This window comes from Mustela putorius, unplaced genomic scaffold (assembly GCF_011764305.1).
Source record: "Mustela putorius furo isolate JIRA1106 unplaced genomic scaffold, ASM1176430v1.1 tig00003909_pilon_pilon_pilon, whole genome shotgun sequence".
In the NCBI taxonomy this organism is placed as follows: domain Eukaryota; kingdom Metazoa; phylum Chordata; class Mammalia; order Carnivora; family Mustelidae; genus Mustela; species Mustela putorius.
Genome location: NW_025422057.1, coordinates 8,992,747 through 9,062,883, shown reverse-complemented (window position 1 = coordinate 9,062,883; position 70,137 = coordinate 8,992,747). Strand labels below are relative to the sequence as shown.

At 51.6% G+C, this 70,137-nt stretch overlaps 1 protein-coding gene across 2 annotated transcripts; it reads left to right on the top strand.

Annotated features, from left to right (window-relative positions):
• The first annotated feature begins 15,189 nt into the window (after positions 1-15,189).
• Positions 15,190-69,817, top strand: HTRA1 (HtrA serine peptidase 1). 2 transcript variants are annotated; one of them, XM_045068501.1, is made up of 9 exons: positions 15,190-15,759; positions 46,718-46,817; positions 47,234-47,438; positions 62,450-62,644; positions 63,635-63,667; positions 65,052-65,166; positions 66,265-66,322; positions 67,667-67,765; positions 69,107-69,817. In XM_045068501.1, exons 1-9 carry the CDS (start codon positions 15,282-15,284, stop codon positions 69,273-69,275), a joined length of 1,452 nt encoding a protein of 483 aa, XP_044924436.1. In that variant the 5' UTR covers positions 15,190-15,281; the 3' UTR covers positions 69,276-69,817. The 2 variants fall into 2 exon arrangements, with proteins under 2 accessions (XP_044924436.1, XP_012911119.2); XM_013055665.2 differs by having other exon boundaries at positions 15,192-15,759; positions 67,670-67,765.
• Positions 69,818-70,137: the final 320 nt, after the last annotated feature.

Sequence of the window (70,137 nt, the reverse complement as noted above, 5' to 3'; positions counted from 1 at the left end):
TTAGCATGCAGGCCATCATGGTGTACACTGGAGTCCGTTTCTGAGCTTTCTAGACTCTGAATAATTCTCTGCCAGTATCATACCATATTAGTAATTGTTTGTAATACATTTTAATATCAAAAGCATGTTTTTCCATGGTATTTTTGAATCTTCAAATCCTTATTTTTGAGTTCCAAAAAAAATCCTACTTTTTAAAAACAGTAATTACACCACATTTATAATGTTGTCAGTGTGCTTGTTCCTGTGAAACTGGTGATGAGGCTCCCTGAGTCTGGCGGCATTTGGTGGCTCTGTGGACAGGTGATTGTCCCAACTAGGGATCCTCCTGGTAGGGTTTGCCTTTGGGGGAGTAAGATTTGCAGAGCGGAGGCTATGTGCATGAAGGCAAGGGACACGTGGGTCCCTGAATACGCCAAAGGCTGTGAACAAAACCTGCACTTTGGAGCTAGGAGGGGCACGAAGGCCCAGGAGGAAGGGTGGGCACAGACAAGGGCATCCTTCCCATTCCTGTGCCGTGGGCCCAGGCCAGAGGGCTGACATCTCTGTCATACCATTGGTCACTCCATATAGGTGGTGGTGCTGGGACTGGCTGGTAAGACAATGGCTGAATTTGGGGGAATTTTGCAAGCTTGCACAGCCATTTTTTATTTTTACTTACAGAGGTAGAATTCAGTGACTCATCAGTTGCATACAATGCCCAGCGCTCATTCCATCACGTGCCTCCTTCATGCCCCTCCCCCAATCACTCCATCTCCCCTCCAGCCACCCTCCGTTGGTTGCCTACAGTTCGGGGTCTCTCACGGTTTGCCTCCCTCTCTGTTTTTTATCTTATTTTTCCTTCCCTTCCCCTAGAATCCTCTCTTTTGCTTCTTAAATTCCACATATGAGTGAGATCATATGATAACTGTCTTTCTCTGACTTATTTCACTGAGCGAAATACCCTCTAGTTCCATCCACGTCATTGCAAATGGCAAGAGTTCATTCTCTTGATGTCCGAGTGTTAGTCTGTTGTATATGGACCTCATCTTCTTTATCCGTGCATCTGTCAGGGGACATCTTGGGCTCTTTCCATAGTTTGGCTCTTGTGGACTTTGTTGCTATAAACTTTGGGGTGCAGGTGCCCCTTCGGGTCACTTCGTTTATACCCTTCGGATAAAGGCTAGTAGTGCCATTCTTGGGTCGTAGGGTAGCTCTACTTTCAACTTTTTGAGGAACTCGCATGCTGTTTTCCAGAGTGGCTGCACCAGCTTGTGTTCCCACCAACAGTGTAGGAGGTTCCCCTTTCCCCGCATCCTCGCCAACACCAGTCGCTTGCACACGCAGCCATTAGTAAGATTAGACTGTAAATTTACAGTGAAGTAAGCTACATTAGGAAGAAAGTTATAAATACAAGTCATCACGTCCTGGTTATTCTACGGCCCCTGCTCTTTATCTATGGTCTTGGGTTTATTTCTAGGTGCTGTACCTGGAAGGCCGAAGCACGACCCAATGCTGTGTTCTGGAGCTTTCCACCCAGCTCTGCCAATTCAGCGATGCCACAGTGGTAGCTGGCCACAGTCAGAGCACTTACCCTGGAAATTGGCAAATGCTACAAATTCGGGCTTGATTTATTCTTCTGTTGATCGTCTAGACGAGGGGTTGGCACCTCTTCCCGTAAAGGGCAAGATGGTAGATGTTTTCGGCCTTGCAGGCAATATGCCCCTGTCGCAACTACTAACTCTGCTGTTGCAGGGGGAAAGCAGCTGTGGACAGCACACAGAGGAGAAGGGCTGATTCCGGTATAACTTTGTTTGTGGAAACTGCAAGTTGAATTTCATATAATTTTCTTGTGCCACGAAATAGAATTCTTTTGATTTTTTTTTCAGCCACTCAAAAATGTAAAAAACATGCTTAGTTTGCAGGATGTACAAAAACAGGACATGGACAGATTTGGCCTGCAAGGTAAGTTTGCTAACCTCTGGTCCATGATTAAGAAAATGTTCTATGAAAGTCAGTTTTCTATAAGGAATTCACAATAAAGAGTATTGTATATTTTATTAGGATTGGTAAATCATATGCTACATATCTCTCATATCAACAAAATTTATAATAAACTGTCCCCCCCACCCTCTCCAAGAAACTGGTTGTTAATATTGAATCGGCCTGAGGGCTCCTGGGTTAAGTGGGAAGGCAGTGGGTTAAGCCTCTGCCTTCAGCTCAGGTCATGATCTCAGGGTCCTGGGGTTGAGCCCCGCATTGGGCTCTCTGCTTAGCGGGGAGCCTGCTTCCTCCTCTCTCTGTCTGCCCCTCTGCCTAGTCGTGATCTCTGTCTGTCAAATAAATAAATATATATATTGAATTGTCCTGAACTTCTAGTGCTTGGCGCACTTACTTTAGTCTAGATAGTAATAGGATTGTTTCTGGTGTTTTATTTTTATATATGATGCTGACTGTTGACTTCAGATATTCTATTCTATTTTGTTTTACTCTATTCTTTTTTTTTTTAGAGAGAGGCAGAGAGAGAGTAGGGAGGGGTGGAGGGTGAAGGAGAGAGAATTGCAAGCAGGCTCCCTGATGCTCCTATGATCCTGAGATGGTGACCGGAGCTGAAATCCAGAGTTGGATGCTTAATGACTGAGCCACCCAGGCGCCCCAAGATATTCTTTATCATGTGACAGAAGTTCCTTATTTTTTTAGTTCACCAAAAAAAAAAAAAAACCACCAAACCAAACCAAACCAAACAAACAAAAAACCCCAAAACAACAAAAAACCAAAACCCCAAAAAACAAAAACAAAAACAAAAACCCACAGTCAGGAATGGATATGGAATTTCACTGGATACTTTTTGACATTTGGAATGATAAAATTACATTAATACCTTCGGAATGACAACAGTCTTTCATTCTTATTCCATTCTTTCATACAGTGCAGATCGATTGGCTTATGTTGTGGCTTCATACCTCTGCCCATATATAATATTGACTTTTATATTTTTTGGCAGTGGCAGAGAGAAGGAATGTTCTCTGTTATGCTTAATACTGGCATGTGCCTGCTTTATAAAGTGAATTGGGAAGTTTTTCATCTTTTTTCTCATGTTCTCTCTCAGTTCAAAGAACATAAAACTGTTCACTTAAAGTTTCAAGGAATTCAACCATGAAAACTGTTCGCCTCAAGAATTTTTTCAGAGGTAGTTTTTATATGTTTGTTTTGACACATATTTCTTTTTCTCCATAGATACTGGTTTAGGTATTTAAAATTTTGTTATTATTAATTTATAACATTATTTTTCTTTTGTTAGGGTTTATTGCATTTTTTAAAAAGATTTTATTTATTTATTTGACAGAGAAAGAGAGAGACAGCGAGAGAGGGAAAACAAGCAGGGGGAGTGGGAGAGGGAGAAGCAGGCTTCCTACGGAGCAGGGAGCCAGATGTGGGGCTCAATCCCAGGACCCTGGGATCATGACCTGAGCCGAAGGCAGATGCTTCATGACTGAGCCACCCCGGGGCCCCTGTTGATTGCATTTTAAAGAAAGATTTTAAGTAATCTCTACACCCAGTGTGGGGGCTTGAGCTCACCACCCAGAGATCAAGAGTCACATGCTCCTGGGACTGAGCCAGCCAGGTGCCCCTAATTTATGATTTCTGAGAAAATTTCTATTCCATCCCTGTTTCCACTGTTTCTCTACAGTCTAGTGTCACAACGTGTCAGACATCAGATTGTTTACTCATCAGGTCAAAACCTTTGATACTCTTCCGTTGTTCGTAAAACAACAGCTATGTCCCGGGGTCCAGTCCTGGCTCCCGCCTTCCCGCTGCCGTGGGTTCGGTGTCAGCGTCGTAGGAGGCTTCCCAGCCTCCTGCCTAGAGTCACGGGGTGGCGGGGGCGGGGGTGTCCCCAGGAAGAAGAGCTAGCAGAGGCATGCCAACAACTGGATCTCGTTCCGATTCTGGAAACAGTTTCATTTTAGCCTTAAAGGAGCCTTAATTGTCCTGGGATTTTTGCTGACATCATAGAGCTGGGCTCATGACTGATTCTTGTCCTTAGGCTTCAAGGTAGAACAGGCATTAGTAAGTGTTACAAAACGTCTCTGGTTGCGCTCAGCCAGCTTTTTTTCCCAGCAGAAGAAATGCTGTGCTTGATTAAATTCAGTCATTTTCCAAGGGCTTCCTAGGGACAAGAAATTTTGCTGAACTCTGGAGGGGAAGACATAGGTGAGGGGGACACACAGAAGTTGTCTCTATCAAACGGCAGACTCTGGACTGTCGAACAGAATACACCGGGTTTTGCGGCAGTCACGAAAACCTCAGAGGTTTATAACCATCCGGGCTGACGGGTCAGTTATGCTGTCTGTCCGCCTATAGCTCCCCTCTTCAGCGAAGTGCGAGTGAATCGAGCAACCTCAATGTGGAAAGTGGTGGTCTCCGGAGAGGGAAAGGCTCTGCTTGCCGGTCATGTAACCTCCCCTAAAACTGAAGTTGACACATGCCTTTAGAGCTCATGTTTCACTGGCCAGAAAAAATGACATGGTCAAGCCTGACATCAAAAGGGCAGGGGAGTATGAGGTGGAACCATATACGATCGCCATTTTATTAGGTCAAAAATGAGGAAACGATAGCAATTTTATATGGTTCAACCTCCTGTAATTCTCCTATGGGGGGGCAATGAATATCTGAATCTGCCCCATAGAGGTACCAGCAAAATTGCAAAATACCTATAGAAGAAAGAATTGTCTTTTAAATTCAGAGGAGGATATACAAAAAATTAAAAACAAAAAATCCCGTATTTCACTTGAGTTTGACACATTCAACCCATCCTTCCATGTCTCAATGAATTAATTTAAAATATGCTGAGCTCTTGCAATGTGCCAGACTGTGCAAGAGAGGCTGGGGTAGAGCCGTGAGAGAGGCACCTGTCCCCAGGGAGCTGACATTCTAGTTCCTGCCCCACTGTCTGGCGCCTGGTGCAGACCATTTGTAGGTAGGAGGTGGGGGCGGGGAAGGGGAGGTGGCAGCTTGCGGTCCTCCCCTAAATGCAGGTGTTGACCAAATTCATTTCCATGCAGCTGTAGAACTCACGGTTGCTTAAATTACTGATTAGAGACCTTATTTACAACAGTCCTCTGTCTTCGGCATTTAATACAACCTAATCACAGCATCCCACCCACGGTCCTACCCACATTCAAGGCGAGGGGATTTTATAGGGCATATATATCAGGCAGGGGAAAGCTTGGAGGTGGTCCTAAAATTCCACTTGCCTGGGGTTGTTAGACTTTCATTTTAGCCATCTTTGTGGGCATGTGTTGTTGTTTTAATCAGTGTTTTCCTGACATCGTTGGCTGTTTGGAGATCTTCTTTTGTGAATTCTTTGGCTCAGATTTTTTTTTTCCTATTTGTCTTTCTGTTGTTGAGTTGTATACTCTGAATATGAGTCCTTGTTTAGAAACAGGTGTTGTAAGTATCTTCTCCCAGTGGATGATTTTCCAGTTTGATAGGCAGAAGTTCTTTATTTTAATTAACTCATAGTTATCAATTTTTTAAATAGTGATTTATGTGTCCTGTTTGTGAAATCTCCCTGCCTACCCCTTTCGCTGAACTCTGCATTGTTTTTACTTTCAAAGTTAGGTCTATGATCCACTTTGAATTAATTTTTATGTTTGATATGGGACCTATGTTTGTTTTCACCCCATCTGAATAGCTAATTGATTTAATGCCTTTGATTGAAAAGACCCTACTTAATTGCAATCATGTGTTTGTGAAATCAGGTTACTGCGTCGATGTCTAAGTCCGACACAGGCTCCCAACAATGGCAGGGGCCCATATGTTTATCTTCATGCCAGTACCCAACAGTCCTGATTAAAAATTATGTTGTGACATCTGAACACCACCTTTAAAGGTATCCAGGGAGTCCTCACCTCCATGGCGCTCATACAGCTATTTCCTTGTGCTGGGGAGCAGGGCGCAGGCCACTAAGGTTGGAGACACAGAAGCTGGGAAATAGGAAGGGAATGAATAAGCCATGTCCAGAGACAGACAGAGCTTTGTGGAAGACGTCAAAAAGGCGTATGACTGTCTTGGTGGATTAAAAAGCATGGAAAATGTCAGAAGATACAGATTTGGAACAATCTCTAAATTCTTCGAATTTGTTCAGTGCTAAGCACTTGGTGCACGTTCAGTTGTGCCCCGGGTTTGTGGGAGGCGGTAACGAGTAGAGTCTAGAGAAGATCAGAGCAAATGCTGAGCTCAGCAGTGGGACAGGGGCGCCTGAGGGACAAGGTGTGACCACAAGGTGTGTCCAGTGTTGGTGGGGGGGGGTCTGCAGACGGGAGCCCCTGCTGCAGGGAGAGCCTGCCCTGGAGCTTGGCTCCCACTGATGGAAAAGGCTTTGGCTTTCTCTTCCTTCTTTTAATTGTCTGCCTCTCCCAGGCTTACTGGTTAGTACAGAAAATACCATCCATCACCCTTCACCCCTCCACCCTGAATCAACCTCAGGCTTTGTTCTGCCCATGTTTGAGTGTGGCCATCATTTTCTGGACAATCAGGAGCAAACAGCAGGCACAGTTTTATATCCTGCATTTCTTGCTTAGTGTATCGGCATCCCCCTGGGTCGTCACTGGGCTTCCTCTGGAATCTCAGACTAGGAAAGTGGAGCCTTAATGAGGATTTCCTGATTCCCCTTTGACTGATCCCAGTGGCTGGGCTTGGTCTTCCTGCCACTGGGGCTGGGTTATTTCTCCCTCCCTTCTCTCAAACGGCATGTCTTTGTGACGGGACGGCCGGTGTGATTTTCAGGCCCTATTTCTAAAGTGGGGATGCTTCTTTTTTAAGGAGTCACCTTAAGGCGTAGTGAAGTCATTGAATGACTGGGTGCCAGGCACTGGGAACTGCCTACAAGAAGCGGAGTCCATCGGGAAAGAGGAACGCAAGTCTCCACCACGCGAAGTGACACAGCTTTAAGAAAGGATGGAGAGGGGCCAGTGGAAAAGTACCTTGGCCGTGAATCATCAGGGATAATGCTCTGCGGGTGCCACGCCGTCCAGGAGGGCCGACAGCTGACGGCTGGAGGACGCATCAAAAATAGAACCAAGTTTGGGCGAGATGGGTAAAGGGAATTCAGAGGTACCAACGGGGCGGGAGGAACGGAATCAATTTCAGGGAAGAAAGTACATGAACATCAAGATAAAGTGTCTGCCTTCAGTGCTGTACAGGCGTCTGCTGTCCGTACAACAGCCTGAGCCCCACAGGGCTGGTACCGGCGGGTAGCATGGGCAGGTCAGACGCCCCGTTCCAGACGGCTCCCAGCCGGCTCCCAGCCCTCGGGGGGAGGGCAATGGTGTCCCATCTGAAGACATCCTGGCTGATTCCAATACAGGCTGTGGAGTTAGACAAATAGAATTCCCAGAGCCATGGAATTTTGGATGCACCCTGGCTGTGGAAGAACGGGAGGGGTTAAACGGGCGTTCCCATGGTGTCAACACAGAGAAATGGCTGGTCTGTGGTTCTCAGCCTGACTGCTCACTAGCGTCCCTGGGGGGAGGGGGGCTCAGAAGAGTCGTCATCAGGGACGTTCCATCACACCGCATAGAGCATTTTTTTTTTTAAAGATTTATTTATTTATTTGACAGAGATCACAAGTAGGCAGAGAGGCAGGCAGAGAGAGAGAGGAGGAAGCAGGCTCCCTGCTAAGCAGAGAGGCCCGATGCGGGGCTCCATCCCAGGACCCTGGGGTCATGACCTGAGCCAAAGACAGAGGCTTCAACCCACTGAGCCACCCAGGGCGCCCCTGACTTTTAAATTTTTTAATTTGATTTAAAATCAATGAATTAACATACAGGGTATTAGCGGTAGAGTTTAGCGACTCATCAGTTACATAAAACACTCAGTGATCAGTCCCTCACATGCCTCCTTCATGCCCATCCCCCAGTCACCCCAACCCCCGCCAGACTCTTTATACAAGTGACCTAGGGGGTGTGAATCAAAAGCTCACTGTGGTCTTGATTTGATGGTGACCGATGATGTTAAGCATCTTTTCATAGGCTTACTGGTGCCTCTAGAGTTTTTTACTCAACTGATCAGGGGTATTTAGTTTTAAAAAAGTTTTTTTTTTTTTTTTAAATTTTGAAATAATTTTAAGTTTAGACCAAAGTCATAAAAATAGTATAAATCTCTCACTTACCCTGACCCCAGCTTCCCCACAGGTCAACCACACTTGCTGTTTCTCCACCTCTGAACCATCTAAAAGTGAAGGCCCTTGACCTCTAAATGCTTTCATGTATATTTTCTTTTAAAAGACAAAAATAAAAACCAACTCTCTCTTATGTAACTACAGTAAAGTCATCAAAATCAGAAAGTCAACATTGACCCACTACTATTATTTACTGAATTTAATCAAAGTTGGCCAAATTCCAGGATGTCATCATTTGGGAAGAGCTGCATGAGGGATTCTAATGGACACCAGGGGTCTCCATCACCCCTCCTAAAGAGAAGGACAGTAGAAAGGAGAATGCCCTCCCTGAGGTCACCAGCCCTTTAGGGCAGAGTTTTCAGGGTACCGAACCCTTGAGGTATCTTTATATGCTTAGGAAAAGATGCATCTCCGGAGCTGAACCAGATAGGCAGTTGGCTTGGCCAGGGGACAATACCTTTGTCATTGTATCATGCCCCTGCACCCAAGAGAGGACACATTCTCTATCCAGGACTGACTACAGCTGAGGAGGGTGGGGGTGGGGGGGCATGGCTCCTGAGGGCCTGGGGCCATCAGTCCGTTCTGCTCAGTGCGACATGCGCCCTTCATGTCTGACCTTGGAGAGTCTCTGCTGCGTGCTGGGTGGGAAGGAGAGTAGCTGGTCCTATGCAAAGCGCCGAACTGTTCCTGTGTGCTCCTCCATGATGCCAGCTGCAAACTTTCGGACCCTTCTCTCCCGCTAGAACCTGCCTCCAGACTCCCTCTCCTTCCACACCCTCATCCCTCAGAGTCGTTTTTGCCCTGGTCCCCGTGGTCTTCCCAACCCACAAATCTGACCACATCCCTTTCCTGATTAAAACCGCTAGATGAAGCCAGAGCTCCTCCATATTCAATAACTGGAAACAGAGGCTGTCTCTGTTCTGCCCTTCGCGCTCACTGGCCTCTAACTCCCGCTCACTCCTAAGGCTTGCTCGGAGGTCTCTAGGCAGAAGCCCCTCTGAGGCTGGTTATCTGTTCCCCTAAATGAAGCCATGCTTCTCCCCTGGTGATAGCACCCGGCATGTACGTGGAGACGGGCCAGCAGAGCAGGAATGGGAGGTAGACAAGGGACAGGAGGCAGACACAGATTATTTGTTACTTAATGTGGTGTCTCCAGGCCAACAACAACATCACCTCAAAGTTACTAGAAATGCAAATCCTCAGGCCACCCCACCCCCGACCTAATGACTCAGAAACTCAAGGTGCCTCCAGCCCTCTAGGTGCTTCTGAAGCACGCTCAGGTTTGAGAACCCCTGGCCTCACAGCTAGAACCAGGGTTGATTCAGCCCTTCTCTGGGTCAAGCAATTCAAGGTTATATATTCCCTATAGCTGGTAAGTCAAGAATATCTACAAATATTTCCAGAGCAGCAGACAGAGGAGACAGGAAAAGGTACTGAGTGGGAGAATGTGATTGGGTAGAGGAAACCCACAGCCCGTAGAAGGCCACCTGGGCGGCCCCCTCCAGCTGCTGGGTTGGGTTTATGGAAGCAGAGACCTCCAACCTCAATGACTTGGGGCCAAGGCTTTTAGAACACCCACTAGGAAAGGGGCACTGTTTTTATATTCTCACAGTTTCACATTTCTCCCAGTCCCATTAGTTTAGGGAATAAACAAAAAGAAACATTTGCCCGTATAGGTAACAATGTATATGTAAAATAACAATGAAAGTTTGTGGAGAAAGAATCTGGGCCTTATCTAGGTCAAGTTGGTTTAAAATGTTGGCATCCAAGCATCTCCCAGATCCTCCTGATAAACTCAGTAAACGCTTTCTCATACTTACAGAACTTTGGATGCTTGTGTGTATTTTAGTGCCTATGTAACTAGATGATGAAATAACTCAAAGCTTGAACACCCTTCCCCATTTTTAAAAATTTCTTTTTACAAGCACTTTTAAAATTCTGGCTCATAATTTCTTTGATTTGACCTCACATGTTCCCGCCCAAAGGCAGCACATTCTATACGTGACCTTGGCCAGCTTTTTACGCTGCCCCCGAGTCACAGAAAATTGACAAGCTGTCATTTGTTACACTTTGCTTGCTGCCTGTGGTTCTATTTGAACTTGGGTCTGTCTGATCCAGTTGGTCAAGGAGACTGGAAACATTTGGTCATATGGCATGCACTTTTAGTTTTCTAGAGCAAATATGTTGGAAAGAGCCGATTAATGCAAACACAGACGGCAGGTCTTCTGCAATTGATTTAGGGGACAGGTTAGTCTAAATTAATGAAAGATCTGAATTATAGATCTTAGAGGCTTGTCAGGAAGCATGAAACAGCAGCCAGGCCAGGATTTGTTCCCACGGGCCCTCCTTTAATTACAGGACAGGAACGTTTTGTGATTTGATATTAGAAATGCTAATATTCCCAAAGTGCCTCTAAAGTTCCCCCCAAATATTTTAAGCATCCTCACCATTTGCAATATTTTTGGAGGAGGGGATTACATCGAAGAGGTCACGCCGAAATGAGTTACTAACATGTTACCAAGCTATTGGAATCTCTTCACTTCTTGTCTGATTAAGTTACATTAGCTGCATCTTCAGCTTAACTCAAAGTGCTTCTTAACCTAAACTCTAATAATGTAGCTCCGTTTAAAAATGTCTGTTGCTGAATCCACACTGCAAGGTGATTTGCCCAAAATGCAGCTCCTTCCAAGCCCTGGGGAGCTCTGCATCAGCACCAGGATAAAGCCCAAATTCCTCAGGAGGGCAACGGGAGCCCTTCACAACCTGGTGTTCCCCTCCAGCTGCCTCTTCTGCCCACAGAGACCCCTTTCCTGCCTCCAACCACACTGGACAGCTGGCAATTTCCCCAACTGAGTGGACGCACAGTGTCGACCCCCCACCTGTGCGCCGCCCACTACTGTCCGCCTGGTGACTTTCTCCCCAGCCCTCAAGATGCAGCTCCCCTGGCATCTGTACACTCCCAGCTCCTCCCTCTCCTGGAGTTCCTTCCCGTCACCCTGGACTTGTTTCCTTACCCCTCTCTCCAGTGTGATAGATGCTCGTTTCATACGGCTCACGGGGAGCACTCCTGTGGTCACACTTAAATGAATTAAAATGAAATACAAATAAAAATTCAGTTTCTTAGCGGCACGGGCCACATGTCTAAGGCTCAGTAGTTAGTTACACATAGTGGTTACCGTCTGGGACGGGTAGAGACCATTTCCAACATTACAGAAAACTCCTAGACTTTGAGCTCCTTGCGGGCAGGGGTTCTGGTATTTAATGCCACATCTCATCTCAGTATCTAGCAGAGTGTCCAGCACATGGCAGATGCTCGAGAAGTTTCTCTTAAACTAAACCAAACTGAACCGACATGGGACTGTCTTTAGAGACGCAAGAGCACGGTGTGTACTTTGTCAAAGGAGATGATACTTTCCAATGGGAATAATGGGAATGTGCCTGGTTCTCTGAGGGAAGGGAATCAACACGGGCTCAGAAGTCATCTTTTACTTGGGCAGCCAGTCCCTAGCCGAGGTTCTGTTACTATGGAGAGGGGGGAAATGGGCGCGAGGAGCGACTGGGGGATAGATGTCGGCCACCCTGGATGCAGAAGACAATCGGGCTTGAAAGTCCGTTTAGGTGACATGGAGAATTCTGGATGTCAGGTTGAGAAGTCTGGACTTCCTTTTACCGGGATTGTCAGTTCCCGAAGTTCACTGAGTAGGACAACTCTAAGATTATAGAAAGAGCTACAATTATTACTCCAGCTCCTCAGGTTTTAGGTTCTTTGGATTAGGAAAGGCAATGTGGGTCCCCAAGAACTCTGGGTCCTTCTTGCTTTGGAGACGATAGTGGCCCCGAGTAGAAGATCTTTCTCTTCGGGGGCAGCACAGACACGGTCGCTCTGTTCCAGCTCAGAAACCTCACTTCCTAACAGGCTTTGTCAGCCGTGATGTTTTATTGTTTATTATTCACGAATAGGCTTGACTTTGTCCAAACTTAACTGCAAATTTGGGCTGCCGAGAAAATGGCAGGGAACTCACCCTTGTGGTTTGGAACTACCCCCTTTCCCCTGGAAAAAAATCTTCTCTAGGAATCTGTGCCAAGACCTAGTGAGAAATGAGTTTTCATGATGTATCAAAAATATGCATCTCGTAAGAAACGGTCTTTATAAATGGCAATAGAGGGGTCAGAAAGAAAAGAAAGACTTGCCTTTTCAGACCCAAAGCATTACTTCTAGAAAAGGAAACGCTAGGATTAAAGGATGAGCAATCAATGGCGGGCTCTTGATGCTAGGTTTCAATTGAATTATTCTGTGTCCTTCCATGGATGCCCTCACATGGACATAGGCAGACACACACACACACACACACACCCCTCCTGAGTGGACTGTTCAGGATCTCCCTAACCCTTCAGGTGGGACTTTAATTTCTCCATCTCCACGTTGAAGGGCTTGGGGGTGGGGCCCTCCGATGGGCTGGCTTTGCTGTGATCCCTGTTAAGTAAGGGCGGGGGCCGGGGAGGGGGGGAGCTGCGGTCATGCCTGGGACATGATGTGATGTGATCACGGTCTTTCTAAAACCATGGGCATTGTGAGTTCTGCTTGTTGGGAATGGCTCTGTCTTCCATGTGTCCCTCCGCTGACTCCTTGATGCCACCGCCAGCATGGGTCCCAGGGGCGGCGCGATGCCTTCTTCCTTCCACATGGCCAAAGAGCCACGTGGCCTCTGTGACTTGCATTTCCTGGTCATCGCCATTGCAAACACCCCTTTTGGGTTGTGAACCAACACAGGAGTGGTTTTGTGGCCACAAAACACCCTTTTCAGTCACTACATGCGCAGTGACCACCACATTCCTGGTGAAGGTGTCCGAGGTTCTTAAACTTACCAAAAGTCACAGAATGAAGGGCCAGAAGCCGGAGTTTGACTCCTGAGCCCATCAGATGACGTGTTTCCTGGCAGCTTCACTAGGTCACACTAAATCACCCTGGAGAGGAGGAAGGGCATTTCAGGAGGAGGGGAGAGCATGAGCAAAAGAATAAAGGCTTTTGACAGGAGAGGGTATGTTCCAGAAAATGCAAGCTATTCAGCACTGGGGGAGTAAAGTGTGTGCGGTGGGAAGATGAGAGAGCATGGAGGGAGGGGCAGGCGGGGAGGGGGACTCCGTGAAACCATCAGCGACTTGTCCTCTGATAGGGAAAAAGCCAGGAGACCCACCCAGCAGATAGTTCTATTTTTAATCTGCTATTTCACAGCAGTAGCTTGGCTGAAAGGTGGAGGGTGGGGTCCCCACTGCACCACTCTTAACTGGTAGTGGGACCCTGAGGGAGTCACTTATCCTTCCTGACCCTTAGCTTTCTCATCTGTAAGATAAGAGGACTCGACAGAAGTTTTCACCACAAGCCCTGCTTAATTGATCTGTCCCCTGGACCGCAGTGGGGACCCTCATTACTGGCTGATGAGCTTTGTTAATTACTTCCATCACCCCTAGGCACCCTGCTTTTGGGGTAATCACAGCTAGCCAGGCACTCAGCGCCCCGAGTCAGTGGAGCTGACTCCTCTCCCGTATCCAGGGCTGAGTGAATTCTGGGTCAAGGTCTCGCTTTCCACAAGGATGAGGTTCTGGCTTTGAAATACTTCCCTAACGTCTTTGTCTTCCTCCAGCTCACCCCTGCTGAACCTCCTGTTTCCCAACTCTTGGTCCCAGGCACCCTTCTCCACCCTCTAGCATGGCTCACATTTGGAACCTGCTTTGGGCAAGAGTGGTTATAAATATTTGGATTTTACTTTTTAAAACTATTTTTATTGGAAAAATATCGTGTGCACGAGGGAACCATCCAAATAGGGGGGAAAAAAGTGCAAAATCACTAAGCCTCCTGTGCATCCTCCCACACCTACTCCACCCAAGGTTCACGGGCCCACCCCACCCACCCTTGGGCGTCTCTGCCTGGGCAGGGCCTGTGTGAACCTATCTCCTCCTGGGTCCTCAGGCGTCAGCTTTGTCTATCTGCTCAGCATTGGCCTGGAGGCCTCAGCCGGGAGCCTGGCGCCACCAGTGCACCTAGATCCACCTCCGGAGTCCCCCGTACCCCTCCAGGTGACGTCCCGACTTGCATCTGTCCCCAAGGATGCGTTGAAGACTCAAGTGGAAGATCAGAGATGAACTCGTTTATTTAACAACAACGTTTTGGGACGCTCATGCACGTGGTGAAAAATGCAGCGGTACAAAGCCTGGGTCTCACCCAGACTCCCCCTGTCCCCGCCCAGGCGCATTACCAGCCGCTGGAGTCTCGCTCCGGAGTTACTCTGTTTGGGCACAAGCACACATCCCACCCGAAACAACTTTTTAAAGGAATCTGACACGAATGATTATATTCTGATTACTTCTGCTCTTTTATTTTTTCATGTAACCGTGGGTCTGGGCGTTGGCTTTCCGCCGGCCCCGCGGGCGCCACCTTTTTTGTATGCTGCACAGGGACTATGGTCACGGTCGCGCTTGCGGGACACGGGGGTCAATGCCAGAGAGGCGCCCGTCCCCCTCCTCTGGAGCGCGTGACCAGAGTCCGCGGTGGCACCACCGCCCGCGGTCCGGGTAGCGGCCCCTCCCGCTCCTGGGGCGGGTCCCCAGTAATTTGGGGGAAGTTTCTGGGGCCCGTACGCTCGGGGCCGCCGCAGGATCCCCCTCGCAGAGTCTTTGGCTCGCGAGGGGCGCGAGAGAAGCCGCGATCCGCGGAGAGGAGCGACGCGCAGACCGTAAGCCCGGGCCCCGCGAGAGGGCGGACCCGCGCGCTGCCCCCCGCCCGCGCCTCCCCCCCCCCCCCCCCCCCCCCCCCCCCCCCCCCCCCGCCACGGCCGCGCCGTGCCCGGGCGCGCCCGCCCAGCCCCCGCCCTGCCCCTGCCGCGGGCAGTCCCCGCTCCAGCCGTCCGCCCCCCCGCGCCGCCATCCGGCCGGCCCCCCCTGCCCCCACCCCAGCCCGGCCGCCGTGCCCGTCCCCAAGGCGGCTCGTCACCGCCGCGAGGCCAATGGGCTGGGCCGCACGGTCGCGCGCACTCGCACCCGCTCCCCCTAGTCCCTCCCGCGCTCTCCCCGGCGCCGCTCTCCGGTCCTCGCCCAGCCCGCTGCCGCCGCCGTCGGAGCCGCCATGCAGCCCCCGCGCTCCTCGTGCCTCCCGCTGCTGCCGCTGCTGCTGCTCCTCGCGGCGCCCGCTCAGGCGCTGCCGTCCCGGCCGGGACGCTCGGCGCCTCCCGCCGCCGGGTGCCCGGAGCGCTGCGAGCCCGTGCGCTGCCCGCCGCCGCCGGATCACTGCGAAGGCGGCCGCGTCCGCGACGCGTGCGGCTGCTGCGAGGTGTGCGGCGCGCCCGAGGGGGCGGCGTGCGGCCTGCAGGAGGGCCCGTGCGGCGAGGGGCTGCAGTGCGTGGTGCCCTTCGGGGTGCCCGCCTCGGCCACGGTGCGGCGGCGCTCGCAGGCCGGCCTCTGCGTGTGCACCAGCAGCGAACCGGTGTGCGGCAGCGACGCCAACACCTACGCCAACCTGTGCCAGCTGCGCGCCGCCAGCCGCCGCTCCGAGAGGCTGCACCAGCCGCCGGTCATCGTCCTGCAGCGCGGCGCCTGCGGCCAAGGTACCCGCGCGCCCGAGCTCCCGGGTCTCGCCATCCCGCCTCGACGGGTCCCGACGGGGCGGCCGGGCGAGCCTAGGGGCGGCGAAGCGTCGCGGGGCGCTCAGGGCTCCCGCTCGCCGGGAAAGGGCGGGCACCGGCCCTCGGGGAGCAGCGTTCCGCGGGGGGTCCCCCTCGGAACCCAGCTTTGCGCCCAGCCAGGGGCTGGTTCCGCGCCCGGCGGGGCGCCCCGCGCGCTCTGCCCCGCGGCCCCCGGCCGGGATGGCGGGGCGTCCCGCCCGGTGCTGGCCTGGGGGTGCCCCGCGGGGCGCCCGAGCGCGCCACGGAGCGGGGACAAACGAGACGGCGTGTGCGCGGGAGTTGAGAGGGCCTGGAAAGGTGCTTTGTGCCGGAGGCGTTGGGACCACAAGGACTCATTTCGGTCGCTTTGCTTCCCTTTACTTCCCGGCGCCCCACCTCCGCCATCCCTCCCCGCGCCTCCGGAGTTAACCAGGCGTTCGTTTTCTTACGGACCCCGTGCGCGGAAACTTGAGGTAACTCGGTATTTGAAAGGAACGGCGTTGCCCGCGGCTCGGCGGTTCCCGCGATGGTCCCCGCGGGCCAGGCGCGGGGGGAGCCGCGCAGACTCCGCAGCGCTCTCGCTGCCTGCCCGCTTCCCGTGTTTGCAGCCAACCCTACAAAAACGAAAGTGGTTTTTGGGAATAAGCTGAACTGGACTCCGGAGGGCGGAATCTGAGGCAGCGGGTAGGAGGCGGGTTAGGGATGAAGACGTGAACCCCTTCTCCTCTTTCGCGTCTTTTCGGTATCGACAGGACCCGGCTTGGTAGGGGGGCGGCGGGGATGGGGCGAAGGGTGGAAATACTGTCTCTCTCGCGGTGCCTTCCAGGGGATGCTTCTGGTCTCCAGTCGGAGAGACCATGTGGAAAACCAGTACGGAGTTCAGCTGCGGCCTATCCAGCGGTGGAGGGACGGGCCAGCCTCGCTTGGCAGTGCTCTTGGCCGCTGCCTCCTGCTGCGGGGCCGTGCACGGAGAGGTAGAGACGGGGAACCCAGCGCCAGGAGCTGGTCTAGATTTTCGTAGTCAGAACAGGGTCCAGCATGACCAAGGAGAGCCTGGTACAGGTTGGCCCACACGGAGAGCAAGGTGCCAGCGCTGTGCAGGAGAAATTCCAGCAACACAGGAACAGGGAGCCGGGCTGCTGCCTTCAGGAAAGAGCCTAGATAGGCGGTGCAGGAGACTTATCTTGGAGAGAAATGATCCAAGGGGGAAGGAGGTATGGGTTGACAATGCACAGGTATGTGGGTGCACTCTGTGCCCCAGCCCTGGGGGACACACGTGTTACCCATGTGACTTCACTCGGCTTCACAGCCTCATGAGGACGGGGGCTTCTGCTATTATCCCCCTTCACAGTTAGGGGAACTGAGGTTCAGTGAATTGCCCAAGGCCACTCAGCTGGAACTGGAACCCAGACAGCCTTCTTCCCAGCCAGCCTTGTGCTCAACCCAAGGCTGAGGAGAAGAGGTCAGGCAGGGTAAAGGAAGTTTCCGGAGGGCCGGGAACAGTCTGGGCAAAGCCTGAGGCTTGCTTGGGAGCTGGCGAATAGATTGGTGTGGCTGGGGACATTTGGGGAGGGCAGCGAGAGTGACCCAGGCTGGTGGCACAGAGTCGCCGGCCCGAGGAGGCCAGCTGTGCTCTGATCTCAGAGGTTCTCGGACTGGGCAGCTCCAAGAAATCCCAGGGCAGGACTCACGCAGTGGCCGAGCGCAGAGCACACCAGGTGTGGCGTTTCGGCGCCCATGGTCATCTGGGTGTGAGGTGACTGCAGCGGGAGAACATATTGCATATTGTTGTCAAAAACGAGCCCGCTGTTACATGTGTGTCGTCTTGCTGCACCGGGTCCTGAGTAACTAACTGGCACCGTCTGGCTCCTAGTTTATTGCCCACGAGGTGGAGTCACTCTGTGAGCTTCGGACTTGGCAGAGGCATTCCTTGTCGCTGTGGGGAGAGACACAGGTCCTTGCCCATTAGCCATCAGGCCCACAGCAGGCCCCCAGAGAGCCAGCGAGGGGACAGCTGCGGGAGAGTGAGGAGCTGAGAGGAGAGACCGAGACAGAGGGGCAAGGCTGTTCTCACCCTTTCCTCTCTCTGCAAATATTTACTGAGCGCCGCAGGGTGTCAGACACCTTGTGTTTCTCTGTCTGCCTGGCCCCCAGGAGCCACATGATCGCTCCGTGGATAGCTGATGAATGACCAGAAACCAGAGACACGGGGCCAGCCCGACTTCCCTCCACGGAAGGCTTTGCTTTTGCCCCCTGGCCCCGCCCCCTCTCTCATCTCGCACTCCACCCTCCACTTCCCAGAGGTACCTCTGAGGGCCAGAGCCTGGGAGCCAAGACTTCATTCGGTCGCAGCCCAGCCCATGAGCAGGTCACTTGACGTCATTGTTAAATGAGGTGAATTGGCTGCCGGCTCTGGCAAGAGGGTTGGCAGGGATGCTGTTTGTGCTGGGGCGGACGCGGGGGGCCTGGAGCTGGAATGAGCCATGCAAGGATGTGCGGAAGGAGCTCCCGGGACAGGAGTAGGCTCCATCATGTCCAAGTTCCTAGGGGGGGGGGGAGTTGCCAGGGGCAGAGAGCGAGGGGAAGGGAGCAGGAAATTGGAAATGGCTGAGGACCAGAGGCCCTGGGCAGGTGAGCGGGTCTTTGTGGTCATGGTAGATCTTGGGATGGCGGAACATGCCACCATTTAAAAGAAAGCACTTTGGGGACGCCTGGGGGGCTCGGTCACCGTGGAGCGTCTGACTTTGGCTCAAGTCACGATCTCAGGGTCCTGGGATCGAGTCCTGCGTTGGGCTCTGCACTCAGCAGGTCGTCTGCTTCTCTCTCCCTCCCTCTGTCCCTCCCCACCACTTGTGTGCTCTTTGTCAAATAAGTAAATACAATCTTAAAAAAAAAAAAAGGATAAAAGAAAAGAAAGCACTTTCATCTGTACACCGTTTAATGAAAACTTCAGACAACCTCTCTTAAAAATGGTTCTGGAAATGAAGGCAGATCCTCTATTTCAGAAATCAGTGCTGTTGTCAGGGTTTGGACGGGCAAGGGTCCAATTACACTAGAGAACAAAGATCTCTCCTCTTCCACCATTAGCGGTTTGGATTAGTTTAAAGCAAAAAACTCTCTACTCTCAGGAAATAATAACAAAGAAAGGAATTGCAATGAATATAATAGTTTAAGAATAAAGGCCAACATGCGTTTAGTGCTTACTCCGTGCCAGGCATATGTTAACTCATTGGACACTCCTAGAATCATAGGAGGGGTGTTCTGGAATCTTCCCTGTGTCACAGCTGGGAGACAGAGTCACCGAGAAGTTCCTTGTCCAGGACTTGAACCCGTGTGTCTGGTCCAGGGCCCATTCATAATCACCATGCTGTGCTGTTGACAGAGAAGCTAAGGTTACACGCCAGCGTCCACTAAGCTGCAGCCCATAGCTGGAATAAACAGTGCTCCAGATGGCTGTGGCCTTGAGATGAAATGTAGGACACTTCCCAGCTCTCATTCCACAGGCACGGGAGTTGGAGGACACGGTTGCCCCCGGTTGCCGTTGGGGCAGCCCTTGCTGCAGAAAAGTAAAGGGAGCAGAAGGGACTGGAGTAAAGATGTTTCCAAACCAGAGTCCCAGGCCCCAAACGGCTTCTGGGGAGAGAAAGGCCCCTCTGGATTCCCAGGTATTACAAAAAATGGGCCAGGATGTCTAGCGCTGCAGACCTTTGCCAGAAGATGGACAAGAAGCTAGGAAAGAGGCTGAAAAAGACTTCCCAAAGCAGAAGGCTCCTCATTTCTGCTCCTAGTACCCCTGACAGGATGGCCCTCCCCACCCGAAACAGAGCCTAGACAAGCCGGGAGCTCTTCCCAATCCCGGTCCTGGTCCCCCTGTCTCCCTAACCCCCCACCACCACTCCCCGCCTGAAGAGCGAGGGCCTTTGAAGGGGGATCCTGGTGTGCATTCCCGGAGAAGGACCACTGGCTTCGTGGAGAAACTGTCCTTGCAACAGTTTACGAGGATTTGCGCTCTCTCGTTGGCTGTTTGCTTTTATTCTCTGTTGGTTTTGCTAAAGAGTTAAAATATTAAGATTTCATAAAATTAGTAAGAGTATCAAAAGCCAAGCATTGGAGTAGCATCATTCTGTCCAGAAGAACTGTAAATAGGTTGCGTTAGAGCCGAAAAGAACTGCCTTCAGCAGGCAGCTGTGGCGGGGACCATGTGGCCAGACGTCCGACAGCCTCCGGACCGCAAGGCTAGATTCTCAGTCCGTTTGGAGTTGTGTGATCCTGGACACCGTTTCGTGCCTTGGACTGAGAAATCAGACTTTCCATGAGCTTATATTTCAAGTGAATAAATAGCTCTGGTGAGGCTTAGTTTGAAGAAGAAATCAAGTTTGGCTCGTGGTTGAGGGCTCCTCGGAAAGCCAGCTGGAGGGAGGCAGCGGCAGCTGGTCAGTTCCCAGGCGGTTACCTGACCAGGTGACCCGCCCCCGACGTCTCAGGGCCTCGGAAATGAGGGGCTGGGGCCAGATGATCTCTGTGGTCCCTTCTAGCTGGAGTGGTCTGTGAGTTTAGAAAACTAGTCTGAAAATTGTGGTCATTTCATCCCCATTTTAAAGGCTGGGCTGAGTTCTTTTCTTAAACTATTGATGAGTAAAGCTGGGGTTGGCATAGGCCCATCTGGCGTGTGGCCCATCTTGGGCCTGGATCCCTAGTACTTCAGCTTTTTCTGGCTGTGGAAAACCCCTGGGTGACCACTGTGGTGGCAGGCCCGCCCCCCCAGACAGGAGCGCCCTCAAACCTGGTGCTTCTTGCTGCTTCCTGGGGGCTCTGAGGCTGAGGGGCACGGGTCCCTGGAGTGAGATCCCTCCTCGGTCATTTCATCTTTCCTTCCCACCTTCTCTGCCATAGGAGGGAAGGAAGGAAACAAGAAAGAAAAAGAGAAAGGAAGGAGGGAAGGAAGAAGGAAAGAAAAAGAAAACTGATAGTAGCCGAGAACCTGAGGAGTGGAGCTATTCTAAATGCTTTTGGCAAGACTCCCAGAGGCAGTAGGGAAGATGGTGTGACCCAGTGCTGCTGGGTGACGTGTGTCTAGAGCCACTGACAAACACCAGCTAGTACAATATGGCACAGGGCAGAGATGAGTGACAGAGACGGGGCGTGTCGCTCGCGGTAGTCAGAGCCCAGAGTTTAGCTCTTGGAATCAGTGACCTAAGTTCTAAGTGTACTCGGAGCCTTTATGGAACCCCTACTATGTACTCAGAAGGCCTGGATGTAGGGAGTCAGAGGGAATAAGGCCAGGCAGCCCATGGTTTTCAGGAGCTCGTCGTAGGTCACGCGATACCCGGCTGAAGGCGTCAGATCTCCATTTTCTAAGTGTGGGACTTCTTGAGTGCGACTTAATCTCCATAAGCCTCTGTTTCCCCATCAGTGAAATCATAATAAAAACACGAGGACTTACGTGCATTATCTCCTGGGGTTGTGGGAGGGGTGGAAACTCTTAGATGAAGGGTTTGGGGGTGTATGTGATGTATTGCTAGAACCCAGTCAGTATTAGCTGTCCTCATAGTAACTGCCATCACCACTGAGGCATCCAACCAGGCTTCGGCTCAGTGGGGGAAGTGCTAGAATGATCGTGCCCCCCTCCCCACCGGGAGTAGGGTTGGGGATGGGTTAGAGAAGGCCTGGCAGAGAAGGAAGGTTAGGTAACGGACGTGTGTCCTGCGGGCTGACTTAGAAGTTGCCAGTAAATATGTTTAGAGAGTTTCTCCAGGCCCAGGGACTCAGACACCACTTTGCCCGTCACTCCCTGAAACCCCTGGTCCTTGCTGAGATATCATTGACAAGTGTGTGACTTCCTAGAAAGAAGAGCTGGAACACCTGGGATTTAACAGATGTGAACCTGTTAACCCTCCGCCGGGTCTGTGATGCTCAGGGGATAGCAGTAGACAGCGTGGAGGCCCCCAGACCTTCTTGGATAATCCTTGGTTTGCTTTCCATGTTTTAGGAGCTCCTCCCATGGAAAGAATGGTCACATCTTAAGGGGGGAGAAAAGCCTAGGAGCCTATGGGTACCCTGTGATTTGAGATTCCTGGGACAAAATTGTCAACTAAGCACATTAAACAGCCCTCCATGGCCTCATGTGACAGCAGCTGGTCCCTTACCAGGGGCCAAGCCTGTCTCCTTGGGCTCAGGATGGTTTCGGGGTGCATATTGTTGTGGCTGGAATTTTTGATAAGTTTCAAACTTGAGTAAGTCCTGTCTAAATGAGTCAGAGCCTTGTGCAAGATTTTCAAGCCTCAGGAAACTTCTTTTTCATGAGTTATGCAATCAGATCTTGCAAAGAAGACGGTAGATCTGTGTGCATGTGTGTGATGAGCTGTTTTTTTGTTTTTTTGTTTTCCTTTCCTCGGGGTCTGGCGAGATGTGCAGTAGAGTTCCCTTTCACACAGTTTCGGGTGAGATTTCCCTGGCTCATCTAGCACTTGAGTCATCCCGCTCCCCATGGCTAGGAGAGCCCCATCTTTGGTGTCAGTATTCCGAGTGGCGTCCACCGCTTGTTGGGGATGGATGGACACAGAGAGCTCTGCCCGGCGGGGATGCCCAGGCAGGTGGCCGCCAAACGGATGGAGAGAAGAGAAGCCTCAGTGTCGAGCAGACGCATCTGCTTTTCTCTGGCAGAGCGAGCTAGCCAGGGTGGGGGGGACCCAGGGGAGGGCAGTATGACAGGCAGGGGGGTGGGGAACAGCTCCGGCAGAACAATGACCCGAACAGCTACGGCCACTAGGTGCTCTCCGGGAGGGGGCGCTGTGCTGCCCAAGTTAGGGCCTGCCTGGGTGACCACCCATGCTCAGGGCACATGCTGGACACACCCGGGGAGGGAGGGGTCTGTCCTTGCGGCCTGGCTGAGTGGCGGTCCACTCCCCAGCAGGGGACTGTAACCATCCAAGGCCAGCCGGGAGGGATGAGGCAGCACCGGGATTGGGCCCCGGGCCTGCCGCACTCCCAAACCATGGCTTGAGACTTCTCTGTGTCGAGTGTTATTTGGAAGCATGTGACTTAATCTCTAAGTATTTGGGGGGTTTCCAGCGATCTTTCTGTTATTGATTTCTAGTTCAGTTCCACTGTGGCCTGAGAACATACTTCGCATGATTTGTGTTCTTTTAAGTTTGTTAGGGTGTGTGTTCTGGTCTGGAATGTGGTCTGCCTTGGTGAGTGTTCCCTGTGAACAGCAGGATCTTCTGCTGTTGTTGGGTGGGGTGTTCTGCGAATGCCAGTTAGGTCTGGCAGACTGATCATGTTGCTCAGGTCAACTCCGGCCTTACTCATTCTCCACTTGCTTGGTCTGTCAGTTCCCGAAAGAGGGGCGTTGACGTCTCCTGAGTCTATTCTGAAACCCTGATCTGCTATCTCCTCTATGACCTGCCAGTGTCCTAGGAAACACACGTTCTAGACCCCCCTCGGAACTTTTGGGGGAGTTACTAACTCCCTTCAGCCTCAGTTTCCTTATCTATGATGTGGGGGTAAGGATGCCGCCTCGGAGACCTCAGAGGAACACTGTGAGGGTCAGGCTGGGAAGGTGTTTTGTCACCTGGAAGTCCTGGCGCATCGGAGCTGAAAGGAGTTAGGACCTCTGACTGGCAATTCCAGACTCTTTGGAACTCCTGGTAGAACGAGCACCAAGCAGTGGAGCCAGAAGGATGGAAAAAGTCATAGGCTTCCTGAGTGTCAAGACCCAGGTCTTGGGGGCACCTGGGTAGCTCAGTCGGTCAAGCATCTGCCTTCGGTTCAGGTTGTGATCTCAGGGTCCTGGGATGGAGCCCCGTGTCGAGCTCCCTGCTCAACCGGGAGTCTCCTTCTCCCTCTCCCTCTGCCCCTGGCTCAGGTATGTGTGCTTTCTCTCCCCACCAATCGTAGTCTCCCAGATAAATACATAAAATCGGAAAAAAAAAAAAAAAAAGACACAGGTCTCTTCAGGGCATGTTATCCCACTGAGACACCATAGCTCTTGGCCAAGGTCACTGAATTGTTTGCAAGCACTGATCCTCTATTTCAGAAGGCCAAAGGCAAGAGTCCGCTACCATCAGCTCCAAAGGAAGGGCACTTTGGTTCAAAATGCCAGGACCCCAACTATTATTGTAGGGCACACCACCGTCTCTTGTGTCTTTAGGGACCCCGTGGTCTGCGTTCTATTTCCTCAGCCTGAGTTTCTTTTGAACAACTGCTGGTCAAGGAATGGCCCGAGTTGAGGTTCCTTAGTCCCAGCTGGGAACTTCTTGACTCTCTTGACATTTTGGCCTTGAAAAATATAGCCGCACATGGCTCCGCCCTTATTGGAAAAACCCAGTAGGAGAAATCTGATAACAGAAGGTACAGGAGGAAGGTCAAGCATGTGAGATCATCTAGAAAAGACCCACATGCTCTGATTCCTTTCTGCACATGGGGTCACACAGTACGCTCATACACAGCCTGTGCCCTTGGGGTCCCCATCACTGGCCAACCCGATAATTCTTCATCTTCTGAAAAATATCAGTGTGCCTCAGCAACGGTCTCTGACTACAGCAACTTCCATTTGCTTGTTTTCGGGGGTCCTATGGACAAGGACGATGCCTTCGCTGCAGTGACGCTGGTGGCTGGCCATACTCACCCACGGACTGGTGGAGAGGACCAGATCCCAGAATAGGAAACCCGCTGGTGGCTGGCCATACTCACCCACGGACTGGTGGAGAGGACCAAATCCCAGAACAGGAAACCTGGGTGTGGAAGGTCCTGGCAGGTCCTGCAGCCCAACCCTTCACTTTACAGATGGGGAAACGGAGTCACCCAAAGGGAGCATGCCTCTCACAACGAGCCCCACCCATCAGCAGGGGAGCCCATGGAGACTCTGTGCTGAGGCCCAAGGAAGAGCCCCTGAGGCCTTCCCGCCTCGGCCACACCTTCCTGCTGGAGCAGGCGGGATCGATGGGAGGGCACGGATGAGAAAAATCTAGACGGGAGGTCACGGATGAGAAAAATCTAGACGATTTTTCTATGAGGCTGAGGAACGATGGGTACTTTTGCTTAGTCTCCCGGAATGAGGCTCAAGGAAACGTCCCCCTCTCCTGCCCGCCGACAAGCAGTCTCCTTGGGTTGGAAGATGACCCAAAATCTATCCATGTAATGACTGATTTCCCCTTTCAAGAGTTCCGAGCACATATTATTAATGTCCTTGAACCGTAATTACAGTGCTCTTGCTGACGGGGAAAAAAGAGTACAAATATCCTGGTGGACATGCCAGATAGGTCAGGGCTGAGGTGCTTCCGTGCCTTTTAAGCTGTGGTTAGATTTTCTTTGAGATGAATATACCAAGCTTCCCTTCTCTTGCCATAAACGCTCTTTTTAGTTTCTTTTACCATCCTGTGTAGATACCTTGGGAAATGCATTCATACTTTTGATGGCATATTTTACTGTATCAGTTTCTTAAGGTTGCAAATACAGTTTAATTACATCAGAAATAACGAAAAACAGAAAAAGAGCCACAATTCCGGCAGCTTCATCGTCTCCGTCCTGAGCATCACCAGCGTCTGGTAGACCAGTCCCGGCCTCGTGTCCATTGATCTATGGCTGCCGCTGCCAGTGACACTGGAATGAACCTTTCCGTGTTCATCGTTACTTCTGTATCTGGGGTTATTCCCTTGAGTAGATTTTAAGAAGTATGACGACTGGGGCGCCTGGGTGGTTCAGTGTGTTAGAGCCTCTGTCTTCAGCTCAGGTCATGATCTCAGGGTCCTGGGATCGAGCCCCACATTGGGCTCTCTGCTCAGCAGGGAGCCTGCTTCTCCCTCTCTCCCTGCCTGCCTCTCTGCCTACTTGTGATGTCTGTCAAATAAATAAATAAAATCTTAAAAAAAAATAAAGAAGTATGATGACTGGATGGACGGATATGGATTTTTGATGCCCCTTGGTGTATGTTGCCAGGTTGTTTTCCAAGAGGATTTTACCCGTATTTGTTGCCATCAGCTATATAATTATCAGTCTCTTAAGTCACTGATAGTTGAGGCAGGCAAAAATAAATTTCCCTGAGAGAAATCCTTCAAGACAAATAGAAAGGAAAGTATAAAAGGAATCATCCTGCTTAGTGAGTTAATTACCTGGTTGATCTTTATTCTCAGGTAGATGCTTTTTTTCTTTTTTAAGGTTTTTATCTATTTATTTGAGAGAGAGGGGCTGGGGAACGAACAATGGACAGGGTCGGAGGAAGAAGGAGAGAGAAGTAGACTCCCTAATGTGTTTAGTGAGGAGCCAGGACCAGCCAGGGGATGGGAAGGTCCGACGTCACAAGCCAGACTATGACTGAGAACATGAGTGATTGGATGGACACGCAGCCCAGGCCTTTCCACACTGAGCCTCCCGGATACCAAGGCTCCCCAGGATGTAGGAGGAGACCAGAATGCTTTTGTTTGTTTTGAAAAGCGAAGAATATGTTTATTCGACTTTTTTGTACTCATGGACAGAACTATAACATAAACCACATAGATAAAATCCAACTTTCTAGTAGTCACATTAAAAGAGTAAAAAAGGAACAAGTGACATTTTTTCTTTTTTTATTGCAAGTTCTATTGAGACATAATTCACATACCATAAAATTCACCCTCTGAAAGTGTATGGTTCACAGTTTCCCTATATTCACGGAGGGGTGTAGCTATCACCACGATCTAATTCTGGAACATTTTCATCCCTCCCCAAAGAAACCCAGTACCCATTAGCACGTACCCCATACATCCCCCCCTGCCCAGCCCTGGGCACCCACTAATCTGCTTTCCCTCCCTGTGGATTTGCCTGTTCTGGACATCTTATGTTAACGGAGTCACACAATATGTGGTTTTTGGTGGCTGGTTTGTTTCACTTAGCGTGTTGTTTTCAAGGTCCATTCATGTGGCGTTCCTGAGCATTCCGTTTTATGACTGCCTCATGTTCTGTTGTCCCGACAGGGGAAGGCCAGACTTTTTATTGTATCTCCTCTTCCTGACGGCAGATTCTAATCCCAGCCGGGAAGGTCACGTTGAAAAGTCTGAACTCAGGCAGCGGCCCTGGCTTGTTCTGTCGGAAGAAACCCGAGCATGGGACACGGGAAGCCAGTGTTGAAAGCAGGAATATTCTATATGGCTGGAATTAATATGCTAAAAGGAAAAGATCAGGGAATGCGTTTTTCAGGTTTATTAGATCATATACCTTTTTTGGGAGCTGGAAAGGATGTCGGAAATGGTGTGGCCTAGCCCCTCATCATCTCAGCGCTGAGGTAACGGGGGCCCGGAGAGAGGAAGCGGCTTGTCTGGGGGGTCTCAGGGCCCACGTCTCACGTCTTTCTCGAGCCAAAGATTCCTTCTGGCTTCTGTCAGTTTTACAAGTTACCTTCATTCTCCTCCTCGGATCCGGAGGGTCGCGCTCATCACGAATGGGTGTGGGGCACGTCTCAGGAGGACCTGTCCCCTTCCTGGATGGGCGTGGGGGGGGCGGTGGTTCTCTGGTCACATCCCTCCCTGTCCCTTCCTGTTCCTCCAACCAATCCCAGCCACCCCCCTCCCCACCCCTCCCCCCGCCACCGGGGGGGCTGTGGGAAGGGACCCAGGACAGCCGAGGAGGGTGTCTCCCAGTCTCCCAGGCCCCTTGAGCAACTCAACCATCTCCTCCCAGCCTGCGGCTTACGGAGCCTGAACCTTCCCGGCCCCTCCAGACATCACAACCAGGAGCAGTGGGAGCAGGAAGAGAACCCAGATGAGAAATCTGGGAAGGTCCAGACCGGAGCCAGATGCTTATCAAGGGGAACGCTAATAGTGTTTTTGTGAACGGAGCAGTTAGCTGTTTCCCTGATGGTAATAAAAGACACACATACTGGGCATTCAGGAGACTTCGGGAAAAGGAAAAATTGTGTGAGGGAATGGATTGGAGACTTTTTTTCCTAATACATACAATAGGTCAGGAAAGAATGTCCAAGGCAACAATACTGACCAAACCCAGGCCCTCACTGTGGTGTGCAAGGAAGGACTTTATCTGGGAGGCGGCGGCGGGAGGCAATGAAACTGCAAAGTGATTAGCAATGACAGGCACCATTAAACATAGACACATTGTTCTGGAAAAGGCACATTTTACCATTGAAGCTGAGCCATGCTTGTGGCTGAATTTGTAGGGCTTTGCAGCCAACTGGCCGGGCGTCCCCGAAAGCCAGCAGGGGGTCGGGAGAGACCTGTCGCAGCCTTGTTTGGGTCAGAGTCAGGGTTTGTGCTCCTTCGTTTCACCTGCCCTGGTCTTTCCAGCACCATCTGCTGCGGCCTCGGCCTGGCCTTGGCGGACGGCTCGGCGCTCAGGGCACCGTGGACACGGGGGACGGATTCGCAGGCTGAGGTCTGGCGTCAGACGAGCTTTTCCCACTCTCAGCCGTCTGGGAGCCTGCTCCGGAAAGAGAGGGGCTGCCAGCGCTCAGAAGTGCCAGTGTGGGCTGGAAATCGAGGCCAGGCTCCCGGGCTCCGCCTCCTCTTCCTCCTTTATTCACGATGAGGCGAGAAATAGGTCACACAGAGCCCTCCTGAATTTTCTTTCTTTATTTCTGTGCAGAAGACAGAGAGTCTGGGAGTCCCTCCTCCAATTTCGAATCTTAAAAAAAAAAGATAAAGGAACAGTTGCTACTTGTGAATTCAGTTTATTTTAACAAGAAAAGGTCCAAGAGCCTTTGGCCTTGGGAAGTCTGACTCCCCGACGGTGTCTTCCGTTTTCTCCTCCTGCCTTCGATTTGCTGCCTGGTGCTCCCGTTGGTGCACTTGATGCACGGGATTTTCAGGTTTATTCTAGAACTCAGCCTGTTGCCTTTGCCACAGCCAAGTGATGCCTCTCTGTCCCTCCTGTGCCTTTTCTCTGCAAGGTTCAGAGAAACCTCATTGCACGGGGCCCCCCGGGGCCCTGGAATTTGCAGCCACAGCACTGATTAGAATGGGGGTCTGGTTTCCCGGAATGTGCAAAGTCTCGCTTCTGTTTCGGCTGCCTCCACAGCCAGACCAGCGCTGGGCCAGCCCCTGGGTTGGAGCCGTGACTGACAAGTGTCCTTGGAATGGGACTGCGTGGGACAGACGGAATGCAGCCCCTCAAACTGAAAACATGGAGAAAGTGGGGCATCTTTGCTGCTTTCACAGGGTTCTGCTTCTCCCCGCCGCCCCGCAGGCAACCACTCTTGCAGACTCAAGGCCTCAGCCCCTTTGCACGTCATGACCCCTTACCCATTAGGAACCTGTTTAAATGGATTTCTCTGCTGACCCTTAGGGAGAAAGTCATGAAAGTTCTCCGTTAGAGGAGGAAGCATTCTGTTTTCCTGCCGTCTGGCTCATGCCTGCCTCTCTTTCTACCTGCCTTGGATGCCCTGCCCCCGCCCCTCTCACGGTCATTCTCAAATTCATCATGCAACCTCACAAAGAGAGCTTTTCTTGGTGAAAAACCATCCCCCTCGCCCTCCCTGAATGTGGACCGGCTTCCCTCCCAGCTGCACGGTGTCAGGTTAGTTAACTGCCTGCTTCTTGTTCCCTTCCCCACGCACCTGCACAGGTGGGACCGGTGTCCTGCTCCGGCTTCGGGTGCCTGTGCCTGCAGAGTTGTGGAGCCCAGCTCCAGTTCTGACATCAAAAGGTCTGAGGTGGGGCTCCTGGGTGGCTCAGTGGGTTAAGCCGCTGCCTTCGGCTCAGGTCATGATCTCGGGGTCCTGGGATCGAGTCCCGAGTCGGGCTCTCTGCTCAGCAGGGAGTCTGTTTCTCTCTCTCTCTCTGCCTGCCTCTTTGTCTATGTCTACTTGTGATCTCTCTGTCAAATAAATAAATAAATCTTAAAAAAAAAAAAAAAGGCCTGAGGTGGCAAGCAGGGCTGGGGAAACCCGTTACTGTGCGAAAGCATGCTGTTCTTGCCGTCATAGCTATGGGCCAGGGTGGGCGCTCCCTATTTGTTGGCCTCGGCCTCCCGCCCTCGCATTCTCTGATTTGTCTCTCTGCTGTTGCACCCCCAGAAGTGTGGGGACCTTGGGTTCAGGACAGTGCCGTGCTGGGAAAGTAGGAGGAGCATCGGAGTGCAAAGCATTGGACCCAGCCCCTCTCCCCCTGCGGGGCTCCCTTGGCTTCTCTGTGAAGGTGCCAGACTGAGCAGAACAGGGCAGGTGGGAGAGCAGGTCATGGGCTGGGGGTGTCAGTTTCTCTTGGAGATCACCCCTGGATTTGGGCCCAAATCTACTTACCCAGCAAGTAGCCTGTTGGTAGTTATTTTTAATTTGGCCATGCTAGGGACAAGGAAATGTTAGATGTGCCCCTTGGACCATCTAATGATGAGAAAGAGGACGGCCTCCAGTACGCACCCCTGTGGACATACGTTCCGGGGTCTCAGTGGCCTGTGCCCTGAACTGAAGCTGGTACTTGGAGCTCCAGAAGCAGGACCTCACATGGGGGGCTCAGGTTCCGGGTGTGGGGTCCGTGTGCAGGTGGCTGATGACTGCTCAGGAGTGTGTCCCAGACCCCTCAAGCAAGTGAGCCCTTCTGAAAGACTAAATACTTTAGGACACCCCCTTGGGACATGCTGTGGTTGTTTCTTTGGTTATAGTTTCTGAGTCAGGGGGAGCCCGGCTGGCTGTGCTTCTGCCGGCAGTCTGGGGAAAGCTTTTGGGCTGGACCTTGAGTCTAGAGCAGTGGTCCAAGCTGGCATCTCAGGGATGGTTATCTCTCCCCGTCACCACAGGGGAGGGGGTGGTGGGCTCCTGGCCCTGCAGGTGAAAACGGGGACATTTTGTCCATTGGCCTTCATGTCCAAATTCTGTGCACTGCATTTTGTGCCTTTGCCTTTGAAGGGATCTTATTTCTTTTGTCACTTGTGCCCATGCGACAGAAGGAAGAGGCGGCTGGAATGGCAGCATGGGGGCCGGGGCGAGAGCAGGCCGAGTTGTCCCCAGCCGCCCTCCTGTGGTCCCATGGCCAGCAGGCCCTGGCTGACTCTGGCCTTTTTGGCTGAGTTTCTTCCTTCATGTTTCTTGTCCTTCTCCCCGCATCCTGCCGACTGTGGGAACTGGGCTGTGCTATGATTTGTAGGCCCGAAAAGGGCCCAGAGCTTCAGGGGCACTTAAAGTTGTAGCAATTAGGTGAAACATTACAAGTGATGTCTTTCTTTTTCTTTGAGAGTTGGTGGGGTGGGGGATCTGGGAAGCCACCCAATCGAGCCTCCTTATTTTAAAGTTGAGAAACCTTCAGCCCAAGGGGCTTGCGAGGTCACGTGCCTCCTGCATGTGTGAGCAGTGCCCGAGCTTTGGACCATGGAGGGCGGGGTAGGGGGTGGGGTGGAGTGTCCGTGGAGTGTCCGTGGAGTGTCCGTCAGCTCCTGAAGACTGCCTGCGGGCTCCTGGGCTTGGCCGGATTCAGCATCCCGGTCAGCAGCACGTGCTGCCTTCCAGTACTTCATCCGCCCCTCGGGTTTTAAATCAAATGAAATTGAAACGCAGGTGTGCAGTCCGTGTAGTCCGTGCTCAGAAGGACCCCATACCTGGGCTAATGCTCTGCTGTCACCCTCTTGGATTTCTCAGTACTCTGGAACAAGGAGCCCCTGCGTTTTTGTTTTGCACGGGGCCCTGCAAATCATCTCTCCCGTCCTGAACAGCGCATTAAAATGCCAGTGATTTGATCAATCTGCTCTTGCAACTGATTTAAATTTTGGGAACATGCCGTACCCTGTGAATAAAGGGGGATTCATTTCTTTTCCCTCGAAGACACTGTGTTCTGTTTTCCAAATTAGCTCTACTTCTCGATTCTGTTGAGAAACTGGAAGGCACGATTGTTCTTGTTGGAAGCCAAGGTTGGATTGTGAATCTTGAGTTCCGGCCCTGAGCTCTCAGGCATGGAAGTGGGAGGCATTTTCCTACAGCTGCGGGGGCTGCAGGGGGCTGGGCGGCAGAGGGAAGGACCTGGAGGGGAGGCTCCGGCTGCAGAGTGGAGGGGTAGCCTCCCACCTGTGCCACTTACCGGCTCCGAGGACACGAGTCACATGTTCCACTCCTCTGCCTTACTTCTCTGATTCTTCCATTTTTCCATCTTTCTGTAGACTGGGCATAAGATCCTCCTTCAGGCTGCAGGAATAACTAGAGGTAATGTTTACGGAGTGCCTGGCGTTGGGCTTGACACATAGTAGATGCTCAATAAATGAGTAAGATTATGGTTTTATTATTTGATTGCCAACATTGCGGGTTGGGTAGGAATTGGCGAGCTGTCTGGGAGAACGAGGATCCAGGCAGGAAGACAAACAGGGTGAGTGCAGGCAGGTCGGGTGGTGCGTGGTGTCTTGGAGGCCAGTGAGAAGTTTGAGGCAATGGAGAGTGTACATCAAGAAGTCATGGGACAGAGAGTTGGGGAATCAGAGCCCCCTCTGGAGGAGGGAGCTGTGCCCATGTGATGGAGACCAGCCTGGGGGTCCTGAATAAGTTCATGCACCCCAGGTCATAACTGTCGTTTTGGGGAGACACCTGAAAATGGGTCAGGTGTGCCTGAATTAGAATGCTGAAATGGGATTCTGAGAGGCCTGAGAAGTGTGGGCAGAGGCCCTCGGAGGCCTTGAAATGCACCTGGACAGTGGCACACCTTGTGAGAGCGGGGAGGTGATCATGGCCTTGAGCGCAGGCTTTGTGTGCGTTCTCTCCCTTAGGACCTGGCACGGCCTGGAGGAGGTGGTATTATTTCCATCTTGCAGAACAGGAGACTGAGGCTCAGACAGGGTCACTGTGTGAAGTAACACGGCTGTGAAGGGGCAGAATCAGGATCTGAGGCCCAGTCTGGCTCAGGCGTCATCCTGGCACCAATGGGAGCCTTGGGACCTTTCCCAGCCTCGCTGACCCTGCTAGGAATCTACTGGGGTTGGAGCTCTGCCTGGCATTCCATCCATCCCTGACACTCCAAGTGTCAGATGGGGGGGGGGGGGGGGGTGTGTCTGGAGAAGGCAGGATGGAGCCCAGAACAGGGACAAGGTGTCCAGGATCCATTGCTAGGATTCCTGGAGCCAGGTCTGAGGCAGCTGCCCCCAGCCGGGGCGGCCCTGGGGTTCTCCTGCGACTGCCAGAGAGGGCCTGGAGGGCTCCCTTGGTCCTTCTAAAGCGGATGCTTCCCATGCTGGCCATGCTCTCTGGTCGGTGACTGAGAGTCCTGGCGGCCGAGGCAGTGCACCCTGTAAGTGTAGGTCAGGGGTCCCCCCACCCCCTTACATTGCCAGCTGTCATGAGCTCCAGAGGGCCTGAGACCTGGGAACCTGTGGGACTCAGGCCTGCTACTTGGGTAGGGTTGGCACTCCTGCCTTTCTGTTGGCAGGTCTGGGTTTTATGGGGTCTGAAAGGCATACAGTTTGGGGGACCCTCTTTAGAAAAAATTCCAAACTATAAATATAACATTAGGCATGGACATGATCTTTATTTAGATTGAAAAAACAAACTGCCCTAAATTACAAGTTTTTCAAAATAAGAAAATCCTACAGACTCCAAAAACCCAGAAAAATGTCATGATGTTGTCATTAAATGCCAAACATACCTTCACCTTTAAAACATCTTCCCTCCCGGGGCACCTGGGGGGCTCAGAAGATTAAGCATCTGCCTTTGGCTCAGGTCAGCCCCATATCAGTCTCCTTGTTCAGCGGGGAGCCTGCTTCTCCCTCTGTCTCTGCTGCTGCTCCCCCTGCTTATACTCTCTCTCTCCTTGTCAAATCCTTTGCCACAGCCAAGTGATGCCTCTCTGTCCCTCCTGTGCCTTTTCTCTGCAAGGTTCAGAGAAACCTCATTGCACGGGGCCCCCCGGGGCCCTGGAATTTGCAGCCACAGCACTGATTAGAATGGGGGTCTGGTTTCCCGGAATGTGCAAAGTCTCGCTTCTGTTTCGGCTGCCTCCACAGCCAGACCAGCGCTGGGCCAGCCCCTGGGTTGGAGCCGTGACTGACAAGTGTCCTTGGAATGGGACTGCGTGGGACAGACGGAATGCAGCCCCTCAAACTGAAAACATGGAGAAAGTGGGGCATCTTTGCTGCTTTCACAGGGTTCTGCTTCTCCCCGCCGCCCCGCAGGCAACCACTCTTGCAGACTCAAGGCCTCAGCCCCTTTGCACGTCATGACCCCTTACCCATTAGGAACCTGTTTAAATGGATTTCTCTGCTGACCCTTAGGGAGAAAGTCATGAAAGTTCTCCGTTAGAGGAGGAAGCATTCTGTTTTCCTGCCGTCTGGCTCATGCCTGCCTCTCTTTCTACCTGCCTTGGATGCCCTGCCCCCGCCCCTCTCACGGTCATTCTCAAATTCATCATGCAACCTCACAAAGAGAGCTTTTCTTGGTGAAAAACCATCCCCCTCGCCCTCCCTGAATGTGGACCGGCTTCCCTCCCAGCTGCACGGTGTCAGGTTAGTTAACTGCCTGCTTCTTGTTCCCTTCCCCACGCACCTGCACAGGTGGGACCGGTGTCCTGCTCCGGCTTCGGGTGCCTGTGCCTGCAGAGTTGTGGAGCCCAGCTCCAGTTCTGACATCAAAAGGTCTGAGGTGGGGCTCCTGGGTGGCTCAGTGGGTTAAGCCGCTGCCTTCGGCTCAGGTCATGATCTCGGGGTCCTGGGATCGAGTCCCGAGTCGGGCTCTCTGCTCAGCAGGGAGTCTGTTTCTCTCTCTCTCTCTGCCTGCCTCTTTGTCTATGTCTACTTGTGATCTCTCTGTCAAATAAATAAATAAATCTTAAAAAAAAAAAAAAAGGCCTGAGGTGGCAAGCAGGGCTGGGGAAACCCGTTACTGTGCGAAAGCATGCTGTTCTTGCCGTCATAGCTATGGGCCAGGGTGGGCGCTCCCTATTTGTTGGCCTCGGCCTCCCGCCCTCGCATTCTCTGATTTGTCTCTCTGCTGTTGCACCCCCAGAAGTGTGGGGACCTTGGGTTCAGGACAGTGCCGTGCTGGGAAAGTAGGAGGAGCATCGGAGTGCAAAGCATTGGACCCAGCCCCTCTCCCCCTGCGGGGCTCCCTTGGCTTCTCTGTGAAGGTGCCAGACTGAGCAGAACAGGGCAGGTGGGAGAGCAGGTCATGGGCTGGGGGTGTCAGTTTCTCTTGGAGATCACCCCTGGATTTGGGCCCAAATCTACTTACCCAGCAAGTAGCCTGTTGGTAGTTATTTTTAATTTGGCCATGCTAGGGACAAGGAAATGTTAGATGTGCCCCTTGGACCATCTAATGATGAGAAAGAGGACGGCCTCCAGTACGCACCCCTGTGGACATACGTTCCGGGGTCTCAGTGGCCTGTGCCCTGAACTGAAGCTGGTACTTGGAGCTCCAGAAGCAGGACCTCACATGGGGGGCTCAGGTTCCGGGTGTGGGGTCCGTGTGCAGGTGGCTGATGACTGCTCAGGAGTGTGTCCCAGACCCCTCAAGCAAGTGAGCCCTTCTGAAAGACTAAATACTTTAGGACACCCCGCTTGGGACATGCTGTGGTTGTTTCTTTGGTTATAGTTTCTGAGTCAGGGGGAGCCCGGCTGGCTGTGCTTCTGCCGGCAGTCTGGGGAAAGCTTTTGGGCTGGACCTTGAGTCTAGAGCAGTGGTCCAAGCTGGCATCTCAGGGATGGTTATCTCTCCCCGTCACCACAGGGGAGGGGGTGGTGGGCTCCTGGCCCTGCAGGTGAAAACGGGGACATTTTGTCCATTGGCCTTCATGTCCAAATTCTGTGCACTGCATTTTGTGCCTTTGCCTTTGAAGGGATCTTATTTCTTTTGTCACTTGTGCCCATGCGACAGAAGGAAGAGGCGGCTGGAATGGCAGCATGGGGGCCGGGGCGAGAGCAGGCCGAGTTGTCCCCAGCCGCCCTCCTGTGGTCCCATGGCCAGCAGGCCCTGGCTGACTCTGGCCTTTTTGGCTGAGTTTCTTCCTTCATGTTTCTTGTCCTTCTCCCCGCATCCTGCCGACTGTGGGAACTGGGCTGTGCTATGATTTGTAGGCCCGAAAAGGGCCCAGAGCTTCAGGGGCACTTAAAGTTGTAGCAATTAGGTGAAACATTACAAGTGATGTCTTTCTTTTTCTTTGAGAGTTGGTGGGGTGGGGGATCTGGGAAGCCACCCAATCGAGCCTCCTTATTTTAAAGTTGAGAAACCTTCAGCCCAAGGGGCTTGCGAGGTCACGTGCCTCCTGCATGTGTGAGCAGTGCCCGAGCTTTGGACCATGGAGGGCGGGGTAGGGGGTGGGGTGGAGTGTCCGTGGAGTGTCCGTGGAGTGTCCGTCAGCTCCTGAAGACTGCCTGCGGGCTCCTGGGCTTGGCCGGATTCAGCATCCCGGTCAGCAGCACGTGCTGCCTTCCAGTACTTCATCCGCCCCTCTCGGGTTTTAAAAATCAAATGAAATTGAAACGCAGGTGTGCAGTCCGTGTAGTCCGTGCTCAGAAGGACCCCATACCTGGGCTAATGCTCTGCTGTCACCCTCTTGGATTTCTCAGTACTCTGGAACAAGGAGCCCCTGCGTTTTTGTTTTGCACGGGGCCCTGCAAATCATCTCTCCCGTCCTGAACAGCGCATTAAAATGCCAGTGATTTGATCAATCTGCTCTTGCAACTGATTTAAATTTTGGGAACATGCCGTACCCTGTGAATAAAGGGGGATTCATTTCTTTTCCCTCGAAGACACTGTGTTCTGTTTTCCAAATTAGCTCTACTTCTCGATTCTGTTGAGAAACTGGAAGGCACGATTGTTCTTGTTGGAAGCCAAGGTTGGATTGTGAATCTTGAGTTCCGGCCCTGAGCTCTCAGGCATGGAAGTGGGAGGCATTTTCCTACAGCTGCGGGGGCTGCAGGGGGCTGGCGGCAGAGGGAAGGACCTGGAGGGGAGGCTCCGGCTGCAGAGTGGAGGGGTAGCCTCCCACCTGTGCCACTTACCGGCTCCGAGGACACGAGTCACATGTTCCACTCCTCTGCCTTACTTCTCTGATTCTTCCATTTTTCCATCTTTCTGTAGACTGGGCATAAGATCCTCCTTCAGGCTGCAGGAATAACTAGAGGTAATGTTTACGGAGTGCCTGGCGTTGGGCTTGACACATAGTAGATGCTCAATAAATGAGTAAGATTATGGTTTTATTATTTGATTGCCAACATTGCGGGTTGGGTAGGAATTGGCGAGCTGTCTGGGAGAACGAGGATCCAGGCAGGAAGACAAACAGGGTGAGTGCAGGCAGGTCGGGTGGTGCGTGGTGTCTTGGAGGCCAGTGAGAAGTTTGAGGCAATGGAGAGTGTACATCAAGAAGTCATGGGACAGAGAGTTGGGGAATCAGAGCCCCCTCTGGAGGAGGGAGCTGTGCCCATGTGATGGAGACCAGCCTGGGGGTCCTGAATAAGTTCATGCACCCCAGGTCATAACTGTCGTTTTGGGGAGACACCTGAAAATGGGTCAGGTGTGCCTGAATTAGAATGCTGAAATGGGATTCTGAGAGGCCTGAGAAGTGTGGGCAGAGGCCCTCGGAGGCCTTGAAATGCACCTGGACAGTGGCACACCTTGTGAGAGCGGGGAGGTGATCATGGCCTTGAGCGCAGGCTTTGTGTGCGTTCTCTCCCTTAGGACCTGGCACGGCCTGGAGGAGGTGGTATTATTTTTCCATCTTGCAGAACAGGAGACTGAGGCTCAGACAGGGTCACTGTGTGAAGTAACACGGCTGTGAAGGGGCAGAATCAGGATCTGAGGCCCAGTCTGGCTCAGGCGTCATCCTGGCACCAATGGGAGCCTTGGGACCTTTCCCAGCCTCGCTGACCCTGCTAGGAATCTACTGGGGTTGGAGCTCTGCCTGGCATTCCATCCATCCCTGACACTCCAAGTGTCAGATGGGGGGGGGGGCGGGGTGTGTCTGGAGAAGGCAGGATGGAGCCCAGAACAGGGACAAGGTGTCCAGGATCCATTGCTAGGATTCCTGGAGCCAGGTCTGAGGCAGCTGCCCCCAGCCGGGGCGGCCCTGGGGTTCTCCTGCGACTGCCAGAGAGGGCCTGGAGGGCTCCCTTGGTCCTTCTAAAGCGGATGCTTCCCATGCTGGCCATGCTCTCTGGTCGGTGACTGAGAGTCCTGGCGGCCGAGGCAGTGCACCCTGTAAGTGTAGGTCAGGGGTCCCCCCACCCCCTTACATTGCCAGCTGTCATGAGCTCCAGAGGGCCTGAGACCTGGGAACCTGTGGGACTCAGGCCTGCTACTTGGGTAGGGTTGGCACTCCTGCCTTTCTGTTGGCAGGTCTGGGTTTTATGGGGTCTGAAAGGCATACAGTTTGGGGGACCCTCTTTAGAAAAAATTCCAAACTATAAATATAACATTAGGCATGGACATGATCTTTATTTAGATTGAAAAAACAAACTGCCCTAAATTACAAGTTTTTCAAAATAAGAAAATCCTACAGACTCCAAAAACCCAGAAAAATGTCATGATGTTGTCATTAAATGCCAAACATACCTTCACCTTTAAAACATCTTCCCTCCCGGGGCACCTGGGGGGCTCAGAAGATTAAGCATCTGCCTTTGGCTCAGGTCAGCCCCATATCAGTCTCCTTGTTCAGCGGGGAGCCTGCTTCTCCCTCTGTCTCTGCTGCTGCTCCCCCTGCTTATACTCTCTCTCTCCTTGTCAAATAAATAAATAAAATCTTTTTTAAAAATTAAAAAATAAAATACCTTCCCTTTCCTATATATTTTTGGGGCTATAGACTCAACCACCTTTTCATAGGATAGTGAGTTTGTATTTCCTAGGGAGAGAATAGAATGATTTATTATTATTATTATTATTATTAATTTAGTCTTTCCTCTGGCATATTTCCCCACTACTACGTACTTCCAGGCCAGGACACCATACCCTGTACAATCTCTGGCTTGTACTAGGAGCCAGGATAGAAATGCAGAAGTGACTTCAAAGCACATAAGTGTATCTAATGAAACCCAAGCAAAATGACTCTACAGTTTGACTGTTTAGGCCCATCCCCAAATGCTACAACTGCTCTGATAGGACAGGAGATGTGTGGCAGAGAGAAGGAGACAGTCACCTCAACCAACTACAGTTTAAATATTTTTATAAATTTTTTTTGTTATTTATTAATTATTTTCCAAAAAGTATCTGACAACTGAATGCTTTGCTAGGGCCCCTCGCAGGGCCAGTGTTTACCTTTACCCTTCACTGTAAATCCACTTTTGCTCTGAATTATTGCAACTGTGTTGGGATTTGGGACCCTCTGCTGGAGAGAGCCCAGAGGCGTCAGGCAGAGGTAGGTCCCCAGATTTTCATGGTTCGTGATACCCTTAGTGTTTCAGTAATCTTTTCGTGGTACCTCCTCAGCCAAAAGAAATACCTAATGGTTTTATTCATCAAGTAATTAAGTCCCAAGAAATAAATATGTGTTACTGTCTTTGCAGTATAATTGTCACTTGCAAAGAAAATAAAGGAAAAATGGAATTTTAATTTTGTTACTCAATAACCACACCTGTTTGTGGATGGGCTAGGTGTACTGCTGGGTTCCATAGAGCCTCTTAAGCCTTAAAATTAGCTTGGACACTGCCACACCCATTTCCAAATTCAACGTTGATTTTTGTACAGTATTTGCTTTTAATCACAGTGACCACCAGCCTCCAAAGTGACAAAGATACAAAAATCATCCGAAGGATCATAGTGCAGTCTGATCTTGAAACTGAGAACTAGCTCATCCCGCAGGCATCAAGTAGCACAGTGTTTCTGCAGAAAACTTAAACTATCCTGTGAGTTTGCTGTGGCACTCCGGGGTGCCTTGGGGCAGAGTTTGAGAACTATGGCATTAGAAACATAAACACTTCTCTCTTCTTTCTGTACCACATCTAATCTTTATCTGACATTTTTACCTTAACTATTTAAAAAAAGCACACCTTTTGATGTTTTTAAAGCACATACCCGATTTTGTGTTGAAGTTTTTCCTAGAAACACAAATAAAGTTTATCTGTTGACTCGTAGTCCCCACCTTGTAGATTTTCACTTCCGCTGCAACACATTCTCTTCACTGTGATAATGTATGTCAAATACTTAACTTAGTGCTGGGCTCTTTTTGGCAAACACTTAATAATGGAAGTGTCTGTTATGCTAATTTTGATACCAATTAATGAAACTTAGCAACACTGTATCTCTTTTTCCTCCTGTAAGGAAGTTGTTGAAAATAGTTAAAGAAGTATTATCTGTAAAACTCCATGGAACATGGGTTCCAAGGAAGTAATATTTATGGAGTTGTGTGCTTTCCTAGTAGTTTATAAAGAGGAGACAGGAATCATTTATTATTTTTGGATGAAATCCTGGCAATTGTAAAACTCGTTAAATTATAAGAAATGTTGGCTACTCTTAGTGGGTCATTTGTTGTGTTAAAAATCAGTAATGATAAATATTTATTAGCTAAATGGAAAGGCCTGTCCTGTAAAATGTTGTGACTCATCATTCTACTAATCCTAGTTATTCAGAGTTTTTCAGTCTAAAATAAAATCACATAGTGGCAGTCATTTGATTTTCTCTTTTTGAGAATTGTTTTGGATATCCCATATTTTTTGCTTTCCCCATAAGTTTCAGAAATAGCTTATCAATTTCTACACAAACACCTGCTGGGATTTTCATTGGGAATATGCTGAATCTGTAGGTCAATTTTGGGAAAATCGGTAACTTCGTAATCGTGAGACTTCTGACTCATGAGTAGGGGGTATCTCTTGATTTACTTAGATCTTTTAAAATTTATTTCAGCAAGTAGGAGACAGGGAAACAAACCATAAGAGACACTTAACGATGGAGAACAAACTGAGGGTTGATGGAGAAAGGTGGGCAGGGGATGGGCTAGATAGGTGATGGGTATTAAGGAGGGCACCTGTTGTGGTGAGCACGGTATTGTATGTAAGTAACAAATCACTGAATTCTGCTCCAGAAACCAGTACTGTAATGTTTGTTAACTGCCTAACATATAAATGAAAAAATAAAATAAAATAAAATTTATTTCAGCAGTGTTTTACACATACTTTATTAAATAGTTACCTACCTATTTAATGTTTTGATGCTATTGTAATTGATATTTTAAAAATGTCAATTTTTCCAAGGGTTAATTATTAATATATAGAACTACGGTTTTGTGTATAGTGACCTGTTAGCCTGTGACAATGAAAAACTCACTTATTCTAGCAGCATATTTACAGATTCCTAAGCAACTTCCATATGCACTATTACGTCATCTTCAAATACTAACAGTTTTACAGTCTCCTTCCTAACCTTTATGCTTTTGATTTCCTCTTCTAGCTTAATTATTCCAGCCAGGACGTCAGTAAAATACTGAATAGAAGTTGTAAGAGCGGATGTCCTTGTCTTATTCTCAGTTTTAGAGAGAAAGTATTCTATCTTTCACTATGAAGTATGAGATTAGTTTTAGGTTTCTTATTGATCCCTTTTAACAGGTTGAGGAAGTTCTTTTTCTAGTTTGTTGAGTGTTTTTATTGTGAATGAGTGTTCAATTTTTGTCACATCTTTTTGCCTCTGTTGGATAATTGTTTGGGTTTTCTTAGTATTATATTCCAATGTTAAACCTTATTTGTGTATTTATTTTAAAACATATTTATTTATTTGAGTGAGAGAGAGAGCGCAAGAGCAGGGGAAGGGGCAGAGGGAGAGAATATCCAAGCAGAGTCCTGGGTCTATCCCATAACCCATGAAATCAGGACCTGAGCCAAAGCCAAGCGTGGACACTCAACTGACTGAACCACCCAGGTGCCTCATGTTAAACCTTATTTATGCTTTCCTGGAATAAATCCTGACTGGTCATGACATATTATTCTTCTTGCTAAATTGCTGAATTCTTTCTTTTTTTTCTAAATTGCTGAATTCTGTTTACTAAACATTTTCACGATATTTGGTCTGTGTTCATGTTGGATATTAGTCTGTAGTTTTCTTATAATGTCTTTTGTCTGGCTTTATGTCAGAGTAATGTCGGGTTTATAAAATAAGCTGGGTAGTGTTTTCCCTATTCTATTTTTGGAAAGCATCTGTGAAGTGTTAGTATTTTTTCTTTCTTAAATGTTTGGTAGAATTCACGCATGGAGTCATGAGCATGAAACTTTCTTTGTGGGAAGGTCTTTAACTGCGAAGACAATTTCTTGTTTGGGTTAACTATATTTTCTTGAATGAGCTTTGGTAAATGAAGTCTTAAATCTGTCCATTTCCCCAAGTTGTAGAATTTATGTGCACAATTTTGTCTAGAGTATTTCCATATCATATTTTTAATGTCTGTAGGATCTATAGTGATGCTTCCTCTTTGATTCATGATATTGGTCATTTTGTCTTTCCTGTTGTTTTCATTAATCAGGAATGTAAAAAAAACACCTTACCCCCATGTTTCTGAATTCTGAATCACCAGCTTTCTGTAAACGGTGGGCTGTCAATGAACTCCAAGCAATTCCAGCTTCTGTACCATAATGGAGCAATGAGAACAGTTAGAAGGGTCAGACGTTGACCCTGCATGAGGCTTCCCATTTTCATTACCTTCTGCCACATTGGTTTGGCCTAATTAAGCAAGGCCCTCACTTTGTAGAGGGAGTTACATTTGTCTTCTGGTGCAAGCTGGTTGCTGCTTGTGAGTTTGAGAGTACAGGTCAGATTATTCTGCTGACCCAGTGCCCTGTTTCCCTTCTGCAGTGGCTGTGGGTTAGCCTTGTACACAGGGGAACACAGGTAAACCTCAAAGCCAGAAAAATGGGCCTGCTGCACAGCTTCCCCTTGATCTCTGCCTCTGTGGGGGTGGCCATGGCCACGATGGCTCTGTTAGGAGGAGTTTCCAGGACCTACACAAATTTGCCAAGGTCGGGAGAGTAGTTCTGTCCCTAATGTATCACTGAGCTGTGTGGTGCTCACACCTGTCCAGAGCGGCCTACTGGATGGCACCTTTATCTATTTTCTTTTTATTTTTAATTTTCAACTGTATGCCATGACTTGGCCAAGCACTTCATATACAGAACCTTATAAAATCAGCATCAAAACCACTCCGTAGGTGTTATTGTCATTACATTTTATGGACAAGAGGAGAACTCTTGGGGGAGTCAGGTGACATACCTAGGGTCGGTCCCACAGCAGGTAAGTGTTGTGTGGAGAGTCATACCCTGATCTGTTTGATACCACGTCTGTGCTCTCAGCCGTTGTCCCCGTACTGAGCAGCCTGGATGCCGCAACCTGCTGTCTGTCTGCATCACTTAGACACTGGGTCCACCTTATCCATAAATCAAGAGCCAGAGCCAGTCTGGGTCCACCTCTGGGGATTCTCCACCTCGGCTGACCCCTCTGGAAGGAAGACAGTTGGCCGGCAGTTGAGATCAGAGCACATGGAGCCAGCCAGGGCTTGTAAAGACTAGGGGGCAGTGGCAGTGTCCTTTAGCTTGACAGACAACCTTTTACATGGAGCGGGATTCTGACACGGAGTCACGCTGCTCTTGAAAGATGTTCATCCCTTGTTCTGAAGTAGGATTTTGAAAAGCCAAACACTTCTTTGGTTTGACATCTTGTCCATGTTTGAACAATTAGTTGCTGTTCCTTATGTTCCTCGTTTCTGCTCTATTTCATGTTCCTGTTGGTGCTGGTCCACTCAGTGTTGGTAATGGAGGTCCCTGGTTGCTTTTCATCTAAGCTGCACAATTCAGGCTTGTCAGTTGGGCTTTTCATTATGGTCTGTCCTCCTGCTTCTCCTTTCTGTTTACTCATCTGCAGTCTGCGGAGTCCTGCACCCAGTCTCCGATTCCACAAACTCTTCATCTTGCTTCAGCTTGCTGAGAGGAAGGGGATTCGATCATAGCATGTTGGATCTAGACCGGATGGACTTTGCGGCTCATTCTAGAGGCACCTGGCCCCATTTTACAGATGGGGAAATGGAGACCGTCGGCAGACAGGACGGGCCCTGGGTCTTCCGGTGCCCAGGCCAGTGTCTTGCTCTCCCATCTTGCTTTCCCGGGGTGCACAGGTCCTGGAGGCTCTCTCGCTAGTTTGTGTGAGAGAGCAAGTGGATCTCGCACTAGCTGGATAAAACCATGTTCATTTTTACTCCTATTGCGGGCAAATTCTCCTATGCCTGCTTTGGGAAGTCAGAGAGAGGAAGTGAGTTAATGTTGGTAAGACTCTGGTAATGGCCCTGCTTGAGAGAGTCTCTGAGACTCCATGCGGCCTTGCAGGGTTCTGGCCTTTGGGCATTAAACCTCCTTTTGGCCATTCCCAGGAAGCTGGTCTGAGGAAGCCCAGACGCGTGTGTTTACAGCTGTCTCGGGGTGAGGCTCACCAGGTTTTGTGGCCAGAGGGAATGTTTCTATCACCTTCTTTATAGCTCCCTTCGGTGCACTTGGGGAAACAGGCTAATTAATAGAAACCTAGGATGGTGGTAGTATGTCTGGGGCCAGGATTAAGAAGAAAAGTTGTAGATCTGCCCAGATATTATTATTACTTATACTCTTTATTAAGAAAATTTAGTATCTATGGAGAAGTCATTTAGGGTCTATGAGTTTCAGTTTCCCTAAATATAATACAAGCACGATATCTGAAGGAAGAAAATAAAATAGGATCCTGTATGAAAGGACTTTGAAAGCGAAACTAATAAATGATGCTACTGTGAACTTGTCGAATTCGTTTTCTTGGTCTAGTGGGTGCTGATCTTTTTCTGACCTTAGAAAACCGTGCTCGGCAAAAAGAGAGGGATTCCAACCCGGAAGGAAAGCAGCCGAGAGCCCGGTAGCCGGGACGGAGAGGGGCCCTTTGCTTGTGGATGGCCTCTCACTTCCCAGAGGAAAGGCTTGGGAGAGGCAGGCTCGTCCCTGAGATGTCCTGGGGTCCAGTGGTATGAGTTGCATTGCTGCTGTCTCTGGTGGGGTCACACAGCCGTGGCAGGGACCGAGGGAAAAATCTGGACAGCTGCTGTGGGGCTGCCATGGAAGTCTGTGGATATGCAGCTTTGAGGGCCACAGAGGACTTGAAAGGGTCACAGCTTTGACAGCTGGCCCCGAGCCCAGGCAGAGGCCCACAGGGAGGGAGGCGTGTTGGGGTGTGAGTCTAAGTGTCTGTGAATATAGATATGTGTGTGTATGAGTGTAAGTGTGTGTTAGTGCATGTATATATATGAGTGTGTGTGCGAGTGTGTGTGCGAGTGTGTGTATGAGTGCACACGTGTAAGAGTACACACATGTGAGCCTACACATATATGTGAGTGTGTGTACATGCATGTGCGCAAGTATGTATGTGAGTGGGAGAGTATATATATGCACATGTATGTGTGTGAGATAGACAACGTCTGTGTGTTTGTGTCTGTGTACATGTACATACGTGTGCATGCTCACAACTGAGCGTGTAAGTGTGGGTGTGTGTTTGTGTACACCTCTGCGCATGCGTGTTGGGGTTGGGGAGCAAAGGCCCTCAGGGGAGTCAGGGGCAGTTTTGTAGGCCAGTGGTTTCTTTTTAAACTACAAAGTTGTGCTGTGAATCCCTCCGGGTGAGCTGTGGCAGGGAGCGACAGGGGCGGGGGACAGATCAGTGCTCCTTAGACCATCTGTGGCAAAGGAACAGATTTCCTTTATTTCCTATTCATTATGGCTCAATTAAAACATGCTAGAAATGAATTCCTACCAAGATGTCATAAGAAAGGCACAAAATATAAACCCCAGTTTAAAATTTTTCGATGCAACAGACAGAAGAGGACTCTGTGAAATTGCTCTAACGGTTTCTGGAAGCTTCCTGCCAGTGTCTGCGGGGGACCAATGGGTAGCGGGGCGGGCAGAGCCTGCCTCCCTGGAGCCTGCTTTGTGTGGCTTTAAGCGAGGCGACTGGGCCAAGGGAGACGAGGAGAGAGCAAGGAAAGGGCGTGGGCGTTCTCTGCTGCAGACTAGCCTAGAACCCCTCTGGCCTGTGAAGGCAGAGAGAGATCTGTTGAGGGATGTGTGCAGGTGGCACGGATTTGGGACCAGGACTGCAAGCTCGGGTTGCACTTGCGGGGGTCACACTGGCCCCTGCTGCCACCTATGCCCGCGGAATGGGTGCCCTGGGACCTGAGTTCCCAGAAGCTCGTTTCTGAAGCAGATGCCGTGGTGTGTGCATCTGGTGGGTGAAAGCCATTTTTTGGCCTTGCTGGGTGAGAGTCCTACACTGGGATGTGGGATTTCTGTGTCTAAAAGTAGCTTTGAAATGGGGGTTTGCTAATTACTTGTGTGTATGTTTATATAGAAATTATGGTCATTTGATTTCCCTCTCTTTCTTTTCTCCCCCCAATAGTATCAAGGCACCTCTTGTGCCTTCTGGCCTGGGATGTCCCAGGGGGCTGGAATAAACAAGGCATAGTGGACAACTGCTCTGGGGACGGACGGTGGCCTCTGTTCACCTTGTGGGATCAGTGGGAAGACAGGATCTGTGCCTTTGCCCTAATGCCTTTTCAGTCTGTAATGTCTAGTGGGCATCCTCTCAAAGCCACCTCAGCTCTCCGCTCGGTGGTTTGGTAGCAGTGGCATGCTGGGAGTGGCTGCTTCTCTGTGGCACTGTGGGAACTGGCAGGGGCATGGCGGAGGGTGGTGCCATGACCGTGACCATGACCCCTTGCCTCACCACCTTTGCCGAGGAGCTGCTAGGAGGTCCAGGTATCAGCTGGTGCCTCTGGGTCAGCATTTTTGCAGTGAAACCATTGGGAGGAGAGAAGCAGAGCAAAGAGGTCATCTCTGATGGGTGTTACCTCTTACGTGAGTGGAAGTTCCCTTGTGAGCCCCGAGAACCTTTGCAATGGAGTGCAGGTCTGGGGTCTTGTTCTCACTTGTCTGGGGTTCCAAAGGTCTGGGTGTGTATTTTGGCCCCTTCTCACCCATGTCTTTCTCAGGAGCCACAGCACAGAGCACCGCGTCTTGATGTGTCCTGTCTTTGCTTTGTTCTCAGGCCCGGAGGACCCCAACAGTCTGCGCCATAAATACAACTTCATTGCCGACGTGGTGGAGAAGATCGCTCCTGCCGTGGTTCACATTGAGCTGTTTCGCAAGTAAAGAGGGCCTTCTTGTTTTCCCATGGCCTCTGAGGCTACCGCTGGAACGCGCTGCCATTAGCAAAGCATTAGGGCTGTTTCTGGGGCCCTTTGAAATGTCCAAGAGCCACCAAATATGTTCCTACGGGAAGATAACATTTCACCCTTAGTATGCTTTCCCCTTAGACTGTTTGAATATACCTTCTGACCCTTCTAGATCACTTAAGAACCTCTAGCTCTGAATAGAGTCCCTAAGAATATTTTGTAAGTGGAATTTTTGGATGCTTGCAAAAATCAGTAGCCTTCCGTTGTTTTGAAGGTTAAATAGGCCCGGCATGTAAAGTAAATTCCTAGATGTGTGTTGCTGAATCAGTACGTTGAACAGTTGATCTGAAGGTGTTTGGGGCTTAACTGGGCTGTCCTCTGGGTTCTAGGCTTCCTTTTTCTAAGAGGGAGGTGCCGGTGGCCAGTGGGTCTGGCTTTATCGTGTCTGAAGATGGACTGATTGTGACAAACGCCCACGTGGTGACCAACAAGCATCGGGTCAAGGTTGAGCTGAAGAACGGTGCAACCTATGAAGCCAAAATCAAGGATGTGGATGAGAAAGCAGACATTGCACTTATCAAAATTGACCACGAGGTAAGTCCGCTCCCTGCCTGCAGACCTGAGTTTCCAGGTGGCCAAGCCTGAGAGAAGTTAGAGGTCCAGAGCACCCTGATTCCCGAGAACCAGTCAAGACTGGACCCCAAGAGGAGAGCATTTGGGAGATACTGAGTGTGGCTTCTGGTGAGGGAAAGCGGGGGGACCTGTGGAAGCATCTTTAAGAAGCAGGCTGTAAGATCAGAGTTTTAAAAATGGAAGCTTATATTTTTATAAAAGAAAGCAATAGTTTTATAAAGAAATTAGTAGGTAAGCAGTGAATATTGAGTCTCCCTTCCATTCCTGAGGCAACTCTTGTTCTTTTGTGTTCATTTTTATTCATTCATGTGTTTCACTGGGTTTGAAAACAAGCCATGTCTCCCAAATTGGGGTTTTTCGGGGTTACTGGATGTGTGTGTGTGCATGCGTGTGTGTGTGTGTGTGTGTGTGTGTGTGTGTGTAGGCTTTATCTGTGATTTGAGAGAGGGAGAAGGGAAGGGATGGGGGAAGGGAGAGAGAGAAGCCCAAGCAGACCCTCCACTGAGCAGAGAGCCAGTCGCAGGGCTCGATCCCACGACCCTGAGATCATGGCCCGAGCTGAAACCAAGAGTTGGACCCTTAACCCACTGAGCCATCTAGGCGCCCCTCTAGACGTGTTAACAATGCTCCCTTCTTCAAAAAGTTTTGGAAACCTTGAATTAAAGCAGAGCTAATGGATTTCTTTCTTGGAGACTTTCTCAGAACTTTTGATATGCTAATGTGCACAGCTCTCTCCCACGAAAGGGTGTACACCCCAGGTGATAAGCATCTGTGCTTGGAACCTTTTTTTTTTTTTTTTAAACTGAGACACAGTGAATTCAATCTGAGAAATGCTGTATTTGAAAATGGTTTGCTTTTTATTTAAACGTTCTCCTTGTAGTCATGTTTGCCCTGTTTGATTTGTGTAGTGAAGACTTCATACCTGAAATTAAATCCAGGTCCTACCAGACCATCAACAATTCCCACCTGTCGGTAGATGTCGGTAGGCAAGGTTTGGTTTGCAGTGAGGTCGCATTTTTTGGTTTCTTCATGTCCTTGTAATTTTCGGGACTTCCTGTGGAAGGAAGGAAGACTAACGGTAGGCTGGAATCTTCTTGTGGGCCCAGGGAAAGATCCTAGACTGAGAGCCATGAGGGGTCTTTTGACCAGATCTTTACACACCTTCGCCTGGATGTGGACCGTGAAGGCAGACCACCGTAGGAGCCCACGGGCTGTTTTTTTCCTCTGTCTGCTCTTCATCAGGACAGCAACGGGCTCTGCGGTTGGTGTAGGAAACTGGCCTTCAGCAAGGTCTCAGTCAGATATTACTTCTATTAGGTAACTGTGGAATTTCTAGCAATAACTATCTTTGAAAATGTGTCTATTGGTCATGACATAATCATAATAACTTCTGCTTGATGAGCTCCAACCGCCTGACCCAGCCTCTGCCTTCATTTGTAATGTCCACCTAATCAGCAAGACGGCTCTATCATCTGCATTTTATAGAGGACGAAATAGGGGCTCAGAGAGCTTAAGTAACCTGCCCGAAGTCACACAGCTGTGCTGTGGGGAAATGAACCTGCCTCTGACCCTCAAGTCCCCAAGGCCATGGCCCTTACTGGATGGATGCAACCTGGCCTTTTGGTGGGATGGGCTGGCTGGACTTTAAATAGCTCCCCGGGAAGGCTGGTGCTTCTCTGTTTAGGAACCTGCCGCTAGGAAGTGTCCAGGATGTGGTAGTCTCACCGGAAGGAGGCTAGTCAGAATAGCACATCCTGTGGCCACACACATGACTTTTCAGCTCCCCCCCCCATTCCGAGCCCCTGGAAGGCAGCCAGCAGTGGGGCTCTCTGCAGGCACGGCGCTGGCCCAGAATCTGCGTGAGCTGCTGCCACTGAGTAATTCTGTGTTTGGAATGCGTGGGCAGTAATGTGCCGCTGGCCAGGGGGGAGATTCTTTTCAGATTATGAGCCAAGGTGGAGACGGTCTTGGTGTCATCCCCGACATGTCCAGGCAGGGCAAGAAAGATCTCAGCGGACCATCTTGGCCGTGTTTCTGTCCCGGCCCTTGCTGCCCGCGGGAGGCCAGCCCTGTGCCGGCTGCATGGTATTTGAGGGCTGTTTCTAGCTCGAGAAAAAGATGCTTAACATTGAAAAGTTGAAGTAAATGTGGCTTTTCAAAAAGGAATCGGAAATGAATGGATATTAAATTGCAGACACCCACACAAGAGACTGGTTTCCACTGACTAAACTGCTTTTTTTTTGCTGATAGTGGTTGGAAAGTGATGGGGGGTAGAGTAAAACCATCTCTTCCAGCTCTTTCTCTTTTGTTTGATGATTGATTATGAGGAGGGGGCGGAGGCTGGCTTGGAACGAGGCTCAGTTTGGAAGGAGCCTCTCCTCCCAGCAGATCTGAGTCCGCCTGAGCACGGGGACGAATAAACCGCAGGCTGGGGACGGGCTGTGCGCGCGCCTTGCGCTGGGTCACTCTCGGGAACAGCTAAGGACCAGAAACTGGGGGCGGTGGGGGACGACTCAGAGCAGCCGAAACAGAACCAACAAAATTGGGCCTGAGGATCGAAAATCATTCCAAATGCTGCCTTGCCGCATGAGGCTGTGACCCAGCCTCCCAGGCTGTTTTCTAATAACCCAAGGAAATTGATGGGACTGTCCACCACGTCTGCGAGCTCAGTGGCTAACTTGGTGGCTCCAGCCTGGGCGCGTTTCCTGCCCCCACCGTCGTGATTTCATTCGGAGGCTGTCCCTTACTTTAAGAGCTATTGTCCTTCCTGAGGGTGGTATTCTCAATACTTTTTTTTTTTTTTTAAGATTCTTTCTAAAATTTATTTTAGAAATAAAATTTAAGATTCTTTCTAAAATTTATTTTAGGAACAGGGTCTGACTCAGGGCTTGATCCCAGGACCCTGAGACGGTGACCTAAGCTGAAGTCAAGAGTCGGATGCTTAACTGACTAAGCCACCCAGGGGTCCCTTGATATTGTTAAGGAATAGAAATAACCCTGGACATCTGTTGTCATGCTTCCTTGTCATTCAGCACCCCCGTCTCCTGAGAACAGCAGCTAGCATTTACACTGGGGGCTACGTCTCCCCCACTGGACAGTCTTGGTGGGACCAGTAGTCATGGTGGCCCACCCTCCTGGGGCCAGGGGGTGGACACAGGACACAGGACCCCTGGATCCAGCTGGCCTTCCCCTCGGAGGCCTCACAAAACCTGCCTGGGCCCATGGGCGATGCTGGTAGAGCCCCTGCGGCTGAGCAGTCTCCCCTGCCCCGCTGGGGCGCTGGGTTCCCTTTCTGACCTGATCTGTCTACTTTTCTTTCCATTCTTGGAACTCCCCTCGTGTCTCCAGTGAACCCCCGCCCCCCTTGGCCTGAGATTGCCAGCGACATGTCTGGGCTGGGGACCAAAGAACTCTGTTTTTGCTTCTCACTGCTGAGAAGACACATGTGCACTTACTTTCCCTGCTGAGTTTGGAGACGTCAGAGCTTTCAGAAGGAGGCTCGCCAGCGGAGCGGCCTAGTCTGTCCCCTTGTCCCCCACATCCCAAGTTGGGAGAAGAGGGTGCCCCCTGTAGGCCCATCCCCTCACCCACAGCCCGTTCTGTGCTCCTGCCCTAGGATTTGCACCTCCTCTTTCCTGGGGCTAGCCGCTGTGGGAAGAGGGGAGGGAATGCCAGTGCCAGGAAGCGGGGACAGTGTGCATGCAAACATTTTAATAGAAAGCAGCTTCGAGGGCAGACGAGTTCAGCTTCAGATACAAACTGTTTCCAAATGTGTTCAACATGACACGGGCCGTGTTTGCAGAACATTCAGAAATTTTATCCAAAGGCAGCATTTTGTCTGTGTAGTCCCCCCCACTCCAAGTAGTTCTCGAAGAGAGGGTGAGAGGGAGAGAGATAGAGAAGGAGGGGGGGGGGTCAAAGGAGAGGGACTTGGTCTCTCTAGGCCGGACTCCAGGACAGAAGTACGGGCATGTGCTGAAGACGGTGAGCGGGGAAAGCCACGTTTGTTAGCGGGGTGCCCCAGCTGTGTCCCTGAGGAAGCACCAGCAGAAAAGCCTCTGCTTCCCTTGCTGAGTCCAGCTTTTGGACCCTGTGCTGTCTGCCCTTCACACACGTCCTCGGGGGCCCGGCCTGATGGGGCACCCCCGCACCCCTCTTCCCAGCCTCATCTCCCTCCTCCCCTCTCCCACTCTGCCTCGCCTCCCCTCCTCTCTGGCCTCCCGGCGCCAGAGCTGCTCTCCTGGGGTGCAGGCCATGGCTCCCGGGCTGTGTCCCCACAGCTGTTCCAGAGCCGCCCTTCCCATCCTTCGGGTCCCGCCGGAAATTCTGCCCTGGACAGCCCTTCCCCCGGCTGCCCTGGGCAGCTCCCCACATCCCCACGCCGGCCTGGACGGCCACTCTGAGGACGGTCGCATTTCACTCTGCACCACCAACCCCCATCTCCTTAGCCCAGTCGATGGTTGTCTTACTTGCTGATTTAGGTCTCTGGGCGCTGCTGGAGTGGGAGGGACACGCCGGCCTGACGCACTTGTCAGGTGGTCGCTGCGGGACAGCGGGGTCCCAGGACCGGCCCCAGCGCTCTCTGCTCAGGAGGAAGTGAGGCCCACGGCTCTGAGGCATGGCTGAGTGGGGAGGCCCCGGGGCCCCTTCTCTGATGAGGGCCTGATGGCGCAGGGGGCCGGCCGCCACCCCACCTCCCCGGCCCACACTCGGCAGCCAGGCCTCATCCGATCCCCGGGGCCGCCCGCTTTGGACGGACACCCGGCCTCGCCCGGGCTCCGGCAGCCCTGTGGTCTCGGGCAATCGGAGTGCGGCCGAGTCAGGGAGGTTTCCTGTGGGCGCTCCCCCTGACGCCAGCAGGCAGGGAGACGTGTGCAGGCCGCCAGGTTGAGGCCTGTGAGGTATTTTTCTTCCCTCCCCACCCAGGCCTGCATCCGTCCCCGGCCACCTTCGGGCCGCCGGCCACCTACAGGCCAGAGCCGTTTGAAGTGGCTGAAGAGGAAGACTGCGGGGCGGGGGGCTGCTCTGTTTACACAGGGTCCTCTTACTGCTGAGCCCGCTTCTGATCCCTGAAGCTCAGGACAGGGGTCACTCGGGGCCGGGGGGCTGGGGGCGTGGTGGCCCTGGGCCTTCGAAGCGCAGGTGCCAGCAGCTGCTCAGCGGGCTCTGTCTCCTCCAGGCCTGTGTCTCAAGGTCTGGCCCGGTGCGCCGTGACTCTGTCCCGAGTCCTCAGCGAGGAGGGTCCGGGTGGCCCCCGGGACGGTGGCGAGGGCGGGGGTGGGGCGGCGCTCGGCGTGACTCATGCCCGCCGCTGGCCCGTTCTCCTCCGACAACCTGATTGTCGGAAGCCGCTGACTCAGCCGCCGGAGCCGTCCAGGAGTGAATCAGATAACACAGAGGCCGGGCTGGGACGGCTTCGCATCTCCTGGAGTCCGTCCCGCAGCCTCGTAAAGCGACTGGGAGCCTGGGCTGCGATGGCACTGCCGTAGTCACCCTCTAACTTCGTTTCTGTGTTTTTCCATTTCGGATTCTTTCCCTCGCTGCCTCTGTGCGGGTCATCTGTGGTCTCGTGCTCTGGGTGCCGGAGCTTCGAGGGCTGCCCTTGAATTTGCTGCCGGCGCCCGGGCCCCTGGTGATGTTACCAGGCTTCTGTTACTGTATTGATTTTTACCATTTTCAGGGCGTGGGAATCAATATTTCATCAGGGAATGTAAACCAGGCAGCGGAGCGGCGGCCCTCATTCCTCTGCGCGGCCTTTGTCCAGAGGCCGATGGGGACGTGGCCCCTTCTGCTGGGACTGCAGCTCCTTCTGGAATGTGGAAATGTTTCAGTTCCCCAAACTATCAAAACCGGAGCCCGTGTGTGTTCTCTGGCCTGGGTTCAAGAAGTTAGCTGATTGTTAAGGAAATTCTTTGGCTGTGTTTTTCTCTTAATATGGTAATGCCTTTTTTCACATTGGCGCTCTCTCGTCAGGGAATTGGTTAAGACTCTTATTTATGGTTCTGACAAAGCGGTTCCCGGGTTGTTGGGACTGAACATGTAGGTGCTGCATCCGGAATGTCTCCCGTCTCCATCACTGAGCGGGGAGCGGGGACATACACTGCTTCCGTTGGACAGTTTAGCGAGTACGTAACAATGCGGGAGAGTCCAGGGCTGGTCACCTGTGGCTTGCAGGCCACATCTGGCCCTCCATCTGTTTTTGTAAATAAAGTTTTATTGCGAAAGAGCCATGCCCGTGATTTAGAGTCTGTGGCTGCTTTTGTGCTGTATCAGCAGAGTAGAGTCGTTAGGATGGAGACCACATGGCCCATGAAGCCGAGAATACTTACTTTTGGGCCTTTCATAGATGAAGTTTGCCAACCCCAGTGTGAGACAATTAACACCTTGTCCTAGAGGAGCTGAGTGTGCTAGAGGCCAAATACGCTCATAAGACCCAAGCTCTAGGTGACCAAAGGGCAGAGCACAGAGAGGCTGAATTCACTTGCTCTGTCTCTTGGGGCTGGTGCATGTGTGCATGCGCGCACGTGTGTGTGTGCATGTGTGCATGTACATGTGCGTGTGCTCAAACTGTGTTTCTTTGCTGCTGCTGCTGCTGCTGCATCGCTTTTGGTGGATTAAGCAGAGAAGCTTTGTGTTTACTCATTTCTCTGCATTTTCAGTAGAATTCCAAGATGTTTTGAAAATGATTATCCAATTCCAAATCCAAAAGATCTTTTAAGGTCTCGGTGGTTCATTTTCTTCAGTTACTGTTTATTCATTCATGGATTCTGTAAGGCTTTACTGAGCCTCTGTCTTGGGCAAACACCGTATTAGGCCCTGAGCACGTATCAGCCACGCACAAGAGCCGCGTGACCCCGGGACGACAGGCAAGCGGGGGAAACAGAAAAAATGGGATATTAGCGTAACAAGTACAGAAAAGGAACAAACAGAAGAGGCAGGAGGCACGGAGGGCTGGGGAGGCCTCTGTAGGTAGTGTAGGCAGGAAGCTTATGTCTGGGGTGACAGGAAGGACAAGGAAGGACAGAGCCAACCTAGGGGAAGATTAGGGGGCAAGGCTGGACCCTGAATCAAGCGCAAACTTATTTCTCAGTGAGTTTATTAGAGCCCTTCAGAGCCCAAGCTACTGTTTCCGGTTATTAGCTGGTTTCTGTGCATATTGTCTACATTTCTTACTGGCCTTGTTCTTGGGGAATTCCTGGTCATATTCTGGAAAGCTCCAGTTTTTTATGTCAATCTCTTGAGAATCTGTAGGTGCGAAGACTTTGTAATGAGCTGCTCTTTTCATAGCAGTATAGATGCAATTTCGCAAATCTGGCTTCCTGCAATCACCATGGCCACCTTCTGTGGCGTGGGAGAAATAAGACATTCTGGTGAATTGAGAACTGATTATTTAATGCATTAATACATTAGCATTTAGTAATGCTTATCAAGTCACTCTTGTTATTTAAGGCACCAGAATCTGATAACAAGAGTGTGTGACTCATGGTATTTCCCTCTTTGCTTTGGCCACTGGGCAGCTCATAGAAACCATTGGTTTTGTGGTGAGAATATTCTCTATGACCCCATTTTATGCCACAAATATATGTTAATTAATTTAATATAATAGGCCTGTGTCACCGACCATCTCAACTGGGTGGTTGCTGTGCATTGTGCCCTGAATTGACCAGAGAGAGACCACTGCCCTTCCCTTCTGGAAGGCGCTTTTAACATCTGGCTTGTTCATTCTTTCCTTTTCCATTTTCATATTCACCAGTTTTTAAAAAACCAGTATTTATTGGCCAAAATCTCTTGGAGCAGCATCCATGAAGCTGAAGTCCGTGGATAAAAGTGGAGGGATCAGAGGGGCCGGTGTATACGAAAACCAGAGTGACTCTTGATGGAGACCATGGTTTGCCTCCTCCGGGTGCCACAGAATTTGTACAGTCACCGGCCGCTGGGCTTCTGCATAGAACTGTTGACATTTTGTGGTTTAAACAACAAGCGTAAGGGAATTTCCAAGATGCTCATGTTTCTGGTCACAGTTAGCTGGCAGGAGAAATATCACGGTGGGTTATGTAAACAGGGAGGACGAAGGTGGTCGTGTTTGCCTTTTCTCTTTCTGCTTGGACACGATCAGACTCTGTTCCTCTTTCTCTCTCCCCCGGACTCCCCACTTCTCCTGTCTCCCCACTTCTCCTGTCTCCCCCACAGCCCTCGGTGGAACAGCCTTAGATGCTGATGCCCAGCTTAGTCTGCTTTTCCGAGGGAAGCAAGCAGGTTCTAGAGCTCTGCTTCTTGCTGGGTATGGGGGATATGCTATTTTCTCCATCACATATTTTTAAAAGAAAATGAAAGGTTAGCATAACTGTTTCCAGAAAGCACGTTGAATCACTCGGTTGAGTCCCTGCCAACTGCTGCAACATTAGCCTTTGAAGCAAGCTTCAAGCGACACCCAGGACCAGCCTGGAAGCCCCGGGCCCTTGAAAATGGGCCTGCTGGGTGGCTGGCGGAGGCCATGGCTCCTGCAGATTCGGCAACAGAAAATATTTTTGTAACAGGAGTACTTTATACTTTCCAAGGAAGAAAAAGAAGTAGTTCACTTGCCTCATTAGGCTAAAAAAAATTTTTTTTTTCCTTTAGCTTTATTAGTTTGTTTCATCGTCCTTCTCTGCAAGCTTTGGGGAAGGAGGGAGCACTGGAGTGGGGACTCAAGGCCTATTAGGCCAAACCAGTGTGGCCAGAAGCTGCAAGACTGATGGGCCTTTGCTGTTAGAGCCTCTCTAGCCGACTCCTGGCTGAGCCGGCATCTGGAGAATTCCAAGAGTCCCCTCTCCGCTTGTGGCCCGAGCTTGCAGGCTCATCTGACTCCACTGGGGGGTTGTATGAAAAGAGATCTATTAAGGACTGTGGTGCCTCTTCTGATCTCACCAATTTAACCATCGTCTGCTAATAGGTTTTTTGGAAATCATCCAGGTCTTTTGGAAAGGACCTTAATTGTCGGAGCTGAGATGACCTTGGACATCACCATCCTCAATAATCTTATTTTAGAAGTGGTAAAACCAGGACTCAAAGAAGCCAATCAAATGGCCCAAGGTCATGGCATGATCTACTACAAGGCAAAGTCCAAGCCCAGCTGTCCTGCTGCCTGGGATGTGGTGCTCTTGGGGTCTGCAGGGGCTGAAGTGGCATATATGGTTGTGCCTGGGTGCATGTGTGTGTGTGCACATGTGTGTGTATGCGTATGCGTGTGCATATGGTATGTGTGTGACTTTGTCTGAGTCGTCTCTTCTGCACCAGCCTTGGCTGCTACTGGAGAAGAAGCCTGAAGCAGGCCATCACCCGGGGACCTTACTCAGCACACACCCAAATTTTCTTCCTGAGGGGCTCCAGGGCTTGTGATTCACTTTCAGCGTGAGTCCGGGTCCCATGCAGAGTCCTCGAAGCAGGTGGTACCGCACAGGCCTGCCTCTAGCCCCAGTCTGGGCTTCTCTGAGGATAATTCAGGCTCCCAGCATCGGAGAAGCAACACGGCCCAGGCCCTCACCCTGGGGACTCGTGAACTCGGCGTCCTCTGGCTGGTTTCCGTGCTGGTTGTCCTTCGACTCCCCAACTACCCTGTTGTGTGTCATCTCTGCTGCCCTCACCTGCCGCTGTGCAAAGGTCCTGTGCTCTGAGCATCCAGACAGCGAGCAGGGGAGGCTGGAGAGGACACCTGGGTGGGGGCATGGGGAGGACTCTAGTCCTGGTACTGCCACCACCTAACTGGGGGAACGTGAGCAGCAGAACAGGCCGGAGGATTGGTCCCACGGAGCAGCCGGCTCTAACAGCAGAGGGAATGACAGAGCAGGAGGCCCGTAGGGCACATGGACGAGGGGTGGGTTTGGCCAGGCTCTGCTTGGATCACTTGTGTCGTGCACTGATGAACACAAAAATTTCTTCACTGTTACTTTCTTTTTTCCTTAAAAATTCATTTATTTATTTTAGTGAGAATACTGGGTCATTGGAATAATAACACTCAGGCCATTACCAGTTTTTTTTAGAACCTGACATGGGGCTTGATCCCATGACCTGAGATCATAACCTGAGCTAAAATCAAACATGGGACAGCCAACTGACTGTGCCACCCAGGCACCCCTTGTGACCGTTACGGTTTTCCGATGAGGATTTTTCCTCTTGCTCCCATCTCTACCCCATAAAAACCTGCATGAAGGAGCATCTACTTATCAGAGCCCTTCCCAAACACAGTTAGGTATTAGGATTGCTGCTCTAAAATGAACCACTTTGCCCCAAGCTTTGGTGGCCGCTGGTGGCCGCTGCTCTGCAGCCTTCACCCACAGCAGACTGCTGGTACAGCCCTGGTCCGTCCACTCATTCCTAACACAGCCGAATCCTGGGGAGGGTAAGGCCATCGTGGGGGCCATGTTCCCCTTGCCAAAGAATGGTTGGGGGTAGCCTTATGACTACTTGCTGGCCGATGACCCAGGAGGAAGAAGGTGCTAGGCCCCACATTCTTTGCTCTTCGAAAGAGACTCATAGGGGAGAAGATATCCTTTCCTGCCACTGGGCATAGTCCTGTCTTTATATAACGCCCGGAATGGAGGTGGCTTAAGTTGATCCCACCTAAGGAAAGATGTCCACGAGTCTTTGATGTGACTGGCCCTCGCACAACCCTGCCCTTGAACAGCTGGACGTTTATTCCCTTTGAGTTGGGTTTTCAGTTACTTGCAGCTAAAAACGCCCTCATTATACACCCAAATCATTTTTAGTTCTGATCTCTATTTAGTTCTTACGGAACATTCTGGACTGAGCTGACCATGGCAATGGAGATTGGGACTTTGTCTCTTTTTACTACCATGTGACTCCAACCCATCAGACAGTAGGCCTAGAGGCACAGATGGATTGATTGATCTTCTCTGTGTTCACTGGGCCCGGCTTGTCAGAGACACTCAGTGGATGCTTGTCGAGAAAGTTCTCTTTCATGTTGGTGGTGTTTCATGGGAGCGGAGCTGCCAGGCCTGCTGGTTGTTTGTTGTAATTAAATGAATGGGAGAACCTTCTTTAATCACACTGTGCACCACCCTCTTCCAAGTTTTCGCATTAAATCTACCGCACAATTAGCATCCTGCCTATGGGTAGTACGTAGTCATTTAACACAGACGTGGTAAGTCTGGAGTCCGCACCCAGGACTTCTGACACCTCCCGTCCTCCCCTGGGCGAAGTCTTCCTCCACCGGCCCGGGTGGTAGTGGGCTGGAAACCCAGGTGATGGGGGAGTCATGTTTTCTTAAAGCCGCTCTCTGCGGTGGTGGCGTTAGTGAGGCCCCTCGCAGAGAGCCACCCCTGCTCTCGTCGGCATGAGCGTGGCCTTGAAAACGAGCAGCACAACGGAAACATCTCGGAGGACTTGGACCAGTCTCGAGCCCCATGCTCTCCATTGTGGAGCCTTGGGGATTTCCTGTGGGCATTTACGAGCTCTCCCAGCCCACCGCCGTGGTGTGCACACGCGGTTCACGTTGTCAGGCCCCCGGTGGTTCGAGAGGCTGACGTGGGAGTGGGATCCGCTCACCCCCTTGCCTCCTGCCACGCGGAGGAGAGATGTCTGGGTTTGCCTCACGGGCGTGCTGCGAGCCAGGCTCCACCGAGATGCTGGGGTGTGGGAAGTGGCTGTCAGGAGAGGGGCGCTTCACAAGGAGACTCGGGCAGAGTGTCTGCTCCGCGAGCCTTGGGGCGCCTCTGATGTGGGTGGCGTGGGGACCAGCCTTCGGACGGCGCTGCGGAGGGGAGCCGGGAGTGCGCGGACCCGTGTTCCCCATCCGGAGGTCAAGCGCGAGACCTGTCTGCGTTTCGTCTCCCCCAGACCCCCCGCAGAGCTCGTGTCTAGACAGCTATGGAGTCGGATGCTCAGTTACCGAGTAGGAGTCTGGCCAGCAGAGGCGTAGCTGCGTTGAGCAGACAGAGCCGGGGTGAGGACTGAAACCCAGAGGAGCCCCACTCCGACCTGGGGCAGCCGGAGGGCCTGATGCTCGTGGGGCCGGCAGCCCCTGTGCGGAGCAGGGGGCCAGATGGCCGCGAGGAGACCTGGCGGCTTCCTGGAGAGCTCTAAGTCTGGCCTGACCCACACGACCATCCCATGTCACCCCCTTGCAAGGGTTTCTGCCGACAGTTGGGTTCCAGGTTAACACGTACCTGGAGTGCAGGTCGGCCCGTGAGGAGGCCTGTCCTCTTCTCTAGCCAGGCTGCTCCTTAGCTGGGAGGGGTCGCCCTGTCTCGGAGTCCCGGTCTTCACGTCTGTAAAATGGGGAACACCTGCCCTAACGCCCACCTCCCCACCCCCACCTCCGGAGGCGAAAGGCGCCTTCCTTTCACATCTACCAAGTTTTCCCATTAAAAGCCCCGCCCCCTTGGGATCTGTCCACTTGCTTATTTCTGTCTCCGATCGTCCTTCATGATGTAGGGGATGCTTGAGGGAATAAAACTTATGCGAGGCAGATCTGATGTTGCCCATGGGCTCCATCGGTGCACATCTGACTGGCCACTTGGGACCCAGACGTCCCCTATTTTGTTTAAGGGAGAACTGGTTTTGGGGGAGACTCCCTGGTGTCCACCTGTCCAGGCCCATGTAGTCCCTTGAGTGTGACACCTTCACAGTGGTCTGGGGGTCCCGACCGCTCCCCAGTGAGCGCAGCAGAGCTGCTCGCGGGTCCCGGGGACCCTCCCCTCAGCGGGGTGTCGCTCCTCCGTCCTCACAGCTTCCGTGTTTGCCTCCCTGCCTCGTCCGCGGGGCCTGAGCTCAGACTTGGGAAAGAAGAGCTCTGGGGGTGCTGTCTTGAGGCCCCCCTGCTTCTGAACTCCGAGAACCAGGAGCCTGCTCTGCACCTTCCCAGGGTAGGCGAGGACTAATTAGGATCTCCACAGCCCTGCCCCACGGGACTTTCTGATGTGGTTCCCAGATTGCGGCTGAGCTGATGTGGGCTGGGCCCACCTCTCTGTTTGAACTTGATCTCTTGCCTTGAAGTTGGTGAAAAGCCAGACATACCCAGCCCCAGGAGTCTTTCTTGCCATGTCCCTCTGCCCAGCCCTAAAGGAGCAGCTGGGTCCCCAGTAGGCCTCCCCCAGACTGGCTTGGTGCACATCACGGGCCCCCCTCGCCCACCCGCTGTGACTGTTGGATGAAATCATTGCTGGCACGGGTGGCTGGCATGGGCCCAGGGTAAACAGGCCGAGCTGAGCTCGCCAGCGTGCCGCTGGACGCCGAGGAGCTCAGGGAGTGTGGAGCGGCAGGCCTGCCCCTTCCAGAGCAGCACGGGCACTGTGGCCTCAGGTGACCCCAGGGGTCACTGTTAGGGTAGCCCGGTGCCGCCAGCCTTTTCCTGGGTGGAAGGCTGGGTGACACGGGCTAGCTTGTGGGAGTTTAGTGGGTGGGGTTCCCTCACTAGGTCTGCACAGATCTCCAAGGCAGCAACAATCACCATCACTTCTGGGATGCTTACCTGTCCCACTGACAGGATGCGTCACACGAGCCAGGCGATATTCAAGGGCTGTTGGGGTCTTGTCACCTCCTTCTCACAACCAACTCATGAGAGCGGTGTGCCGTGCGTGGTAGTCCCATTTTCCAGATGCGAATACTGAGACCCGAGTGGTTGTAAACTCGGGCCAGGATCTAATCAGGCAGCCTGGCCGGGGTCTGTGCTCTTCACAGCTCTCCTGGGCCCCGCCCTGGCTGTGCTCTGAGAGGCGTTTCTTCTCAAAGTCAGTCTTAGATCCCTTCTTCAACGTTCCTTCCTCCACGCACTTTTTGGCCCAGTATCTTTCTTATTTGGGGTGGGGAGGGGTCTTTGTGGCACAGTGCTGTGGAGCCGATGGGTCTGGGCTCAGGGTCCCAGTCCCAGGTGCGAGTCTCTGCTCTGTCTCAAGTCACCCAGTCTCTTGGAGCCTCAATTGTTTCATCTGTGAAACGGGCCCAGTGATCACCTCACCTCACCTCATCTGCTCTCAGGGTGTCTGCTCTGAGCTGCGAAAGTAACGGCTCATTTCGACTCACCCCACCTTCCTGCCCCGCCCCCCACCTCTTCCTTTCTTTTTTGAGGTGGACAAACAGGAGGACTGGAAGTGCTATTTGCAGGAGGTCAGGGCCTCCTGGGCCTGGGCCTGGTTGTTTGGGGGCAGCTGCTCCTCTTGTTGGGGAACAAAGGCGAGAGGAACTCGGGAGGTTTGCTTGGCTCTGGAAGGAAAGGAAGGGGAGGGCCTCACCTTCCTCATGGACGCCCCAGCCCCGGCCGCTCCAGCTGGCTAGATCCGGTCTGAAGACTGGTGTGGAGCCTCTGACTGTGCCTGGCCTCCGAGGGCATGGGGAAGGGGCTTGTTGGATTAGTGAGTTCACTAGGGCCAGGGAGCAGAGGTGGTTCATGGAGGGTCTTTTCAGGCGAGGGGAGAGCCTACATCTTGGGTCTTGGTGCTAGTGGAGAGGTGGCGGGGGGGTTCGATGCCTGTCACCCGGATGCCCCCTCTGCCTGTCACCAGAATTGCCCTGTACTCAGTGTGGAGCCTCACCCAGTGGGGACTGTGCAGTTCCCGCCCTCAGGGCCTCTGGCTCCACAGGACTCTGGACAGATGTGCCTCTGATAGTGGGAACTGATCCTTTGCACCCTGGGGGGTGTGAGCTCAGGATCCCTCCACGCATCTTCACTCTCTAAGACGGCCATAGGCAGCCGGGCCCCGAATCCAGACTGTGTCTCCTAGTCTCAAGGTTTCATTAAGTCTGTGCTGATAGCTTCAAGATGTGTGACCCCGAGACGGCCTCGCGTGACCTTCTGTGTTTTCCTTGGCCCCGCGACAGCTTGCAACATGCTGGTGGCAGTGGGTGGGAGGGGCCGTGTGGCCTCGGCCTGGAAGGGATGGCGGGCCTGACCTCGCTTTCCCGCAACGCCTGTGGCCACGTGGCGCGTCGGTCCGTGCTGTTCACTGACCGCAGCGACGCCCACCTTGTGGTTCCAGGGACGGCTGCCGGTCCTGCTGCTTGGCCGCTCCTCTGAGCTGAGGCCAGGAGAGTTCGTGGTCGCCATCGGAAGCCCGTTTTCCCTTCAAAACACAGTCACCACCGGGATCGTCAGTACCACCCAGCGAGGCGGCAAAGAGCTGGGGCTCCGGAACTCGGACATGGACTACATCCAGACGGACGCCATCATCAACGTGAGCCCTGCGGGGTCGGGCCGGGCGCTCGGGAAGCCGGGCTTGGGGACCAGGGGTGGAGTCAGGGCGCTCCAGGTGCCGGGCAGGGAGTTCCCGTGGAACCCCTAGAGCAGATGAGGCCGAGGGGCCGTCCTCAGCCTTTGCCATCCCCAGGGGCTCCTGTGAAGGGGCCTTCAGATACGCCAAGGTCCGTAGCCCAGAGGAGCTTCCATCCCATGGCAGAGGCCACGGCTCCTCTGCTTCTAGGCCCTTTGGTGGAGCTGCTTTTGAGGCTTTGTGCAGAAGGGATGCTCATGCAGGCATGGACACTGCTGCCCCTCCCCCCGGGCCCCCCAGGTGTTCGCTCTGCCTTGGGGCACGGTCTGAGCCTTAGGCTCTTACTGACCGATGTCTAAGGAGGCCGGGCTTTGCTCCACACCGTCTCATCAACGGGATCTTTTTTAAAGTCACCCTTTTTTCCCTTCGGCAGTCATCTTACGGGGTAGGTGTTTCTAAAGAGTAATGCTCCACCCCCCACATCTGTTTAATAGATAAGACGAAACGCATTTTACGCACTTGCTGCCTCGAGTAGGTTTTATTCCCAAACTTTCCTGCGATCTGCATGAAGTCATGGAAAAAGAACAAACCGTGCAGGTTTCCAGCCCCGGCAGCGAAGCAGGGGTCGCAGAGCTGGGAGGTGGTGAAGTCTGGAAATCCTTGAGCCAGTTGGCAGCCGGGCTGTCGCCAAGAGAAGGAAGTAGTGCCGGGCGCTGTCGGGAGGTCAGAGTTGGCCTCTGGGCTTCGGAGCCGCACCCCCCCCCCCCAAAACATCTCATTTATAGCACATCTGAAACTCCCTGAAAAATTTTAAGATCCCTTTTTTCAGCAAAATATTAGGTTGACAGCAACAAATCTGAGAAAACCTGAACCCAGGGGCATGCCAGGCAGGGAAATACTTTGGAATATGTAAAGATAGGAACTCATAACCTTTTAATTTTTGCTTAATTTCAGTATGGAAACTCAGGAGGCCCATTAGTAAACCTGGTAAGGCCTTTTTTTTTTTTTTCTTTTAAAATACTTGTATATGCTATTTTTTTTTTTTTTTTTTTGCTTTCTTTTCAGACTTGAACTTGCCAAAGCACATTATCTAATTCTTTTAAAGTGAAATCTGTGAATGTACTCTATCTTTGCAAATTACCCTTCTTATCTTTTCTGAAAAGAGCAAGGCCCCTGGAGTCTGCCTGAGGACACGCTCCTGTTTCAGAGTTATAAATCAGGGCGGTGGAATTCAGGTCCTATCCGGGAGTAGCGGGAGCAGGAGGCCTTTATTTTGAAGGTGTCAGCACTTCCGGCCTGTTATAGAAAGTCGTGGCCTCAGAGGAGGTCTCCAGGCCGCTGCAGGAGCTGGCTTGGCTCCTCCACAGTCTTTGTCTTGGCCAGAGGCCCTCCCTCAAGACCTGGCTGGAATGAGGAGTTACACCCCCTGATTCCCCCCCGCCCTTCGCGCTCCTCGCCCCCCCCCCCCCCCCCCCGCCAGATGTCACTTCTGTCTGTATTTAAATACATATGCATCAGAAGGGAAGCCTGAGAATCTGTCCGAGTGAGGTCCGCACAGTTCAGGGGTCACCCAGCTCTATTCTCAAGTCCCTCAACGAAATTGAGGCCGTCTTTAGCAAAGCCCAAGGCAGCAGTGCCTCCTGGAAGGTTCTGGATGTTGGGGACCAAATTCCCAGGGCTCGCAGGAGGTACCAGGAAGGGACTGATGCTCCCTAGGCAGTTTGCCCTTCTCAGCCTGCGCCGAACAAACCATGTAACAGGAGGGTTAAAATGATGGTTGACCAGCGTGAAGGGAGTCTGTGCCTTCGTGAGTAGTGTTCACTGAACCTGTGAGTCTGTCTTGAACCGAAGCCTGTCCCCGCAGACTGGCTTGCTCGGGGATTTCAGGCTGGTCTGCGACACACAGAGGAGGGGAGGGGTGCGTACCCCGCAGCCCCTGCAGCACCCATGGCTGCTCCTGCCATTTTCCTGGGAACTCTAAGCGCTAAGGTTGTCCTCGGTGCTGTGGGCAGAGGCCTGTTAAGATCACTGAAAACGGAAGAAGCAGGAGGGTGTAGACAGCCACCTGAAGGACTCTGAGACCTGTTCCCTGTGGAAGGAGTGGAGAGGCACCTTGAAACTACCTGCTTCAGGCTGCTTTTACGGCATGGCGGTCCCCGGGGACTGAGCCTACTGTGTGTCAGGTCTCCCCTTGCTAAGGGTGGGTCCTGCTGCCCGCGTGATGCCTCCCCGCTCCGGCGCTGGGGAACCCCCCCCCCACTACCCCCCTCAACTCATTCAGGAGCTCAGAGACTTCCTTCACACTGACGACCTCTTCATCTTCTGCTAAACCTTGGTGCATTCAGAAGGCTGTTTCCATCTCGCTCTTCAGGACGGCGAAGTGATTGGGATTAACACTCTGAAGGTGACCGCCGGCATCTCCTTCGCAATCCCATCTGATAAGATTAAGAAGTTCCTCACTGAGTCCCACGACCGGCAGGCCAAAGGTAAAACACAGCTCTTCCTGCCGTGGAAGATTCCGACGGGGGAGGCCACACACCTGAACATGAGTCAAGGCTTTCAGATCGGAAAGGGAGATGGGGTGCACGGTGTTAGGCCCCTGGTATTGGGTCACAGGTGTCGGACCCTTGACTGTGAACGTTTCATATGGTTTAGTCTAACACGTACCAGGTGGGATTGGAGGTGATTTCTAGACATCGTTTTACTTCATTTAGTTCCTTTGCCCTGTCAGGTGGAAAGTATCGGTCCCATTTCTCTGATGAGGACACTGAGATTCAGGGAGATCATTCATGCCCCAAACGGCTATCGATCCATCTGCTTGGGGTGAGGCTGGGGGTCCCATGGCTCCGCGGGGGCCTGTGTGATATTCACCTTCTGCCGGCGGGAGGAGGAAGGATGGCAGCAGACAAACGGGCCAGATTTCAGAAACCAGTGATGTTTTCCTGCAAGTGAAGCAGGTGGCGAGCTGGGGAGTGACGGGGTTGTGGGGCTGGCATTCCAGACCCAGGAGTCACAGCCTCAAGGCCCCTCTCCCCCCGGGTGGGTCTTGTGTCTGGTGTGCGGGAACGTGCTGAGCTGCACAGACGGATGTGGAAAGAGGTCAGCCGGGGTCACAGTGGCCAAAGTGAAGGCCTTAGGGCACATGTCCACATGTGCGACAGGGAACAGACAAGTTCGTGGTCTGGTGGATGTCTTTGAGAAGCGTGTCTCGTGGTGGGTGGACACTGCCGGAGGGGCTGGGTGGGAGCTGTGGGACCGGGGAAGAGGCTCTCCCAGCCATGCACACCAGCGTGGGATGGATTTTTAGGAGGGATTTTAGGAGGGATTTTTAGGAGGGATAGAACCCTCATCAGATGTCAGGACAAGGACAGAGGAATCAGGTTCTCAGCCCTTCACGGAAAGGACAGGACTTTCCCAGGTCCCGCGGCAGGTGGGGTTCTGAACAAGATACGAGCCACAGCCTCAGTGTACCCCGATGGGCCCAACTTTACACTGCCAACTGAGGGATGGACTCTTGTAGCTCCTGGTGTCCCCAGGACAATGGCCCCCTGAGCTGACCTCTTGTCCTTTTGCTGCCACACCAGGCAAAGCCATTACCAAGAAGAAGTATATCGGCATCCGAATGACGTCACTCACATCCAGGTGGGTAAGCAGAACTTCGTGTCTCTGTCTTAGATTCGAATAAACCTGAACTTTGGAAGGCTCCCACTGGCCCCTTGACAGAGAAACCTTATGCTGCCTTAAGCATCTCAGTTTCTGGTTAAAATTAAGAAATTTTAACCGGCACTTGGGTGGCTCAGTCAGTTCAGCATTTGCCTGTGGCACAGGTCACGATCCCAGAGTCGTGGGATGGAGCCCGGCATCGGGTTCCTTGCTCAGGGGTAGTCTGCTTCTCCCTTTCCTGCTTCCCCTCCCCGCTGCTCTCGTGCTCTCTCTCAAATAAATAAAGTCTTCAAAAAATAAAATAAATAAATAAAATTGAGAAACATCAGGAAAGAGAGGAAGGGCCATGAACCTAGGCCTCTGGTTTTATCCTTCGTTGTGTGTGTGTGTGTGTGTGTGTGTGTGTGTGTGTGTGTGTTTGGAGTGGCTCCTTCCTTCTAGAAGATTCTGCCCTCCTTTTTGAAGGCAGCCCTGAACAGTGGGGCGTGTTGGTCACTCTCCCTCATGCCTTACTTTCACCACTTGTTCTGTTGAAACTCACATTCCAGGAGTGCCCCAAGCACCTCCTCCAGCCCAGAGCGCCCTGCCGTTCCTAAGCCTTGCCGCCTGTGGGCTGAGGCTACCGGAATGTCGGGTCAGGCCTCGATGACGGATGGGCTTGTTTTCCCCGAGCTAGTGGAAGGTGCGGCGTGTGGCTGCCCGCCTCGTAGCTTACCGGTGTTTTAACCTTGGTGAAAAAGTCCGGTATCATCACATGAGTCCTGGTGACTAAGGGCATGATTGAAAGGCTTATAGGTCATGTCAGCAAAGAGTAGAACATATTAACATATAGCATAGGTGTTACTATATTCATTATCAATTACTTTATTATTAATCAGTTGTGACTATATTACTGTGATTTAGATGCATATTAAATTTTTGGCCCTCCTGAATATACACTGAACTGCCAAGACTAAAATGTGAATCAGTTACTTGTCTTGGAACCGAGGGAGATGGAGGTAAGGAGAAGGAATCTAGGCCCTGGCGTCTGGCTTCCTGAGTTCTTCTCCCAGCTCTGCTACTTCCTGGCTTATGACCTTGGGAATGACTTGACCTCTGTGCCTCAGTTTCCCCTGCTCTAAGACAAGGATAACAGTGCAGGCATTTGGGTGTGTGGCGAGGGCCAGGTGACTGAATGTGTGTCAAGGCAATTAAAAGCAGAATCAAAGCTCCTGGAGGCATTTTCTGTTCGAATCCGGGACAGGAGGAGAAGCTGGGTGAGAGTCTCAGCGGAGCGAGTCCCCTTGTTCACTTAATGTTGAAGTCAGTGTGTTTCCTCCCAAGCAGCAAAGCCAAAGAGTTGAAGGACCGCCACCGAGACTTCCCAGATGTGCTTTCGGGAGCGTATATCATTGAAGTCATTCCTGATACCCCAGCAGAAGCGTGAGTTAGAATTATCTTCCCTTTCCCTGATGTCCTTGTGATTCTTGTGGATCGTGGGGAGGAGGCTGTGCTCTTTTCACATCGGCTCAGGTGGATGTGGAGATCCCTGATGACATGGTTGGACACCCTTGGCAGTCTCATCAGCCAGGCCTTCTCACCTCCTTCAGCTCAGGACTCAACAGCAAAAGGGTGCTTCCTGTCTTCAAAAGTCCTCACTTCATGAGGAGTCATTCAGGTGGAAAGAGTGATTATCAAACTCTTCATGGATCTCTGGGGCAGGCCTGGCTGGAGATAGAGGGTTTAAGGAGCTGTGTCCCTGATAACTTGGACAGTGGTCCCATTCTAGGCCCCCAGATGGACATATCTCCTCCCAAAGAAGCCTTCTGTAATTCTGTCTGTTGTCAGTCAGGCCATACCTGTCCACACCTCCAGAAAATAACCCAGGTAACATCCAAGGAACACGGAAGGAAGGAGCTCAACCAGTAGCCGCGTTTGCTACCTCGACTGACATACTGTGCCGAGAGGAGAGCCAGACCAGGGACCTGCAGACTCTTCCCTGGAGTCTGGGTCCGGCCCACCGCCCGCTATAATTTTATATGACCAGGGGCTAAGAATAGCCTTTCATTTTTGAACAGTTGAAAAAATTTTAAATAAGAGTAGTTTTTTATGATATATAAAAATGATATGAAATTGACATTTCAGTGTCCATAACTGAAGTTGACTGGAGTCCAGCCAGTAAACGGGGCCATGCTCAATAGTCCTACACAGCCCACAGTGGGCTGAGTTGTGAAGGATGCCCTACGGCCTGCAAAGCCCCAAATATTTCCTATCTGGCCCTTAAAGTTTGCTGGTCCTGGGCTAGACCATCAAGGACCATAATAGCTTATTAGACACTGTCCTATATGAGAGCGGAAGTTACGGCCATAATAACACAAAGGAAGGCCTCATAATAGAACGATTCTACCTGCTCCTCTGGGACCTGCCCTCTGAGTTGTGACACCTGTTACAGGCAGGCTGGCCACGGTCATGGTCCACGGTAGGTGATACATGGCACATCCTTGCCTCCTTTGGGGTCAGTCTGTCATCTGACCATACCAGTTCTGGGAAGGATTTCTGCACTGGACATGTTGGATGACTTGGCCTAAAACTCTCAAAGGAAATAGTACAATCCATTGGCATTTCGAGCCTCCCCGCATAAGTTAACTACGTTATCCCACTGATTGGCCCTGGGGATTCTAGGTTCTAAGCTGTGTCTCTGTCTACCTCCAGTCGAGAACCTCCCAGGGCAGTTAGACCAGGAGGCATGGAAGCATTAAATGTGTGTTTCCCTTTGTGTTGCAGAGGTGGGCTCAAGGAAAATGATATCATCATCAGCATCAACGGGCAGTCTGTGGTCTCTGCCAGTGATGTCAGCGATGTCATTAAAAAGGAAAACACCCTGAACATGGTTGTCCGCAGGGGCAATGAAGACATCATGATCACCGTGATCCCTGAAGAAATCGACCCATAGGTAGAGGCATGAGCTGGCTTTCATGTTTCTCTCAAAGACTCTCCAGTGGACGACACATGATGACTCTGGGCTGGTGGCACGGGACAGCCAGGACTTTGGACCACCATGTTGCTTGTCCAGCAGAAACACCTGGCCAACAGAATCCTTCTTGATAGTTTGCCGGCAAAACAAATGTAATGTAGATCCGCAGGCAGAAGCTCGCCCTTCTGTATCCTATGTATGCTTTTCCTCGCCAGCTTGGACTGTTCCTGCTTAGACAGTCAACAATGGTCTCTTCCTTTTACCGAGTCATCATCTTAGTCTGACTAAGGCAGTCGGTAGAGCGCATAGATGGAGGAAGGTCCCATGGGAGCCAGGATGGGTCTGGGCACGTTTATGCTTTTCCTCCCAGTTGGCACCCAGAGGAGGCTGAGGCCGGAGACCATGGGTGGGTGAACGTTGGCTTTCAAAATGGCCAGAGTTGCCGCTTTTAGGAAGCTCTTCAGAATGGGGAGCACAATGACTTTTGAGTTTGAGCTATTAAAATACTTCTTCATACTCTGCTTCCTGGTGTGCTTCTTTCCCCGTTCCCTGAGAATAGCTTGTCGCCACCTTTTGAAATGATTACAAGGTCAGCAGCAGTTCCTCATTAAGCCACAGTGTCGGTGCGGGGTTAAGCCTAAGGACTTACCAGTTGTTTCAAAATCATCACGTGGGGTTTTACCAGTGCTCGTAACTACTGTACTCGCCCATTCTGGCTTCATACAATACGGTTTGAGGACAGTTGCCCTTGCATCTGGAACTTTACAAACTGAAGAGAGTGTGTTGACCCCATACATCATGCAGTCAGTTAACAAAGATTTCCTGACCCTCGGTTCTGTGC

Bases quoted from the DNA above. Each gene is read 5' to 3' on its own strand.
- HTRA1 (XM_045068501.1), top strand. From the start codon at position 15,282: ATGCAGCCCCCGCGCTCCTCGTGCCTCCCGCTGCTGCCGCTGCTGCTG. The intron at 47,439-62,449 runs GTAAGTCCGCTC...TTGTGGTTCCAG, and splicing joins TTATCAAAATTGACCACGAG to GGACGGCTGCCGGTCCTGCT. The intron at 62,645-63,634 runs GTGAGCCCTGCG...GCTTAATTTCAG, and splicing joins AGACGGACGCCATCATCAAC to TATGGAAACTCAGGAGGCCC.